This window comes from Thalia democratica, chromosome 4 (genome assembly GCF_965202585.1).
Source record: "Thalia democratica chromosome 4, ktThaDemo2.hap1.1, whole genome shotgun sequence".
In the NCBI taxonomy this organism is placed as follows: Eukaryota; Metazoa; Chordata; class Thaliacea; order Salpida; family Salpidae; genus Thalia; species Thalia democratica.
In genome coordinates, this window is record NC_139168.1 from 12,667,958 (window position 1) to 12,740,046 (window position 72,089).

The 72,089-nt window shown below is 27.8% G+C and overlaps 4 protein-coding genes and 4 non-coding genes across 8 annotated transcripts; 5 read left to right on the forward strand and 3 right to left on the reverse strand.

Annotated features, from left to right (window-relative positions):
* The first annotated feature begins 4,173 nt into the window (after nucleotides 1-4,173).
* On the forward strand, nucleotides 4,174-18,869 carry LOC145834128 (protein-glutamine gamma-glutamyltransferase E-like). The gene is made up of 15 exons (XM_082941484.1): nucleotides 4,174-4,343; nucleotides 9,494-9,679; nucleotides 11,259-11,382; nucleotides 11,889-12,025; nucleotides 12,463-12,710; nucleotides 13,051-13,222; nucleotides 13,554-13,672; nucleotides 14,008-14,150; nucleotides 14,336-14,414; nucleotides 15,035-15,191; nucleotides 15,584-15,747; nucleotides 16,306-16,435; nucleotides 17,319-17,482; nucleotides 17,816-17,943; nucleotides 18,359-18,869. The coding sequence occupies exons 1-15, from the start codon at nucleotides 4,199-4,201 to the stop codon at nucleotides 18,498-18,500; spliced, it is 2,238 nt and encodes a 745-aa protein (XP_082797610.1). The 5' UTR covers nucleotides 4,174-4,198; the 3' UTR covers nucleotides 18,501-18,869.
* Nucleotides 18,870-20,393: 1,524 nt separating this feature from the next.
* On the reverse strand, nucleotides 20,394-20,465 carry Trnad-guc (transfer RNA aspartic acid (anticodon GUC)). The gene has a single exon. It is a non-coding gene; the product is annotated as a tRNA-Asp (tRNA).
* Nucleotides 20,466-21,204: 739 nt separating this feature from the next.
* On the reverse strand, nucleotides 21,205-21,295 carry Trnaf-aaa (transfer RNA phenylalanine (anticodon AAA)). The gene is given in 2 exon segments: nucleotides 21,205-21,248; nucleotides 21,258-21,295. It is a non-coding gene; the product is annotated as a tRNA-Phe (tRNA).
* A 3,304-nt stretch (nucleotides 21,296-24,599) lies between these two features.
* On the forward strand, nucleotides 24,600-24,681 carry Trnal-aag (transfer RNA leucine (anticodon AAG)). The gene has a single exon. It is a non-coding gene; the product is annotated as a tRNA-Leu (tRNA).
* Nucleotides 24,682-25,339: 658 nt separating this feature from the next.
* Trnai-aau (transfer RNA isoleucine (anticodon AAU)) lies at nucleotides 25,340-25,413 on the forward strand. The gene has a single exon. It is a non-coding gene; the product is annotated as a tRNA-Ile (tRNA).
* A 2,758-nt stretch (nucleotides 25,414-28,171) lies between these two features.
* Nucleotides 28,172-32,991, forward strand: LOC145835060 (uncharacterized). Its single transcript, XM_082942600.1, has 6 exons — nucleotides 28,172-28,258; nucleotides 30,025-30,112; nucleotides 30,291-30,419; nucleotides 31,398-31,500; nucleotides 32,460-32,594; nucleotides 32,859-32,991. Exons 1-6 carry the CDS (start codon nucleotides 28,192-28,194, stop codon nucleotides 32,946-32,948), a joined length of 612 nt encoding a protein of 203 aa, XP_082798726.1. The 5' UTR covers nucleotides 28,172-28,191; the 3' UTR covers nucleotides 32,949-32,991.
* Nucleotides 32,992-34,939: 1,948 nt separating this feature from the next.
* On the reverse strand, nucleotides 34,940-44,368 carry LOC145833027 (dynamin-like GTPase OPA1, mitochondrial). Its single transcript, XM_082940229.1, has 11 exons — nucleotides 43,001-44,368; nucleotides 42,355-42,481; nucleotides 39,801-39,945; nucleotides 39,180-39,404; nucleotides 37,767-37,878; nucleotides 37,395-37,575; nucleotides 37,081-37,211; nucleotides 36,684-36,802; nucleotides 36,388-36,591; nucleotides 35,729-35,906; nucleotides 34,940-35,095 (listed from the first exon to the last, which is right to left on the reverse strand). Exons 1-11 carry the CDS (start codon nucleotides 44,366-44,368, stop codon nucleotides 34,940-34,942), a joined length of 2,946 nt encoding a protein of 981 aa, XP_082796355.1.
* Nucleotides 44,369-59,797: 15,429 nt separating this feature from the next.
* Nucleotides 59,798-70,290, forward strand: LOC145834429 (dynamin-like GTPase OPA1, mitochondrial). The gene is made up of 10 exons (XM_082941856.1): nucleotides 59,798-61,233; nucleotides 61,707-61,833; nucleotides 63,041-63,185; nucleotides 64,448-64,672; nucleotides 65,505-65,616; nucleotides 66,633-66,825; nucleotides 68,183-68,423; nucleotides 68,811-69,014; nucleotides 69,280-69,505; nucleotides 69,648-70,290. The coding sequence occupies exons 1-10, from the start codon at nucleotides 59,809-59,811 to the stop codon at nucleotides 69,801-69,803; spliced, it is 3,054 nt and encodes a 1,017-aa protein (XP_082797982.1). The 5' UTR covers nucleotides 59,798-59,808; the 3' UTR covers nucleotides 69,804-70,290.
* The last annotated feature ends 1,799 nt before the right edge of the window (nucleotides 70,291-72,089 follow it).

Sequence of the window (72,089 nt, forward strand, 5' to 3'; positions counted from 1 at the left end):
TTAACTTTATAATTTGTTAATAAATCAAACGTCAAGTAATTAAAAATTTTATCAAGGTGGTTCATTCAGCTTAAATTTTTTTAAATTGAAGAAATTTATTTATAGATGAACTTTAGATTTACTTTGTTAGATACGTGGTTTTCCTATCAAGAGTTATCGAAAACATATTCAGAAATTTTGTCTTTTGTACTTCCAGTTACATAATTAACTAGTTGTTGTGTTTTGATCGCAAGCACAAAAAAAATGCAAGTTGAAGTTGCTGACGACTAAGTCCCGTAACGCATTTGACTTCGATGAATTTAATACAAAATTAGCAGTGTTGATTTTGATCTTTTGCTGTAATTTAGAAAAGTGTGACTTAAAACAAAAACAACAATTTAAACAATTTAAACTTTCATCTTTTCTACTTTTTTAGGTTTCTATAAAATTTAATGTTTTTTTAATTAACCAGAGTATTCTATTATAGTCGATTATTAATAAGGCAAATGCTAAGAATGGTGTTTAAAAACTGTTTATAACTGATATCTAAAACAGGTTTAACTAGTAGATACTAAGGTCTGTTATTAGCTGCTAAATGCAACGCTTTTTAATTTAAACACTTTGATAATATTTCATCATTTCAAGAAATTTCAACTACTGACGCTTAAACTAATAAAAATCTTTTTTTTTTTTTACAAATACCACCCAAAGTATAATTACAAAGTTATATCAACCAAGGGACGGAAAACTGCGAAGGCCTTATTTTAAATGGGATGCGTCCAGAAAAAAAAACTGCGGCCCGCAAGCATGTAAATTTGGCCGCCAAATCGGAACTTTTTGAAAATTACAGCAGATATTATGGGAGTGTAATAAAAAGTTAAAAAAAGGTCACGTTGTAACTGAAACTGCACCTAAGGAAGATTTTTATCTTTTAAAATTTTGCCAACGACCACCAAATACCTACTGACCCCTGGTGTAGATGGATACAAAAACCTTAATTTCTGCCCTGAAATAAGTTTTCAGTTTAACCAGAACCTTAAGCAACGGACTGTCTGCAAAACGCTGCTTAAATACGTAAAACATTTCTTTTCAGAGGTCGATTTTGACTTTAACAAGATATTTGTCACAAACTCGACTACTATTAGTTGTACTGTGTTTGCATTTAGCTTTAAATTTATCCATAAAAGTTTTGTTTGCTATAATTTGTCAAAAACGAAAGTTGACACTTGTTTGATATGTTTTAAACTAATAAGTAGTTTGTCGAGTCAATTCTATACAAATTAAACTTGAAAAGTACTTATAAATTAACTCTAAAAACTTTAAAGCAGAAATATTTAATACCGTTTTTAGTTTATTCAAAAGACATTATTTTTGGTAAATTCTAACATGGGTAAATTTAAACAGTCTACTTAATAAACAGCCAATAATTTTTTTTTGATTTTTTCAATATCTCATTTGCTTTGTTTTTAAAGTTTTGTGAAAAAGTTTGTTTTGAAACAAATACTACAAGAAAACAATGAAAAAATATAAAACTAAAAACCAAAATATGTAATTGCTTTCAAAATTCAGAACTTACTTACAAACTTTAAAACGTTTAGTTTTGCTAATAAACTTTTCTGCAAACTAACTTTACTTGGCCTATCTTCTCATAAAAATTTGTTGTAATTACTTCTGGTTTTACAAAACTACGAACCATAGAATTAATAGTTTTAAGCTGTTTTTGTACCGAACCTGCTTTGAAAACGAATTTACGTTTTGCTATTAAAATAAGCGGCACTGCATTGAAAATTTTGTTTTAGGTCTAAATAGTTTTAAATTTTTTTTTTTGTAAGAAAAGTTTTTTTTTAATTATACCGTTAGCCTATGTTTGAATTTTAAACTTAAATTGCAAAAAAGGAAAAAATAATAAAACACTTTAATTTTTCACAGTAACGCACATGATACGCTTAAAAATATTTAACGCTATATAAATACTCCAACACTAACTTAAGAAAACGCTAAAAACTTATCTGTTACTTGGTGATGGTTTAAGATTTTACTTTATCGTAGATATTTATTTTACTAAAAAACAAAGCTTTGGAGACAATTAAAAACAACTTTAAAAACTTTGATATATAACGATATATTATATGTTTTGGTTTTAAGAAAACAAATAAAGAGATCTCAACTACTAGAGGAGATATATTGAATTTATTTTTCAAGAATTTGTTTGACAAACTAAGTTTCGGTCAAAAACTATAATATATAACGGTATGAAAATTTTTGCACAACCTTTGTTTAACTAAAGTAATTATTTTGGTCAAGTTTACAGGTAGTTAAGAAAATTAATAAGTTGAAATCACATAACAGTACATTATCAAAATTGATACCAAAAGTTTATTTACGGTAAATCACTGTAAAAACATACTAATATTTAATTAAAAAAATATATGGTTAACAGAATAAAGCTTTGCATGCCTTCTTAAAACTTGATGATCAACTAGAAAGAATAATATCTTTATTAGAGTTTGCAAGCTACTTGAAATAAAAATGTAGCTTCTGTTGTAAACTCCATTTAATGTAGAAAGTATAGCTTTTTAAAGCTTACTTGAGGTAGTTCAAAACAGTAGAATAGTTTTTTATTAACCTCATGAAGGTTTGTTGAAACACTTTGTATAATTATTTAATAAGTTAAACAAAGCTTTTTTCGGTTTGATTGTCTTCACGACATCACCTATATATTTCATTGCTTTTTCAACTAGTTGGTGTTAATCGTAAATGTATAGTAAATTTAAATTTACGGTTCAACATTTTGGTTAAGTTCTTTTGTAAAATAACGTTCAAGGCAAAAGCTTTGCGGTTATATTTTATTAACCTAAACACAAGCTGAAAATAGGTTTTTTGAAGTCTGTTCTATACTTGTAGGTAATTGTTTATTTAAACTGTCTCATCAGAACATATGTTTTTACTGTGTTTTTAAGAAAGATTTTTAAAAATTTAATAGTTACTGTTGTTCATAAAAGTGCAATTCATTTTTGATATCGACTAAAAACTGTTTAATAGCACTAACCAATAATAAAAATACAAAAAGTCAAAAATTTAACTACAAAGTGAAACAAATGATAATTACAAACCTTTCTTTTTTAAATATTTTATGTTTGATTTTCATGAAAAAAAAAAGTTAATTTACTTAAACCAAAACAAATTTATTTATTAAGAACAGTACGTACTCCATGGTTTATTTTTTTAACCATTTTACATAAAATACTTTTTTATTTTTCTTAAGGTAAGTTTGTTGTAAAATTAGCTAAATATAAGGAGCAAACTATACGTTACTTAAACGTTTTTTCTCTTTATTCTATAAAATGAAAATTAATGTTTCTGTTTTGAATTTTTTACTAATGCAACACAGTTAATTATCAATATAATTCGTTGTGCTATAAAAAAATTCTTATTGCCTTAAAAATAAAACTTTTTTTTTAATTGTTTTAAAGTAAAAGGTCATTACTGACTAGTCAGTTACGTAATTTGTTTTTGTTTATAAATAAAAACAAAAACAAACTGAGATTAAAAAAATTAATAAAAACAAAAACAGAAAACCGGAAATCGCGTGGGACGGACTTGGAGTTTATATACGTTGGTAAGTATCATTTATATTTAAAAAAAATCATGATATAAATCAAGCGTTTTCTACTTTATAGGTAATACTTTTATTATAGCCTATTAGTGATTTGTATTTTTTGTTTAAAACGCGATTTTGTACAAAACTTAAGTTTTTTATAAATAAAAAGATTTTTTACTGAACAAACTTTTATGCCGGCTTTATTTGTTTTATATTTAATATTTTTTAACATCAAATATAAACGATTTGAAAACTTAGTTGAGTTGTCTTTTTTTTTTTTTTAATTTACCAAATTTATTTATTTTGTTAAAACACAAATTTTATTAAAACTTGAGATCAAATTAAAACTAAAAGCTTATTTATTTAGTACTGCAAACTGAATAAACTAGTAATTCCGTTTAACAACTTATATTAAACATTATTAATTGTGTTTAAAGAAAACAAGGCAAATTTTGACCTGGGTACAACTTCTGAAAAACCTGGATCTAACACAATATTGACATGCGATTTAATTAATACTAATTATTTTACCTAATTTAAAATCTATTTTATTTCGTTTATATTTTGTAAACACAATACAAATTATAGTTGTTAATTTAATTTAAGAGTTTTAAGAAAATGGGTGACTGGGGAAACTTTGACCTGGACAAGCTGCTGAAAAATCCGGACCTGCTGGACAGCTTCATCGAAAAGAAAGTCACAAAGGAGCGAGTGAATGAGTGGGACAAGAAGAAGAAGCAGAAACCGCAGAAACCGACTCCAAGTAATTGATCTTTCTGATTTATTTACTTTATTTTAGTTTGTTTAGCAATGTTTCACTAAGTAAACAACACTATTTCGCCTAAACAATGCTAATCATAACTTATTAGTGACAATACATAAATATTAGGCAAAGATAAATAGCAAGAGAATATTAATAAGAAATAGTTGATTGATCTTGGTTTTTTGTTTAAGTTTGTTAAGTTTAAATTTTAAGCTAAGAAAAAGGAGACTTGTTATAACCAACGCCAAGTTGTTTAAGAATAACTTAAACTGTCTTTATGTTTAACAGTTTTATAAGTAATACTATGTTTTATAAGTGAAAACATTTAACACGTTGGTTTTTATCTACGTTTATAATCAAAAACTTATACTTTGCGTTATATCTAAACTACGTAAAATATCTTACGAAAATGTAGAAATTTTTTAAGTCCAGTAAGTTAGTATAATAATAATTTCAGTTAAACTTTATTTAATAAACTAATATTTTCAAATTCTCCTTAAGCATGTAGATAATAAATTACTATTTCTATTTAAAACAACTGCTTAATAAAACTCAATTCCAGGTTACTACTCGAAGTACCGAATACACTTAAAACTTTTTCTAAGAAAATAGATCGAAATGATTTATACGTGGTTTTTGACGAATACTCTTTAAAACTACCTTTAATCAAAATAATAACTAAACGTACAAAATTCATCTAAAAACCAAGGCAACTTTAAAAAATTTATATTACCTGAATTACGTAAGCTGTGTTTAGGTAACAATAATTTAAATCAAATTTTACTTAATATTTTATTCTCTATAAGCATGTAGTTCACAAATTTTATCACTTTTAAGAGTTACTTTTTAAAACCAAACACCACAGGTTACTACCTGAAGTACCTAAGCTGCGACTACCAGACATACTCCAACACAAAAAAAAAATTAAACAAAAATAACTTCAATTAAAATTTTACTTGAAGCGCTTTACTTTATCAACCGCTATGACCAGTACTTAAAACCAAACACCACAGGTTACTACCTGAAGTACCTAAGCTGCGACTACCAGACATACTCCAACACAAAAAAAAAATTAAACAAAAATAACTTCAATTAAAATTTTACTTGAAGCGCTTTACTTTATCAACCGCTATGACCAGTACTTAAAACCAAACACCACAGGTTACTACCTGAAGTACCTAAGCTGCGACTACCAGACATACTCCAACACAAAAAAAAAATTAAACAAAAATAACTTCAATTAAAATTTTACTTGAAGCGCTTTACTTTATCAACCGCTATGACCAGTACTTAAAACCAAACACCACAGGTTACTACCTGAAGTACCTAAGCTGCGACTACCAGACATACTCCAACACAAAAAAAAAATTAAACAAAAATAACTTCAATTAAAATTTTACTTGAAGCGCTTTACTTTATCAACCGCTATGACCAGTACTTAAAACCAAACACCACAGGTTACTACCTGAAGTACCTAAGCTGCGACTACCAGACATACTCCAACACAAAAAAAAAATTAAACAAAAATAACTTCAATTAAAATTTTACTTGAAGCGCTTTACTTTATCAACCGCTATGACCAGTACTTAAAACCAAACACCACAGGTTACTACCTGAAGTACCTAAGCTGCGACTACCAGACATACTCCAACACAAAAAAAAAATTAAACAAAAATAACTTCAATTAAAATTTTACTTGAAGCGCTTTACTTTATCAACCGCTATGACCAGTACTTAAAACCAAACACCACAGGTTACTACCTGAAGTACCTAAGCTGCGACTACCAGACATACTCCAACACAAAAAAAAATTAAACAAAAATAACTTCAATTAAAATTTTACTTGAAGCGCTTTACTTTATCAACCGCTATGACCAGTACTTAAAACCAAACACCACAGGTTACTACCTGAAGTACCTAAGCTGCGACTACCAGACATACTCCAACACAAAAAAAAAAATTAAACAAAAATAACTTCAATTAAAATTTTACTTGAAGCGCTTTACTTTATCAACCGCTATGACCAGTACTTAAAACCAAACACCACAGGTTACTACCTGAAGTACCAAAGCTGCGACTACCAGACATACTCCAACACAAAAAAAAAAATTAAACAAAAATAACTTCAATTAAAATTTTACTTGAAGCGCTTTACTTTATCAACCGCTATGACCAGTACTTAAAACCAAACACCACAGGTTACTACCTGAAGTACCTAAGCTGCGACTACCAGACATACTCCAACACAAAAAAAAAATTAAACAAAAATAACTTCAATTAAAATTTTACTTGAAGCGCTTTACTTTATCAACCGCTATGACCAGTACTTAAAACCAAACACCACAGGTTACTACCTGAAGTACCTAAGCTGCGACTACCAGACATACTCCAACACAAAAAAAAATTAAACAAAAATAACTTCAATTAAAATTTTACTTGAAGCGCTTTACTTTATCAACCGCTATGACCAGTACTTAAAACCAAACACCACAGGTTACTACCTGAAGTACCTAAGCTGCGACTACCAGACATACTCCAACACAAAAAAAAATTAAACAAAAATAACTTCAATTAAAATTTTACTTGAAGCGCTTTACTTTATCAACCGCTATGACCAGTACTTAAAACCAAACACCACAGGTTACTACCTGAAGTACCTAAGCTGCGACTACCAGACATACTCCAACACAAAAAAAAAATTAAACAAAAATAACTTCAATTAAAATTTTACTTGAAGCGCTTTACTTTATCAACCGCTATGACCAGTACTTAAAACCAAACACCACAGGTTACTACCTGAAGTACCAAAGCTGCGACTACCAGACATACTCCAACACAAAAAAAAATTAAACAAAAATAACTTCAATTAAAATTTTACTTGAAGCGCTTTACTTTATCAACCGCTATGACCAGTACTTAAAACCAAACACCACAGGTTACTACCTGAAGTACCTAAGCTGCGACTACCAGACATACTCCAACACAAAAAAAAATTAAACAAAAATAACTTCAATTAAAATTTTACTTGAAGCGCTTTACTTTATCAACCGCTATGACCAGTACTTAAAACCAAACACCACAGGTTACTACCTGAAGTACCTAAGCTGCGACTACCAGACATACTCCAACACAAAAAAAAAATTAAACAAAAATAACTTCAATTAAAATTTTACTTGAAGCGCTTTACTTTATCAACCGCTATGACCAGTACTTAAAACCAAACACCACAGGTTACTACCTGAAGTACCAAAGCTGCGACTACCAGACATACTCCAACACAAAAAAAAAATTAAACAAAAATAACTTCAATTAAAATTTTACTTGAAGCGCTTTACTTTATCAACCGCTATGACCAGTACTTAAAACCAAACACCACAGGTTACTACCTGAAGTACCTAAGCTGCGACTACCAGACATACTCCAACACAAAAAAAAATTAAACAAAAATAACTTCAATTAAAATTTTACTTGAAGCGCTTTACTTTATCAACCGCTATGACCAGTACTTAAAACCAAACACCACAGGTTACTACCTGAAGTACCTAAGCTGCGACTACCAGACATACTCCAACACAAAAAAAAAATTAAACAAAAATAACTTCAATTAAAATTTTACTTGAAGCGCTTTACTTTATCAACCGCTATGACCAGTACTTAAAACCAAACACCACAGGTTACTACCTGAAGTACCAAAGCTGCGACTACCAGACATACTCCAACACAAAAAAAAAATTAAACAAAAATAACTTCAATTAAAATTTTACTTGAAGCGCTTTACTTTATCAACCGCTATGACCAGTACTTAAAACCAAACACCACAGGTTACTACCTGAAGTACCTAAGCTGCGACTACCAGACATACTCCAACACAAAAAAAAATTAAACAAAAATAACTTCAATTAAAATTTTACTTGAAGCGCTTTACTTTATCAACCGCTATGACCAGTACTTAAAACCAAACACCACAGGTTACTACCTGAAGTACCTAAGCTGCGACTACCAGACATACTCCAACACAAAAAAAAAATTAAACAAAAATAACTTCAATTAAAATTTTACTTGAAGCGCTTTACTTTATCAACCGCTATGACCAGTACTTAAAACCAAACACCACAGGTTACTACCTGAAGTACCTAAGCTGCGACTACCAGACATACTCCAACACAAAAAAAAATTAAACAAAAATAACTTCAATTAAAATTTTACTTGAAGCGCTTTACTTTATCAACCGCTATGACCAGTACTTAAAACCAAACACCACAGGTTACTACCTGAAGTACCTAAGCTGCGACTACCAGACATACTCCAACACAAAAAAAAAATTAAACAAAAATAACTTCAATTAAAATTTTACTTGAAGCGCTTTACTTTATCAACCGCTATGACCAGTACTTAAAACCAAACACCACAGGTTACTACCTGAAGTACCTAAGCTGCGACTACCAGACATACTCCAACACAAAAAAAAATTAAACAAAAATAACTTCAATTAAAATTTTACTTGAAGCGCTTTACTTTATCAACCGCTATGACCAGTACTTAAAACCAAACACCACAGGTTACTACCTGAAGTACCTAAGCTGCGACTACCAGACATACTCCAACACAAAAAAAAAATTAAACAAAAATAACTTCAATTAAAATTTTACTTGAAGCGCTTTACTTTATCAACCGCTATGACCAGTACTTAAAACCAAACACCACAGGTTACTACCTGAAGTACCTAAGCTGCGACTACCAGACATACTCCAACACAAAAAAAAAATTAAACAAAAATAACTTCAATTAAAATTTTACTTGAAGCGCTTTACTTTATCAACCGCTATGACCAGTACTTAAAACCAAACACCACAGGTTACTACCTGAAGTACCTAAGCTGCGACTACCAGACATACTCCAACACAAAAAAAAAATTAAACAAAAATAACTTCAATTAAAATTTTACTTGAAGCGCTTTACTTTATCAACCGCTATGACCAGTACTTAAAACCAAACACCACAGGTTACTACCTGAAGTACCTAAGCTGCGACTACCAGACATACTCCAACACAAAAAAAAAATTAAACAAAAATAACTTCAATTAAAATTTTACTTGAAGCGCTTTACTTTATCAACCGCTATGACCAGTACTTAAAACCAAACACTACAGGTTACTACCTGAAGTACCTAAGCTGCGACTACCAGAAATCCACCAACACTAAGGCCCACCACACGGACAAGTACGTCAACAAGGACCTGGTCGTCAGGAGGAGTCAGGCATTCGACCTGTACGTCAACTTCAAGAACAGGAGCTATGACGCGTCCAAGGACGCCATCGTCATGGAGTTCACTCTCGGTTGGTTACATGATGTGTTTTAGTTTTGTACCATATTCATAAAATTTTACTTAATTGATAAAACTACTATTTAGATATAAGTATTACACCAACTGTTTAATGATTGCACCAAAATGACTTGTTTAAAATTATTAAGGCCATAGGGGGGTAAACCATGTTTTTTACAAGTTGATCTTATTTTATAGAGTTTTTTCTAAGTTTCGAGATGCTTTTTATTGTTTTAAAAAATTCAAACTATTTTTTGAGATACGACCAGTCAAAGTCGGGGCCGCATAATAGGTTCCTTATGGGAAGGGAAAACTAAAACAGCGAAAAAATACTTTTTTATTTAAAATCTATCTTCTCCTACATTTTTCAAGCAATCTTCTTCAAACTTTCAAAGTCTAATCTTTATACAATAAATAAAAAAGTTTTACTTTGGAATTTTTAAAAAAATCTGTAAAAATTTTTTTTTTTTGAAAAAAAAAAACACTTTTTTTTTAATTTTTGTGATAATTTTTTTTTTAAGTTATTAAAGTTCTAAAGTAACGTTTTTTTCTTTTATTATTAGGAATGTTTCCTAAAAATTTGAAGAAGGTTGCTTGAAAATGAAGGAGGAGATAGATTTTTAGTGAATTTTAAAATTTCCAAGAAAATTGATCCTAAAAAATTTGCGGTCCATACGTTTATATTGGAAACTTTTTACAAAAAATTGAATATCTCAAAAGTTAAATAGTATTTTTGAATTCTATAAAAACTGGCTTGTAGTTTGTACTTAAAGCTTTCATATAAAAGCTAATGTTAATTTTTGTAAAAAAAATCTTGGAACCACCTTATGGCCTTAAAAGAAGCTCAATGGGGCTCACTCTTAGTTGGTTGCTTGCTTGAGAATATTTAATTTAAATGTATTTTTATATAAATATTGTTTAATTTATTTATACTACATAACTTTATTATCAACTGTTTTATGCTTGTCCTGAAATAACTTTTTAAATTACAAATAAATATTTAATTTCGGTTGGCTGTTTGCTTTTGCGTTAAAAACCACCTGAACCTGGTGTTTAGCTTGTTTACGGCAAGTAAAAACATTCAGCACTAACTAAGTGTGATCTGAAGTAAAAACTTACAAAGTAAAATTTAAAAAGTTTTTTTTTACAGTTTAAGCATAGTTTTATAAACGATGTTGTCCTTAAGTAGTTTTAGCTCAAAAGTTCTTTTTACTATTTGAACGTGAATTTAGTATCATCTGTTAATGAATGTGCTAGAACATTTTCATCAAATACAAACTCTTTAAAGTTTAAACTTTTAATCACCACGGTTATGAAATTGTTTAAAATTGAGGATATTGTGTTCTACTTTAATGCGATATTTATCTAATATCAAAACATAACTGTAACATAAATTGTTTTATTATAGCACTAAAATCTCTTGTTTAAAATTAATTAAAGATATTTCTTTTGAAGTTTGAAAGTATTTAACACAAACTTTTGAATTTAAAACAAACAAGTGTCGAGTAAAAATGCTTATTACTTACAAAACTCGCGCTTTAACTTTTCCCGTAATTCTTCCACTCTAATTTTTTTTTCCAACTTGTTTCCAGGCAAGAACCCGACCGAGATGGGGGGCACCAAGATCAGGATGGTCCCCGGGAGCAAGATTGAGGAGGACAAGTGGAGTTGCCAGTTGCTTGGCAACGACGACGGCAACAAGAGGGTGTCCATCAGGTGAGCGTAAAACACTATTTCAACTTGATACTTTAATAAACAAAATAAACTTTGGTTTTTAATTGAACAAAGTGTAAGAAAAAATACTTAAATTTCAGATGAGTGTGAGAATTATACTCTCATAGAAATATGTTTTGAAGTGTAGACATTTGCTGGCAGAAAAAAATTACTTTTGTTTTTTGATAAAACAAAGTTTAAAAGTAGGTGTATAAATAAACACTTACAACAAAACTGTTTAAAAACTTATTTTATAATAGTTAATCTACAAATCTACAACCTAATGTTGCCAATTACTTAACAAACATTAACAAACAACAGTAAGTATAAAACAGCGCTTTTCTGAGCATTAAACAGTAAACTTGCATAAAAACTTCAGCTTTACTGTTTTCTTTTTTCTTTTCAAACGCCTACAAAAAAAATGCACAGGGTTAATATTCCCAATGTGTAGTATTGTCTTGTAAATGTAACAAGTTTTTCTGTTCTAAAGACCTATTTAACTACTAAAGGGTGAACATCCCCAACGATGCGATGGTGGGAAGGTACAGCGTGACGTCAGAGATCAGGAGCAAATCAGGAAGTCAGGAGTGCACGAGGAGGTACGTCATGCCTGACGTGCTGGTGGTGTTCAACCCCTTCAGCAAAAGTTAGTTTTGCATAAATTTGTTACAGATGATTTTATATCTGTTTATCTGTTTTATAAAACATTTTTAACAGTTTATGGTATATATAAAAAAATAAAATATCGTAAAAAAGTAATTTATTTTTAAAAACACTCGTTTTTGCCTTAGCTTTAGTGCTATCATTGATATTTAAAGCGTTTAATAAGACACTACTGGGCAGTGGGCACCTGCTCAATTTGCTACTGCACATTTTCCATGTTTTCACACTTAAACAAAAATACTGTGACTCGATTTTAACTCTTTAAAAAACTGAATTATATTTATTTTTTTAATTAAAAGAAAATAATAATAAAATTTCATTACTACAAGGTGTATGTGGCTCTGAAAAGACCTTCTAATGTATACATATTAAAAAAAAATTGTAATAAAAATATTCAAACAAATTAAATACAACAATCAGACGACGAGGTGTACATGGGGAACGAGGCGGAGAGGCAGGAGTACTGCATGGAGGAGAACGGGCTGATCTTCGCCGGGAGCTGGAACAAGATCGTCAAGATGCACTGGACCTTCGGACAGTTCGAAAAGGACATACTGGACATCACCTTCAGATTATTGAACGAGGACACTACCATGAAGTCCAACGCGGCCAAGTCCACCAAGATGCACGGGTCGCCCGTGTTCGTGTCCCGGGTGCTGTCCGCAATGGTTCGTTTTGATTTAAATAGGTAAAACGTTTAATTTTGATTGTACAATGGTGTAATCTTCCAAGATATTTGTGACTAGTTAGCACCACCTAGCAGTTGAATTTTTTTTAATGTTCGCCATGGTTCTAGTTGTAAACTTAAAGTATAAGCAAAACATTTATTTTTGAATAAACACATTAGTAATTCGTCAAAAATTTTCAATAAATTTCAAAAGTACAAAAATAATAAAAGTATGTATAATTAAATTAAAACATGATACATCTGGCAAATTTTGAAATTTAAAGAACTTCGGGAACAAAAATTTCAAATTATTAAACTATTAAAAAATTCCCTAAAAACAGATCAACAGCAACGACGACAAGGGAATGCTGGTAGGAAACTGGAGCAGCGATTTCAGCGGAGGGGTCGCCCCCACCCAGTGGACGGCCAGCGCCAAGATATTCCGGCAGTGGAACAAGAAGGGGTCGGTGAAGTGGGGACAGTGCTGGGTCTACTCGGCCCTCTTCACTACCGGTCAGTTTGTAAAAAATAATTAATCTTTGAGATATAAGTTTTTGTTTTTACCACAACAGTTATATTTTGTATTTTCGGTCATGTTTATTTTTGTGTTACAAGGTTTTAAATATTTTTTGACCTTTTTTACAACTGGTCAGCTTGTAAAAAAGGTATTATGATTTTATCATTAAATATGAAATTATAAATCAATTTATTTTTTATAGTATCTTAAACACTTGTTTGATTTCAATTTAAAGTTTGCTTAAAAATAGATCGAGCACAAGATTATTATCACCTTAACAAATTACTTTTTACAAAATAGTTTCAAACGTCTTCATTTTAATTTCAGCCCTCAGAGCAATTGGTATCCCTGGCAGAACGGTGACAAACTTCAACTCGGCTCACGACACCGAGTTCAACATGTCATTGGACAAATTTTTCTACGAGGATGGGTCGGAAAATAGCGAGGTAATTCATAATACATATATATATATATATTTAGTTTATTTGTTCAACATGTCACTTGACAAGTTCTTCTACGAAGATGGGTCGGAAAACAGCGAGGTAATTCATAATACATATATATATATATATATATTTATTTAGTTTATTTGTTCAACATGTCACTTGACAAGTTCTTCTACGAAAATGGATCGGAAAATAGCGAGGTTACAAATTATGTAGTGTTGTTTAACTAAGTTGTTTTGCGGGTGAAAAACAAAGGTTTTTAAAAATGTTTCAAATACTTTAAAAAACTCTTTAAACTTCTTCTAAAATCAATAATAATAAAAACTTCCATACAGTTCGGAGGCAACGACTCGATGTGGAACTTCCACGTTTGGAACGAGGCGTGGATGAAAAGGTCCGACCTCACCCACGGAAGCGAGTACGACGGGTGGCAGGCCGTGGACGGGACCCCCCAGGAGAAATCCGGCAAGGTTTTCAGGTGAGGGACTTTTTCAAAAAAAAAAATGCAAACGATCAAAAATGTTAGATTGCTAAAAAAACACATGTAAAAAGTTAATTGTTTGGAATGTAACAATACAACAAGTAGTACTCTGTAAAAACTATAAATGATTTTTTGAATTTGTATATATAACTATGATCCTTGATTACTGTTTTTATTTTCAGGTGCGGGCCATCTCCTTTACTGGCCATCAAGAGAGGAGAGGTCAACATCGGTTACGATACCGACTTCTTGTTCGGCGAGGTTCATTTATTTATTTTTTATCGTTTAAATATTTATTAGGTTAAAGAGCTTTCAGAAACTTGATTGTGTGTAAAGCGTTTAAAAAAATAGCCAAAAAATTAAATAAAATAATAATAGTAGTTTAGAAACATTTATAGTTTGAGCTTTTCAAATTAAGGGCTTAAAAATAATTTTTGTTCTATTTTTTAATAACTTCGTTTAAATATTCAAACTAAAAGATTTTAAACCAAACTAAATACTAATCTATCAACCAATATTGTATATATCAGTATCAGCTTCAATTTAAATACTGCAAACTAAGCTAAATTGTAACGAATCAACCAGGTGAGTGTGAAATTGTTTGCTAAAAAAAATTTAAAACAAAACTGAAGCCTATAATTTATCAGCATATAAAACAACTCAAACAACTTAAAAATTAAATAAACTTAACTAATTACGCCACCAGGTAAACACAATACATACACAACTTTTTTTTCTTTATCTGTATAACGACGTTTCGCAGAAAAACGGCTCTCTAGATACAATAAAAATTTGAAAGATAACACAGAGCGATGAAATACAACTAAAAATATTTTTGTAGCTTTAATAAAATTTTTAATAATTAAACTAAATTTAACCAGGTGAACGCGGACGAGTGCAAGTGGCAGTTGAACGAGAGCGACAAGATCGTGAAGATGCTGAAGAAGGACACAAGGAAGTGCGGGAAGAAGATCAGCACGAAGGCGGTGGGAGCCTTCAAGAGGTTGGACGTCACCAACCTGTACAAGTTCGATGAAGGTTTGTATTTTGTCTTTTATATGGTACGCACTTTCAGAGGTAAGCACCATCGTAAAAAAATCACTGAGTCTTGAAGGTCTGCGTAAAATAGGGTTACATTAATTTGGTTGTCAATAAAGTCAATTAAAAACTTTTTGTAACAATTCAACACAAGATAAGAAACTTAATCTAGTGTACTTTGCTTCTTTTAATTCAGAGCAAAAACATTAAACATGTAACTGCTTAAAAAATAAACTCAACTATCAAGTAGCTTCAATAAACTTAATAAAACACAAACAAGATTATTGACAATAACTTAAAGAAAATTTCTATCTTCTTACAAACATTACTTTTTCTTGAATTCACCAACCAATCACTCTTGATTTATTTTATTCAACTTCAAATAAACCCAGGAACAAAGGAGGAGCGTGACGCCATGGAGAAGGCCAAGTTGAGGGGCAAGCAGCCCAAGTGGCACAACAAGTTCCAAATGCACAAGGAAGGACCCATACAAATAACCATCCACCCCAAGCAGCCCAAGTTCGTCACCGGGCAACCAATTGTCTTCACTGTCAATGTGAGTTGTTGGTAAACAGTGTTGAGAATGTCATTAAAACGTTAGAAATAAGTTCTGTAAAGAACTTGTACATAAACACAAGTTATATATGTTATTTTTACTTTCTTGTTAAAGCCGTGTTAATGTTAGTACATACTTGTAAAATATTTTTTTGTTGTTTAGAATATGCTAAAAAATTAATTCAATAAAGAGATTTTTATCTTGTTAATTATTTTAATAAATTTAAAATGAATTAAGTAAAAGGTTGTACATATGGTAAGTTTTTTTTTTGTTTTTAACGATCAGCTTCAGTAAATTTATCAAGTGATAAAGAAAGCAGTAATATTACTTGTTTCATAGAATGCATCCTTTAATTTCAACCAGAACTTTTATGTAAAAAATCCAAAAAAAAAAAAAATTTCTTGTGAACGTCTTCGATGGGCTAAAAGTTAAACTTCTTAAGGTTAAGAAAGCAATGGTTTCAAAAAGTCTAAGAAAAAGCTAAACAAGAAATTAAAAAAAAAATAGAATACTAACAAGTGTTAAACTTTTTACATTTTTATGTATTCAACGTTTCAGGTGCTGAACACTACATCGGCTGCTCAGGAGTGCAAGATCACCAGCAGGATTGAGAGCATGTTCTACACCGGGAAGAGGAAGTCCGGAGTGAAGCAGGTCGTCGAGAACAAAGTGATCAACGCCAAGCAGAGTGAGAATTTTTTGAATAATTTTTTTCAGTAATATTTAACAGTAATAAGTTTGTTTTTCAATGAGTTTCTCATATTAGTAGCTTCATTGAGGTGGTTGAGAAGTAGGTGATCAACGCTAAGCAGAATAAAAAGAAATTTATGAATTTATTTTTAAATGTACTTTAAGCTAAAATAGTTTTTAAAGCCTAAGTTTTTATATAGTTTACTTATTTGAAAGTTTATCTTTTACTTTACTCTTTAAGGTTAATTAAGTTAAAAAACTTTTTGTGGAAATTCTTTTTAATGGAGTATAGTTGTAAGACAAAACGTTACTTAATACAAGTTTAAGTATAAGATTTATACATCCTACAAGCTAAAAAATTCATAAAGTAAACAATGTATGCACATACACTTTTCCTAACTTGTTTACAATTGATAAAATAGATTGATTTAAATGTTTTAAAACATATTACAACAAATCAGTATAGTTACTACTTATTAGCGTAATTAAAACTTTTTTAATTAACAATCATGCTAACAAAAGCTTAGCTTAAACACTGAAGCAGCTTGTGTAACTAGATTTTTTGAAAATACATTTAATAATGTTAAAATAGTACTCAATACAAAAAACAAAAACTCTATATCTGAATTTTAAAAAATATCAAAACATATCTGCTTAAACTTCATTTAGTATCATAATAACTTTGGTAGTTTTGTATCAGTATTATTTTATACAAACTTTACCGACATTCAGTGCGACATTGCTGCTTTGAGAAAATTGATTTCACTAAAATAAACAAAGCTGTATATCTGGATATTTAAAAGTAAATTAAAACAAAAATTACCACCAAACTTGATAAATTTGTATTAGTGTTTTATTCTTTTTTTTATTGAACCCCACAGACGTTCAATTTGACGTCACCGCTTCTTTCGCCGAGTACGGTTTCGTTATTTCGCCCTGCAACAGCTTCCGGTGCGTCACTTCCGTGAAGAACCTCAAAACAAACGACATGTACCTGGACACCGGTTCCACGGTGCTCAAGCATCCAAAAGTTCTCACCATTTGCGTTAGTTGTTACATCAGTAGTAAACATAGTTTGTGTTTTTAAGCTTGTTTTTTAAAGTGTCAATTTGTTTTATTATTTGTTAGAAAAACATATACAACCTTTGTTGTTAGCTGAAAATAAATAAAAAGTTCTTTTTTTACTTTATTTATTAGCTTCTGCTGTGCTTTTTGTTTAATTATTAAACAATAAAACTCAAATTTATTAACAACAAAAGTTTTATTTAGACTTACAATATAACTTTTGCTTTTTTAATTTATCTAAGTTTGTATAAAAAAAAAGTAGTTTCAGCTTAGTTTAGATGGTCATTTTTAATCATAATAAAACATTTTAAAGGGACCGACTCAAGCGAAGCAGGGTAAATTCTCATTCAAGTATGACGTCACTAACCCGTTTCCGATCGCGCTGAGCCACTGCAAGCTGACACTAGAGGGAGTCGGACTTGACGGAGAAGTTGACTTCACGTTTGTTATTTATAATTGTTATTGCTTGTAAGATAGAAAACTTTTAAGAACTTTAAATTCAAATAACTGAAAATTGGCAACATGATACATTTGCTGCTTTTTCTATTTATTTTACACAATTTAATAAACTTAATTACTAAGCAAAAGTATAATATAATTAAATTAGAATTTTTTATATTTTTATACGTACATCAATAAAAAAACTAACAGTTTTAGATGCTTCAATAAATGAGACATGTATTTTATTTTTTACTTTCTACAGTTTATTAAATTAAAATAACTGATTGGACAGCTGTATACTTTTTGAACGTGCATAGTATCTTTTGTCATCTAAGTATGTACTTCAATTCTTTAAAAACTTTAAACACAGTTAGTCACTGACACAAATTTTCAACCAAAAAATTTCAAAACCCAGGAACCCGATAGTGGCGAACGGCAAGATGAGCGGAACGGTGGAGGTGAACGGGACGAGGAAGGGAAAGGTGAAGGTGGTGGGCAACTTCCAGAGCAAGGAGCTGTCCAGCATCAAGACCAAGTGTCAGGTTGACATCCAGTAAAAGTGTCAAGTTGACATCCATTAAAAGTGTCAAGTTGGCGTCCAGTGAAGTATCTGCTGGCATATTTACTCAGAAAAATTGTTGTGCATGAATTTTGTTTTTATTTTGTTTATTTTAAAAAGCTTAAACTCAAATTAGCTTAAATCTAACTTTGCATGAAATCGTTTTATTGTGTTTACCCTAACCCGCTTTAACATATTTTTTTAAGAAAACATGTATTTGACAGTTTACAGCATACTTTAACTTTTATATTTAAAAAAAAAGTAATAATTTATTAAAATTTACTTCATTATAACTATATTCATTATATTGTTTCGTGTTTTTCAAAATTGTGGCAAGCATGTTACTAATAAAGTATGTATAGGTTGTATTTGTAATAACTTCGTAAATAGTATTCAAAGTAGTAATAATAAAAGCTAGATCTTATTTATGAAATAACTTGGATTATCAAAAATCTAGTCTATTGATGTAAGGATATAAGCTAAAAAATTAAGCTATATATAACTTACACAATTTTAAGGTTCTCAATGTTGCCACGAGTACCTTAACTTTATAAGTTTACAGTTTATAATAATCTTATTTACAGAACCAGATAAATCAAATAAAACAAAACCAACATAGTTACTTATGAGAGTCTAAAAAGTATAATTGCAAAATGATCTAAAACAGTTTTTTATAATTTAGAATAGATATTTGAAATAACATTTAAAATCGATCTCATAAAAACGAGAGGTATGATATCTTAGATATTAGTTTTTCATTATAAATTTCAAATAATAAAATTTATTTAAAACTAAACTGTTACTTATCCTAAATGTATAGAAAATACTGTTATAAAATAATAACTAAAAAACTACAATCAAAATTAATTTGCTGAACACGATAAATTCCAAAAGTTTAACTTTTTACCAATATAATTTAAAAAACTTAACTTATTTTTTTATTTGATACTTAAAATAGTTTAAATAAATTAACTCTCTCACAAAAGAATACTAATAACAGTTTAGGTTACAAATCAAAGTGGTTTTTGTAAGTAAGACGAGCTAAACAAACTAAGTCTTATTGGTAGACTAATTAATCTTTTAAAATTAGTTTGAGCAGAATTAGTAGTATATGAAAAACAGTTTGGTGTTCAGTTACACATATACAACAACTACAAACTTGAAATATTTTACTACAAACAAGTGCTTTTAAACTTTGTATTTAGTACTTTTAAAAGACTTAGTTTTTGATAAAGTAGTATGAACACTAGTAGAAAAAGAAAAAAAATTAAAAAAGCTACAATAATAAAAATATACTCTTAAAAGGATATTTTTAAAAGAAACATTTAAGTGGAACAAAACATCAAACATTCGTTTGTGCAACCTTGGTAAGTATTTAAAACGATTATAAACTGATATTAGTTACCTTAGTTTAAAAAGCTGGAAACTTTTAAAGTATTTTGAAATATACAAATGCTTTTATACTTTGAGTTTCGTACTTTTTTACTTTTTAGTTTCGGATAAAGCATTAAACACTTATGAAAAGTTAAGGCCATTATAAACAATAAATCATGTTTAAAATTTAGATAAAAAGTTTTATTGATAACTTTGAAAACCCCGGCTTGAGTATAAATTTTTTAACAATCAAGCATACCGCGTTTTCATCATAATTTTTTAAACAACAAAACTAATAAACTCACAGTTTTGCAATAGTTATATGCAATAACATGTTTTGAAACGAGCAAAACAATTGTTTAGAAAGAAATGTACTAAAAAGTTCTTTTATACAGAAAATTTACCGTGTCAGCTAAAATATTTTAGCAGTAATAAACACCATGAAACTTTAAAACTAGCTTAATGGTTTATAAGTATAAACATTCTTCAACAGAGGAATAAAAATGTTGTCAAAAATCTCCCCGTCGGGGAATCGAACCCCGGTCGCCCGCGTGACAGGCGGGAATACTCACCACTATACTAACGAGGATGAAATGTGGCCAGTACGGGGATCGAACCCGCGACATTCGCATTATTAGCACGACGCTCTAACCAACTGAGCTAACCGGCCACACATTTGATTATGCTTTTTGTAGTTTATAAATGCCAAGCTTTTATTACTCTCACCATAAAGCCGATGCGACAGCATTTTATAAACACTTTAGCTTGCTTGCTGCAATTAAAACTCTGCTTAATAACACTTTTGCAGCTTTACTTATATATATTCAATTTCAAACTGAGGTTATCAGTTAACTCAAGCTTAATTAATATTAGATTGTACCAAAATGTAAATCTGTAAAAAGTCTATCAAGTTACTGTGCATTTTGTTCAATTTGCAGTTTAGTAGCTTTCTTATCGCTTCAAAAATAAACAAAACTTTTAACTAAATCATTCTTGTAAACACACAAGTTTTAAACGTTAACTGTTTTATATATTTTAATAATAAATGTTCTATTTAGTTTAAAAACAAAATAACTTCTAAACTCAGTAAACAAAGTCTTTTTTTACATAATAGGCTTTAATGAATTTATTCTTTTAAGAACTTTTTTTACAAACTAAGTTTCGGTCATGTTCTTGAAATAATAAATTCATTAATTCTCCTCCACTACTTGAGATCTCTTTATTTTTTCTTAAAACCAAAGCATATAATAATATGCTGTAATATAGATTTATACTAAAATATAAAGTGAGTTTTGTAAAATACATTTTAATAACTTGGATTAAAAACGTGGCAGCAGTGGGATTCGAACCCACGCCTCCGAAGAGACTGGAGCCAAAGAGACTTTAATCCAGCGCCTTAGACCGCTCGGCCATGCTACCTCACTTCAGTTTCGATTTCTACATTTTATATACTTAAAAACTACTATGTTAAGTACTTGTTGTCATATCAAGGCTTATGATAAAATGCTTGACAAAACTCAATCAAAAAATGCATACTTTACTCCTAGCTCAGTAACAAGCTTTAAAAAGTATGAATCTTTTATCAAAACGTTACAATATAAATGTGCAAATAGTGTAAAAACAAATCAACAAAGTAATAACTGTTTTTTTTTCTTCAATAATTTTAGAAATAACAAACAGCTAAAATACTCAACAACAATGACTAGCTTTACACAGTCAAATACAAACAACTATTTTAAAACTTTTTTTTTTTAACTAAACTTTTAAAAACAAACTTAGCTATACTTAATTTTAAAGTTTTTAATACTTTTTAATTTCAACACTTTACATATACTCAAGTTAAAGTTGTTGAATTTTTACTACTCAGCTTAACAATGAAGATTTGTACAAAATCATTTACTAAATGTTCGTGCGTAAGGTTATTTTTACTAACTAGTTTACTTGATAATCATTTAGCTTTGTATATTGATTACGGTATGCCACAACAATTAACCGTTTTATGTGAGGAATTTTAAATTCTACTTCTACTATCGCTTTTGTTTTACTACTTAGTTTACTAAAATCAATATCTTTTATCATTTGGGTAAATGCTTTGTAGTTGTTATTATAACCATTAGTTTTTAAAATTTAACACACATTAGTATAAAGAACTTAAGTTTTATCAAAATTATACTTAATTAATATTTAAGTTAATTAAGTACATAATTTTATTAAATTTATAAAACCCTTTTTTTTACCTTTTTATCTTAACATAAAAAACCCTTATGCCTACAATATTTTAGTTATTTCATGTAGATAAATGTAGTTAAATAGTCAAGGTAAACAGTTTTATAAGTTTTAACTTTACTAACAGGTATATATATATATATACCTTAGCAGTGATTTAACAAAGTATTATTTTTTATTAAAGTAAAATATATACTTTATGGAAACTTCTTAAGGTTTATTTATTAGTAAGATATGTTTTATTATATAGTTTGAACTTCATACTTAGTAAATTTTAGGTAATAATTTCAGCTGTTTTTGACCTAAATATGATACAATTTCTTCTGCCTATTTTGGCTTATTAAACGACGTTAAGTATTTGGTCCTAGGACAGGGTTCGGCAGGCAGTTGTTGCTCGCAGGCCACATTTCAAGTTTTAAAATCTTTTCTGACCGCAATTAAAGTTTTAGTGACATTTAAATAACCAATTGGTTTTAGTTTAATCAAACTAAAAAAGAATAATTTTATTTAGTTTATTATTCTAAATGACATTTAGCTACACATAGAACCCTATTTGAATCATGCACATATATTAGACTAAAATTAACATTGACTAATGTACTGAAGTCTTTATAAATTAAATGTACTATTTTAAACAGTTGATAAATTTAACTAAATAGTTTTACTTACAACCTAACTCTCCATAAAAACCAAGCTTAAAAATATTTATTGATCATTTTTATAATTTTTTTATATCATTAACCACTTGTAAATATATTTGACAAAGTTGGCCCTAAATGGGGGCCCATGGCTATTCCATCATGTTGGGAATACATTTGTGAATTAAATGTAAATTGTACACCACTAGTGGATAACTTTAAAAGTTTACGAAAATTGTTTTTGCTTAAACTGGGTGTCTCAAGTCTATACAAAGTGTCAACACAAATATCCAATACTTCATCTGTGAATAAACTTTTGACATCAAAGGATGCCGTAAAAGTATTATTTGAATTTGTCTTTTTAATTGACCAGCAAAAGAAAATGAGTCTTTTATCATATAAGAAGAGAAATGTTCAAATACCGGATATAGTTGGTCATTAAGATATTTTGCCAACTTATGTTGAGCAAAGTTCACCATGGATAGGATTGGTATTAAAAGAACATCTTTCTTATGTATCTTCGACGATTTATTTTAAAGTTTTGAAATAAAATTTTACACACACATGAGTTTTTAAAATATTTTAAACAGGTTTAAACTAACAATCTTAAACAGACTAATTTTTTAAGTTTTCAAACTAGCCTGTTTTTGGCAACCCTGTTTGAAATAAAATCCTTAAAATAAAGAAACAACGAAGCTTATTAATAGTAATATATAGATATGTGTATATACAGAAAAAAATCTTATTATAAGTCAGCTTAAATGGACAAATAAGTTTCTAAAACAATTTTAAAAAAGGTATAAAAATTTATTGAGATATTAAAGAAGAAGAAAAACTTATTTTTATTGAGCGCTTAGTTTTCTGAAAAGCACAGCGTAACTTTAGCACGGGTCGTTTATTTAATACGGAATATATATATATATACCTGTTAGTAAAGTTAAAACTTATAAAACTGTTTACCTTGACTATTTAACTACATTTATCTACATGAAATAACTAAAATATTGTAGGCATAAGGGTTTTTTATGTTAAGATAAAAAGGTAAAAAAAAGGGTTTTATAAATTTAATAAAATTATGTACTTAATTAACTTAAATATTAATTAAGTATAATTTTGATAAAACTTAAGTTCTTTATACTAATGTGTGTTAAATTTTAAAAACTAATGGTTATAATAACAACTACAAAGCATTTACCCAAATGATAAAAAATATTGATTTTAGTAAACTAAGTAGTAAAACAAAAGCGATAGTAGAAGTAGAATTTAAAATTCCTCACATAAAACGGTTAATTGTTGTGGCATACCGTAATCAATATACAAAGCTAAATGATTATCAAGTAAACTAGTTAGTAAAAATAACCTTACGCACGAACATTTAGTAAATGATTTTGTACAAATCTTCATTGTTAAGCTGAGTAGTAAAAATTCAACAACTTTAACTTGAGTATATGTAAAGTGTTGAAATTAAAAAGTATTAAAAACTTTAAAATTAAGTATAGCTAAGTTTGTTTTTAAAAGTTTAGTTAAAAAAAAAAAGTTTTAAAATAGTTGTTTGTATTTGACTGTGTAAAGCTAGTCATTGTTGTTGAGTATTTTAGCTGTTTGTTATTTCTAAAATTATTGAAGAAAAAAAAACAGTTATTACTTTGTTGATTTGTTTTTACACTATTTGCACATTTATATTGTAACGTTTTGATAAAAGATTCATACTTTTTAAAGCTTGTTACTGAGCTAGGAGTAAAGTATGCATTTTTTGATTGAGTTTTGTCAAGCATTTTATCATAAGCCTTGATATGACAACAAGTACTTAACATAGTAGTTTTTAAGTATATAAAATGTAGAAATCGAAACTGAAGTGAGGTAGCATGGCCGAGCGGTCTAAGGCGCTGGATTAAGGCTCCAGTCTCTTCGGAGGCGTGGGTTCGAACCCCACTGCTGCCACGTTTTTAATCCAAGTTATTAAAATGTATTTTACAAAACTCACTTTATATTTTAGTATAAATCTATATTACAGCATATTATTATATGCTTTGGTTTTAAGAAAAAATAAAGAGATCTCAAGTAGTGGAAGAGAATTAATGAATTTATTATTTCAAGAACATGACCGAAACTTAGTTTGTAAAAAAAGTTCTTAAAAGAATAAATTCATTAAAGCCTATTATGTAAAAAAAGACTTTGTTTACTGAGTTTAGAAGTTATTTTGTTTTTAAACTAAATAGAACATTTATTATTAAAATAAATAAAACAGTAAACGTTTAAAACTTGTGTGTTTACAAGAATGATTTAGTTAAAAGTTTTGTTTATTTTTGAAGCGATAAGAAAGCTACTAAACTGCAAATTGAACAAAATGCACAGTAACTTGATAGACTTTTTACAGATTTACATTTTGGTACAATCTAATATTAATTAAGCTTGAGTTAACTGATAACCTCAGTTTGAAATTGAATATATATAAGTAAAGCTGCAAAAGTGTTATTAAGCAGAGTTTTAATTGCAGCAAGCAAGCTAAAGTGTTTATAAAATGCTGTCGCATCGGCTTTATGGTGAGAGTAATAAAAGCTTGGCATTTATAAACTACAAAATGCATAATCAAATGTGTGGCCGGTTAGCTCAGTTGGTTAGAGCGTCGTGCTAATAACGCGAATGTCGCGGGTTCGATCCCCGTACTGGCCACATTTCATCCTCGTTAGTATAGTGGTGAGTATTCCCGCCAGTCACGCGGGCGACCGGGGTTCGATTCCCCGACGGGGAGATTTTTGACAACATTTTTATTCCTCTGTTGAAGAATGTTTATACTTATAAACCATTAAGCTAGTTTTAAAGTTTCATGGTGTTTATTACTGCTAAAATATTTTAGCTGACACGGTAAATTTTCTGTATAAAAGAACTTTTTAGTACATTTCTTTCTAAACAATTGTTTTGCTCGTTTCAAAACATGTTATTGCATATAACTATTGCAAAACTGTGAGTTTATTAGTTTTGTTGTTTAAAAAATTATGATGAAAACGCAGTATGCTTGATTGTTAAAAAATTTATACTCAAGCCTGGTTTTTCATAGTTATCAATAAAACTTTTTATCTAAATTTTAAACATGATTTATTGTTTATAATGGCCTTAACTTTTCATAAGTGTTTAATGCTTTATCCGAAACTAAAAAGTAAAAAAGTACGAAACTCAAAGTATAAAAGCATTTGTATATTTCAAAATACTTTAAAAGTTTCCAGCTTTTTAAACTAAGGTAACTAATATCAGTTTATAATCGTTTAATATACTTACTAGGTATGAGCAGACATATGTTTATTAAGCTCAAATAGTCTACTTAACTTGTAAATTTTGCCTACTTTGAAGTTACATATACTTGTAAATTAAACTTTATTAGTAAACTTTTGTGAGAAAATTAAACCATTTATTTAAGTATTAAACTTTTGTTGAAGTATTGAATAGTTTTATGTTTAAACTTTAGTTTTTTTAAACATAAAAAAGTTTTAAAAGTATAAATATTTAGTTTGAGGATTTTTTTTGTTTCAATTATACTTCTTTATATCTATCTGAATTAGAAATCTTATAAAAAACACATGTTTTTGAAGCAGTATGGTTTTCAAAAACATCTAATTGAGTTATTTTACATTAATTATTTTTTTTATTATTAAAGTAAACAATTACTTCATGTTTCTTTTGCTTAATTTTTCTACAAAGTTCTTTTTATACGTACTTTAATATAAAAATAAACTTTTTTATTGGTGATTCATTTTGTTTTTCGATTTGCTGTAGCGATTAATTAATTTCTTTTTAAAGAAAATATGTTAGGTATGCATATTAAGTCCTGGACAAGACGTTAAAAGGTATGCGTGGTGTGCGGCTAGATAATCGAAAGCTTTTTCGCGCACCAGGTCTTAAGACCAAATAATATTTTTGGAAAATATTTTGAGCGCTTTTTTTTTGTCGTTCAATAAACAATATAAAGTTCATAAAAAAAGGTTATTTTATATTTTGATGACTATTTTCTAAAGCTAATTTTTTTTAAGTTTAATATTTTAAGTAAGATGTCGTACAAACTTAGTCAATTTTAAAAGCTTTAAAAAATAACTATAAAAGTAATTATATTAATGATTATATTTTTAAAATGTAACTTCTGTAAACATAATAAATATTTTCGAAATGTTTAGTTTTATTCTGACTATAAAGTTTAAAGTTTCTGCTAAAAAGTTAGTTTTTTAAAGCATAATAAGATACTTAAAGATATAATAATTACAAAATTTTATTAAAAAAAAATTAGTGACAAGTTAAAACAGAAAACATTAGCTTAAAAAAGTGTCAGCATTTTTATGACAGGTTTGATGAAATAACTTGTTTTAACTTAAAAAACATAATAAACAGTTTTTATAAAAAACTTATTTCAAAAGTTAAGTAAAAAAGTTTATCTTGAAAAATACTTCTTAAATTGTTTCATGTAACATTTCGTAGAACAACCTACCAGAGAAAAAAACTTTAAACAGTTTTTATCGAAATTAGTATTTGATTTTTAATATAAAAGGTTGTCTTAAAAAATAACATTTAAATTTTATACAGGTTTTCAAAAAAAAATAATCTTACAAAGAAAACAATTTCAACAGCTTTTCTTTCATCAATTGCCAAACGCTTTATTATTATAACCGGTTAGCAAAACAAAACACCATGAATCGACGCTTATTGAGCAAATATACGCCTTCAATTGTAAAACTTTACGATTTCAAACCGACAATGGAGTTTATTTGGTGAAAACCCGGCATCAAAATAGCTTATTGTGACGACAGCAAAAAATTAAAGAATACCGAAAACAAATACAATGTGATTTCTTCAAGTTTGCCACGCTTGGATGCACACAAATTGTGTTATTGTATAGAGAAATTCAATGCTATTCATTTATGCGTAGCTGCTATAAAAGAAGGTTGTTGCAAGTATAGCTGAAAATTTTGTTTTATGAGCTAGACAGGAAATAATGTAGCTCATTTTGATAATTAAAGTGCTTTAAATGTAGTTTTTGTAACTTGAATTTTTCGTAATTAAGCTTTTTTTGCTTAAAAGTTTGTTTATAGTGTAATTAGAATATTTTGTTCAATATGTACTGTATAAACTTTTATAAAAAGTATTTTTTATTTGTTAAGTCATTATTTTAAGAGATTTTTGTTTAATGTTTTGTAAAGAAAAAAAAGGTTGTATAAACTTTCTATAAACTGTTTATATAAACTTTTCTTCAAAAATCATATTTGTAAACCTTCTAAAATAAGTTTACTACATTTCTCAAAACTATTAATTCAAGACAGAAACTTAAAATTAAATAGTTATTTAACTAAACGCAAGTATTCTTAAAAACTTTCAAAGCTTAATTGGTGTATGTTATATTAGAGTGCGTTCGTGGCAGTAATAATTTAAAAGACTAAAAATATTTTTCAGACATAAATTCAAACAATTATGAAGCTGTTTACTTCACTTTTGGCTGTTCTAAACTTCTCACTTTATGTAAATGCCTTGGAATTAAGTAAGTTTTTGCATACTTTGATAAAGCTTGTGTATAAATAGATACTTTATTTTCTTTCACTGCAATGTTTTGAAAATAAGGTTGCTTAACATTGTGTTTATTTCTTTAAGTGGTTTATTGTTTTTATGGTTTATTTTCACTAGTTTTATGAGATTGATAAAATTCATATATGCTGATGAGCAAGTATTTACAAGCTTTAAGTTATAAATAACAATAAAAGCTTTAACATAGTTTAAAACTAACAAACAATTTTGAACTAGAAAGTTTTGTTAACATATAGTTTTTTATATCACTTAAAATGATAATAAAGCACAAAAAAAGGTTAAAAAAGTTTTTTAATAGAAAATTGTATAAGAGTTTATTAATTTTTTTATTGATAAATACCATGAATAAAAACTGAACAATTTTTTTAGTACTTAAAAGCTTCTTTTTGTGTTATCTGTAATAAAGTTGTGAATAATCTTGTAGAAATTACAAGTTGTAGCTTATAATAGATAAAAACGTTTTTATATTTTTTGATTTGATGTATAACATATACAAAAAAAGCTTTTGTTTTAAAACATTCATTGAAATCACCATTAAAGCAGATTTTAATTAGTTTTACAAAGTATTAATTAGTTTTTAAGTATAGTAAACTAAATTGCATTAACACTTACAATAGTAAAATTCATCTTATGCTGACGAAGCAAGTATTTTGAAGTATAAAGTTATAAAAAAGAGTTTAGTTAAAATTTAAGTTCAAGAAACAATTTAAAACTAGAAATTAATGTAAATATAAAGTTGTTTTTTATATCACTAAAAAAATATTAAAACACAATAAAAGGTCAAAAAAGTTTTTACAAATAAGTTTTTTGCAAAATTTCTATGCATATTTTTATTGATAAGTATCATGAATGAAAGCTAAACATCTTGTCTGCTTTTGGAAAATTTTTTTCTGTGTTATCTGTTTCAAAGCTATGTAATAGTCTTGTAAAATGTACAAGTTGAAGCTTTAAAAAATGTTCTTATCTTTTTGACTGGATAAAAAGTTTGACTGAACTTGAAATTTATGTAAAACGTAAACTTTAATTTTAAAACACCCATTGAAATAACTTTTAAAGTTGATTTTAACAGTTTTACTATGTTTACTTAATTTTTAAATGTAGTTAAGTTAGTTGTGTTATCATTAACTATATATAAACTAGATAAACATTAGATGTAATGTAAAAAGTTCTTTTTTAGTTTCAAATTAGAACTTTTTTAACTTTCTCAAAAGTATTGGAACTAGTTAAACTTATAAAAAAATTTTAAAAAAAAGCTTTTGAGTATCTAAGTACGATTACTTAAGACCATAGGGAGTTAAATACTTAATTTAAAATTAGTTTTGTTTTTTATTTAAATATAAAGCTATAAATTGTAAATTATATTTAAAAAAATTGTTTAGATTATTAAGTCTACACACCAAAAACATTGCTTAACTTTTTTATTTATTTTATTTTGTGGTTCAATAGTTTGAAAAAGTTTGACTTGATCATATGGTTTACATCAGTGTTTCAAAAATATAACTATTTTTTTAATTATCATTAAAACAGTAGCTTTTAAACTGAAAATGCTAAACAAGTAGTATACTTTAAAAATTTTTAGATCAAGGTCACCATTTTATTGTTGCATTAGCTAATTTTTTTTTTCTTTTTATGTTTATGATTTTATTATTTTTCGATAACAAACTTGTTTAAGATTTCTTTAAGACAATTTGTTTATCTTTTTAAAATGAAAGTAAAAAACAGAAAATCTTCCTGCGATGAAAAGTTTGATTACAGAAATTAAAAGAAAAACACTAAATGACTATAAAGGAGATGGGTTTAGTATAAAAAAGTATGTATAACATTTATTATGCAAAATAAATAAACAAACCAAGTTTGTTTTCATATACCAAAAAAAGTCTAGAATTTTATTAGTGATTATTATAATGCTTAATGTTCAAACTTGCTAATTGGTTTTAAACACTGAACTCAGCATAAAAACTAATCGTTTTATCACAATTCAACTTTAGAGGTGAAGTAACAGACTTTTCCGTTGGGTCAATTCAATTGTTGAAAAAATCGAAGTCAGACTATAAAATAGAGTTTACTGGAGTCAATATAAAAGTTCTGGCTGACATAGCAGTGAAGAAGAAAATAATGTAAGTTAATAAAGTTTGGTTTTCTATAAATAATAACTTTTCATGTAGAATTGAATCAAGATTAGTTTGAATGATTAAAGAGGTTATGATTTTAATTGAAGCATAATAAACCAGAAAATGCGATAGTACATCCTTTGAAATAAAATCATTTATAGTCATTACATATCTTTAGATTTTTTTTGTTTAGCTAGTTTTAATCTAATACGTTATAAGTTTAATTTTAAAAAATGCGTTCAATATATAAAACATACCTTTAAAAGTTATACAGCTTAAAAATAATTCATTAGAAAAAATTATATTGAAACTTATTAGAAACAGAAATAATGTTCACCTATATTTGTTTTTATATGTACATAAACCCTGGGGTCGACCTTAGTAAGTCGGGGGCAATAACTAGCAAAGGGGCGGAAGGAAAAATTATAAAAACTTAGACAGTCATAAGATTAAAAAAACTTAAACAAGATATTATTGCGTTGCAGATGAAGAGCAAAAAAAAGGTCTTAGATGTTTTTAAATGGTAGTTTTTTGAGTAGTCTTGTTGGGAAAAGGGCCATAGCCTTTTCAATTTCTTTAAAGAGGGCCATTTGAAAAAAAACTTGGGAAACCCCGTTATAGGATATTGTTTTTCAGTTAAGCACGTCAACTTAAACAATATATTTTCATATTCATACTTAGTGAAGAATGACATATTTAAAACTGCGTTTAAGAGCCTAACTGAAGCACAACAGTATACAGTTATTTGATTTTATAAAGTTCTAATTATTTAAAAAAAGGAACTTTTTCCTACACGCGTGTATAAATTGTATTTAAATCAACCATTGCAATTTGTTGGTTTTGTTTTTATATTCATACTAATTCAACAAAATCATGTTTAAAACTGCTTTCAAAAGGACACGTGTAATAAAAACAAAATAATCTACAGTTACTTTACTTTCTTTGTATCATTATTTTAATAAAAATTTTTACTGCTTTTCAAAGGTTAATGCCTGAGATCAACGCAAAAGGAACAGCAAAAGTATCAGTTATGGATGGCAGCATAAATCAGGCCGTTGAAATTAAAAAGATCGGATCTAAGTGGAAGGTTTTATATAAAAATAACTTAAAATTACTGATAAGTGTAAAATATTTCTTTTAATTTCATTGTTTTTTAAGTTAAAAACATTGACTTGATTTTCTTGTATTTATTTTACAGTTTTTTTCATGTATAATAAAGTTTGAAAACTTGAAATTTCAAACTATGTCTAAATTAAAACCTTGTAAGATAAATAAGAAAAGTAAACATATTACGCATTCAAATTTTAATATATTTCAAACTAAACAAGTTGACTATTTAAACCTTGTTAGTTAAAGTTTGTGATATTTAATTTTAGAAACACGTAACCGCAAAAAAATGTGACAGTTTTTAATGTTACAAAACTTTGTTAATGAAGTAAAATCTTTTAAAGTTCTTGCCTAATTATTTTTTTACTTTGAAAATGTAAAGTCAAACTTATTAAAAACACTTGAGGTACGGCAAGGTTGTATATAAAAGCTTTACTTAAAACTTTAAAAAAATCTAAAGCAAAAATTTTAATAATCAAGTATCAAATTTATTTTGTAGATTTTTTTATGTAATGTTCATTTATGCAATAAAAAAAAAGTCAAACAATAAAAAGTGTAACAAACTCAGGGTGCGTTGTCTTTAAAACATAACCTGTATATACAAATAAACGATGTTTTTATTGCATAAGTTAACATATCAGAAAAAAAAACTACAAAATATACTTGCAATTTTATATTTGATTATTAAACTTTAAGCTTTATAAATTTTAATAAGCTTTAATACCTTATACTAGTTACATTACATATAAAATAGTTGTTTTATTTATTAAAACGGAACAAAAATACTAAACTTGCTATTTTTGAACGCTTAGTATGTTAGATAGTATATGATAACGCAAATATGAAATGTAAAGATCTTTATAAAACTTATCGTTTTTTTTTAAAGTAACAACACCTTATACTTTTCTTTATTTAATAAGTATTCTGATTATTTTTTAGATGAACCCTAAGCACTGTTCATCGCTAATCGGTGATATCAAGATGAAACTAGATGGGGAAGGAATTTACCAAGCGATATTTTCAACTCTCGAAAAAATGTTTCAAAAACAAGCAAAAGGGTATTTGAACAAACAGGTATGTTTTTAGAAAATAATATTGTGTATAATTCTATAAATAAATACTTTTTGTTCTGTATAAGTTTAGTCTAAAAATTTTTAGAAAAAAGTTTAACGAGAGTTTAAAAAGTATTTCATAAACAAAATGTTATTTAAATCAAATTTTTTTATATTTGTTAGAAGATTCTTGAAAATTAATTTCAGCAATTTTTTTCGTTTAATATGTACATTACCAATAATCATTCAAAATAACTAAAAAGTATAAGTAAATTCTCATATACAGATTTGTCCTTTAATAAAAGAGAATTTTGACAAAATTTTGCAAAAGATTGATGTAGAAAAATTGCTATCACTCACACACGAAGAACTTTAAATTATTGCTAAGTGTAATATTTATTTCCAAAGCTTTTTTATGCTGATGTAACTATATTGATCTAATTTTTTAGACATTTTTCGTGAAATAATCTTTTATTAGACGTCATAAGTTTCAAAAAGTGTTTGCAAGCTTTTTTTATTAAAACATTTTATGTTCAAAGAACATTTATTTATTATATTGTTTATATGTTTTATAGTATTTATCATTGTGCTGTATTTTTAGTTAAAGTTTTACTTTTAAAAATATAAAAAACGTTTTTAATTTCAAAAGCGCTTTGTTGTATAATTTTAATATTAGACAAAACAATTTTAGTTGTCAACTAGAGTTTTAATTTGAGTTGTTTAAACTTTAGATTCATTAAGTCTTTAAAGCTTTTGTTAAATATATACATTTAACTTTAATAAAGTTTAAAACAGCTTTTGTTATTTGCAAACTAGTCTGCATAGACTTTTTTTTGATAAAACTGCAAATTTAGTGAATTATTTTATACTTTACATGCGTAGAGCGCTTTATTTAAGTTGTTATTAAATTGTGCAAATATATTGTAGCAGTAACTTTTTCAATAAAAAACAATTATAAGCTTGTTTAAAAATTTGTAAAAGTTTGAATGTAAACAACGGTTATGCATGCCTTTTATATACAAGAAACTTATGAAAAGTAGTTATCATTAACAATTTTTTTTTGTGGTTTAAGTATTGACTCGCACATTTTTTAAGTTATAAAACATTCTCAAAGTTAATATGAAGTCAAAAACTGCATCACAAGTAATCTACTCGTAATAATATAATCTACTCTAACTCTTAAAAGTTTTCAGTTTAAAGTAGAAATAAAGCTTAAAGTTTTGTGTTGCAGTGTAAGATAAATAATTTTTTTTACTTCAATTCATAAAAACATGAACATAAGAAGAACGTGCCTTTATCAAAAATACCTTAAATTAAAACGCTATAAACTGTATTGAGTGGTCATAGTTAAAATAAACGTTAAATGGACATAAGATCAATTTTTGAAACTCTTTAAATAAAACTTATGTTTTTAAATATTTTTGTTTTCATTCCAGTCATTTAAACTAGAAAGTATATTATAAAATTGATTGGTACTTAATGGGTATTAATGATAAAAGTTCAATACATTCAAAGATTTTAAAGTGAATCTATGAAAAAATACGATTCTATAAATAAAGTGTTTACGACTTTCAAAAAAAAAAAACAACTTTTTACTACTTATGAAGAATAACTTAAATGTACTGTTAATACATCATAAAAAAAAAAACTATATTTGTAAATTTATATAAGTACAAAAGCATGCTGTGCATAAATTCTATATTTATTAAAAAAAAACCATCAAGAAATGTCATGCACATCACAGTTATAACAAAAAATTCACATAATGGAACTGTTTTGTAAGTGTTAATAGAAAAACAATCGTTCATAAAAGTTATCAGTAGTAGTACTAGTGAAAAAGCTCAAAGTTTTAAAAATTAAAAAGAAAATAGAGGATGTTAAAGGATTTCATTGTAAGTCGTGGCAAGATATAATAATCGAACAATAAAATAACTTACTAAGAAACGAATCATAAATAAAAAATTCATGGCAGTAAAAAGTAAAAACATGATGTAGTAATTTCACTTGGCCATAAATAATAAACAAATCATTTGAAGCGTTTATTTAAATAAAATTTCATTTTAACTCGTTTCAATGTGTTGTTAATTTATTAATTTAAATATTATCAGTTAAACTAGAAAAGTAATTTGGCTAAAAAGTAATTAACAAGCAAACCAATAAAAAATATTAAACCAAATTTAATAAATTTTACTCAAATTGCTAATATATATTCTATAAAAAGAAACTACAACATATAGTACTTATACAAAGGACAAAACTAATTTAACTCAAAATTCCATTTAACCACAATAATTTTTAAGAATCCTTTAAACAAATAAAACAAAACGTCCCGGTCTGAACTTTTCACTTTTGCGCATCAACATTAAGTTAAGGTTCTTTTTTGAGGGCTTGAATGAAAAGCTCCAATTTGTTTTGTATTTGGCGCACTTTTCTCATTTCTTCTGCCAACTGAACTTTCTTACCGACTATCAGTTCCGTCTTCATCTCACTGTTCTTCGACATTTCCTCCAAAACTTCTTTCACCTTCAACATTTTACTTTTTAAATGATAAAACATTGAACAATTGACTATATATATATAAATGTAAAATATATAAGCTAAATTACAAGATTTTGGAAAAATCTCCCAGTTCGGATAATATCAGTACGCTATTTGAAACTGTTTGGTTAAAAATTTGTTGTCAAACAAAATATTTAACTTTTGTAATTATTTATTAAATCACAGCTATGTTAAAAAATTAACGTTAAAATAGTACAACACCAATTTTAACTTTAAATTAATAAAGTTTGATTTTAGAAGTTAAATGTTAGAATTTAATTTTAATACCAGATATATATACTGATTTTCTACCCCTAGATTTATTTTGGAAATTGACTATGAAAAAGACACTTTCTGTTAAACAAAATATTTAACAAATGAACTAAGTTATAAATCGTTGTGCCCCGTTAATATTTATGTAATATTTAACTGTAAGCTATTAAACTTGAGCTAAATATTTTTAAAAGTATTAGGATGATAAAGTAATACAAACGAACCTCGTTATGAGTATTTTGCCTCACTAATATTTATGAAATATTTAACATTAACCTTCCAAATAATTTTACAATAATGTAATAAAATGAACAAAAAAAATAAAGTTATTTAAAAAAGCCAAACCTCGTTTTCAAGTCTCTGCGCTTCGCTGTTCATCAGCTGCTGCCTCAACGCGTTGCTGGCAATCACCAGCATCCGCCTGATTCGCCAGAACAGTATGACGTCACTGCAGTCAGCTGATGACGAGTGGCGGGAGTAGCGGCACTCCGAGCAGTTTTGGAGGGCGGATTGAAGCAAGTGGCTGTTAAAGTTTAAATATTTGTACTGAAGATAATTAAAAAAGCAGTAACTAATAAGTATTCACGCAAAGCGTCCTTAAGCAAGCACTTGGTGTGTTTTGAAATATTTGAAATTTGTCTTGCTGATTACCGTATTTTATTGTTGTACGTAATTTACTTAAATGAAAATTTTAAGATTAAAAATAGCCAAAAACTAAACAGATTTTTGGTTTTTGCAGTACAATTTAAAAAAATAAAGCTTAATAATTACTACAGAGTTTATAAGAAGTAAACTTGAAGCTTTCAAGTCTTCAGAAAACAATATAATTTAGGGTTATATTGGTTCATAAAAAAAAGGACAGTATAAATGTACAGTTTAAAAAATTATTCTTAAAATAATACTAATTAAGAAGTATTTTCAAAGTAAAACAAAATTATTTAAAATTATATAAAAGTAAATAAATAAAAAGATAAGTAAAATCAAAACAGTGTGATTAAACAAACCTCTTGTTCAAAAGTTGCCACATATCTTTCACGTCTTCTTCTTCAATTTCCTTGTATCCCTTCGACAGCAAGTTGGTCGTGACAGTGGACAATTCAACTTGTGACAGCTCTTTACTGCCCCCATGCGGAAACATTTCTTCTAGCTGGTGCTTCACCGCCAGGTTTCGCTGCTGAGTTTTGCTCCTCTTCTTCCACTCACTCCAACTGTGTCAAGATTTGTTTTTTCATTATTTGAAACGATGTAACAAATCTTACATTATTTTAATGTTTGTATATTTCAAACAAAACCGACTGACCGCGTGTACCAGTTGGGGCCGATGCTCTTCTCCATCTCATCCTCCAATTCCTTCTTCATCTCGATCAGGTTTAGTTGCATGAAACCTGCAGCTTCCATCCACTGGTTACTACCCCGCACCTGCGCAGAATAATTTAAAAACTCTGATATTTAAAATATTTGTTAGTTGAAAATGATACAAACTAGAAATTAAGTTCACATTCCAACAGTATATGCTATAAACTAATTTACTAAAACTAATGTTTATACCAACTATAAATAATTATAGAATAATTGAACTGTATCTCATTTTATTATTATAAACTTTCATACTAGATGTGTGCCTTGGCATTTATATTTGATATCGTTTCAGATTTTTTATTGCTAAAGTATTCAAACACAAGAAGTTTCTCTCTAACCTTTTTGTCTTGCATGACGAAGTCGATTATGTTTTTGAGCGGTTCGGCGAAATCCTTCAGGAACTGCTGGTTGTCGTTGCGCTTAATTATGACGTCACAGAGCCTGTTCCTCAGCTTGCTGAAGTCGTTGCCTGTTTGAATTTTAATTTTTTTACAAAAATTTTTGGATGCATACTGGCAGTCTTTTTGCGCAAGCTTTAAAGGCTTAATTAATTGATAATTTAATTCAATATTACTTTTATCAATTTACTTCAGCTACTATTGCTTAGAAATATAAAGTTTTTTTTAAATTATTTTCTTTATGCAAAACGAACCGCTTTGTTCATTGGCTTCGCTGTCATTGGTCAGTATTTGCACGAATTCGGCGGTGAGGGTCTGCTTGGCTATTTTGATTGCAGTTTCAGGAAGCAGCTTTCGGCTCCACTCCTTCAATTTTATTTCCACCTGCGTGTTAAACTTGCCCGGGTCGTTTTCCTGCGCCGCTGGTAGGTACACCTGTGATGATGGTGAAAGAAAAAATTTAAATTGTCGTTTTTAATTTAAATTACATTTATAAGTTGCAAAATTAGGCTAAGGTGATACTATCCTAGCGTGATTTGTATAAAAATTTGATTTGTTCAATTATTATTTCAAAATAAAAATATTTATCTATTTTTTAGACTAATATGACAGGAAACAATTCAAACCTGGTTGATGACGTGGTCGCTTACAGCCTGCCACAAATTGTTATGAAGTGTTTTCTCCCATGTTTGTGGTGCGATGATCGTTAGTTGATGCATATCATCTAATATCTCGTTCCTGTTTCAATTATTAAAACTAGTGTTTATAACTTCATTAAATTCAGTTAGGTGTTTAATTGTATATTAAGATGTGAGTTTTACTTTGCAGAATGAATTTACAACATTCAGCAAGTTAAAAAATAAGTTGTAATTATTATAACAAATACAGCAAAGAAATTGTCTGGTAGCTGAGCCAAAACTCAGGGTTGCCACTCGTTTTTTCCAAATTTTTTCCAGGTTTTCCAAATTTCTTCAAGGTTTTCAAAAGTACACATTTTTGGGTCTATTTTTAGTTTACAGTTAAGTTTAAGGTAAAAAACTGTGTTAAATAGTATTTAAACATTGAAAAGATAATGTAAAGCTCCTTAAAATATGTTTTTTGATAAAAATAAATTTGATGATGACAAAATTTTTTGATTTGTAAATTTTACTACTGAACATGTGAAAATTGTTAAAATTCGAGGTTTTTTAAGTGATTTTTGTTCAAATGCCCAGTTTTTTTCAAAATTTCTCAAATTTAAGGTTTTTCCAGGCTTTTTTTTGCCTAAATTGTCAAATTCCAGGTTTTTCCAGGATTCCAGGTAAAGTGGCAACCCTGAAAACTTACTAAAAAAGATCACATGTAAGAACAAGTAAAAACTTGCAAGAACCAAAGTGGACAAATTAAACCCTTTTGGCATTATGCTTGTTAATATTGATACAAAATGTTGACAGTTAACAAAATTTAGCAATTTAAGAACAATTATTAACACTAATAACAACATAAGCTGTAAAAATAAGTATAACATAGAAATTAAGTGTATGGTGTAGCTGAGATAATACTCTAGAAATAAGAAGACCATCTGTAAGGAACAAGTAAGAACTTATGAAATACAAAGTTGACAAACTTAAAAGATGACATTGTGGTTGTTAACATTGATATAAAATTTTATAAAACAAAGCTCTTATCCACCTAGCCTTTTCAAACAATTCGTCCCTGTTCAGCTAAATCAAAATAATAGCCATTTAAAGTCATAGAAAACTACCCTGGTACTTAAAAAAATATTTCAAACAAACCTGCGTTTTACAAAAATATTCAAATAATCTTAAGTCAATTTAATTTTGTCAAAAAGTTTTTAGTTAGCATAAGTTGGGTTGAGTTTTTTAAGAACCATCCTGATTAGTATAAGTGTGTGGCAACCCTGATTTAATCTCAAAAAAAACTTTCCACCTGAAGCTAGTAAAAACTATTTCTCTCAAAATACTACCCTCGGATTAAGGAAAAATAACTATCCTGAGTAGCTAGAGTTTGTGGCAACCCTGAAGTAATTTTCTTCTCACCTGGCTTTTTCGAACAGTTCGTCCCTGTTGAGTTCCCTGTACTTGTTGAAGTTGTTCTTCCACTCCGTCTCCAGGTTGAACCTCTGCGCCTTGAACATGTCGGCCTGCTGTTCCACCGATTCCTTCACCATCTTCCAGAAGCAGTCGCTCACACAAACGCTCAGGTTCGATGTTGTCAGCTGAGATTTTTCCAGGATGCCTCTCCGCGACAAGTTGCCGAACAAGCTGTTGATAAAAAATATTACAACATTTAAAACATAAAATCTAAATTGAATACTAAAGTGAAGCAGTGAATATAACAAAACTTTTAAAAGAAAGAACTGAACTTTTTCTTTTGCTTTTAGTACTTGAGTGCATTTTGTTGCAACTAATTGTAGTGATAAAATAGATGTATAGATGCAATAGTATATGAATAGGACTATGCTTTAAGTATTACTAATTAAATTAAGTAGAAAAAAAAAGAAATAAAAGAACGGATTTGAAAATAACCAAAACATTAAACGCTTTTTGACTTATAAATAATTTAAACTAAGAAATTACAAAGGACTTTTCAACAACGGTTCATGATTAAAAATACTTAATACAGCAGAATTCAATTTTTGTATCAAACACTGAAATTACCTGGAGTTTTCAAAGAATTCAGCTTCGTACTGCTTGATCTTGTCAATTTGCTGGTCATCACCGTCTGGCATTCCGGTCACAACTGCAAAGTAACCCAGTGCCTTCATTGGCAGCAACTGACCGTTCAATATCTTCTGAATCCGACCTTTGATTATTGTTATGTAACAATATGAATAGCAACTTACCAGTCGCTGTTGCAAGAGAAACAATAAAAAAGAAAAACTTACGGTTATTTTTGGAACCGTTTAGGTGTAAGCTTAATAAAATAATAATAATTTTTTAATTAAATACTATATTTCAATATTATTTAATTTATAAGAATTTATTTGTATCTAACACCTACTCTTGGTTGCATTTGTTTATTATTGCAAAAGCTTTCTTTGCACAAAAATTCACAACATTTTATTTATGCTTATAAATATTGTGTATAACAACAGAATAACAAAACTTTTTATTTTCTTGCCTTACCTCTTTAATAACTAGTAAAACTTTTGTTTAAGGCTTTAAAATATATTATATATATAAAATTACAAAACTTATATAATAATAAGGCCATAGGGGGGTCCAACACTTTTTTTTACAAAAATTAAATTTGGCTTTTAAATGAAAGCTTTAAATACAAACTATAAGCCAATTTTTATAGAATTAAAAATTATAATTTAACTTTTAAGATATTTAATTTTTTGTAAAAAGTCTCCAATACAAACGTATGGAACGCACATTTTTTGGGGTCAATTTTCTTGGAAACTTTAAAATTCACTAAAGATCTATCTCCTCCTTCATTTTTCAAGCAATCTTCTTCAAATTTTCAGAAAATGTTCCTTATATTAAGAAAAAACAATACTTATGGCCATAGGGGGGGGTAGGCCATGTTTTTTACAAGTTGATCTTATTTTATAGAGTTTTTACTAAGCTTCAAGTTGCTTTTTACCGTTTTTAAAAATTCGAATTAGTTTTTGAGATATGACCGGCCAAAGTCGGGCCGCATAACAGGTTCCTTATGGGGAAGGAAAAACTAAAACGGCGAAAAAAGACTAATGCATTCAAAATCTATCTCCTCCTTCATTTTTTAAGCAATCTTCTTCAAACTTTCACAGTCTATTTTTTATACTATAACAAAAAAACGTTATTTGTGACTTTGAAAAATTTTAAGTAAAAATACCTTTTTTTTGAAAAAAAAAAATTTTTTTGATAAAAAATCACTTTTTTATTTTTATTTTTGTCATAAAATTTTTATTTTTTTAAATTATTAAAATTCACAAATAACGTTTTTTTCTCATAATGTAAGGAACATTTCCTGAAAATTTGAAGAAGATTGCTTGAAAAATGAAGGAGAAGATAGATTTTAAAGCCCGTTTTTAAAAACTCGAGAAAAACGGCTTTAAAGTTACCCTTTATATACCCTTTGTAAAGACAACCCTTTATATAACCGGTCATAAAAAAATAGTTACTTTATATTTTTTAAATCTAAAAAAAGCATCTGAAAGATTATGAAATTTACTATAATATAAGTCTATATGTTATTTTTGGTCAAAAAATGGCTTCTACCCCCCTCTATGGCCTTATGAGTTTTAATAATTAAAAAAAAAAATTATCACAAAAATTAAAATAAAGTGTTCTTTTTTTCAAAAAAAAAAAATTTAATAAAAAAATTTTTTATTCTAAAGTAACGTTTTTTTTTTGTTATTGTATAAAGATTAGACTGTGAAAGTTTGAAGAAGATTGCTTAGAAAAAGTAGGAGGAGATAGATTTTAAATAAAATATTATTTTTTCAATGTTTTAGTTTTCCCTTCCCATAGGGAAGCTGTTATGCGGCCTGACTTTGACTGGTCATATCTCATAAAACAGTTTGAATTTTTTTAAACGATAAAAAGCATCTTGAAGCTTAGAAAAAACACTAAAAAATAAGACCAACTTGTAAAAAACACGGCTAATCCCCTCTATGGCCTTAATAAACAACTATCACTTTATTTATACTTGGGTACTTAGTTTAACTTATATATAAGTAGTCAAGTTTTGAATAAAGTTTTTATTTAGGGAGTATCTTGATTATGTTCTTATTAAAATATGATTATCTTAGTATTCTAGGTTTAGTTTAATTTAAATTTTTATTTTTTTGTTTAATCTTAAATTATCAACATACTTATAGTAAACCACTACTCTAAAATAAAAAAAAATTAAGCAATGTTTAAAAAGTAAATGTTTGCATCATTTTTGTACATTTTGTAATTAAGATTTTTTTAATTAAAGCTAATTATATTACAGGGTAAGTTTATTTATATAAACTTCAAAAACAATGTTGCCTCTCAATTAGTAGCGTGATGCATGAATTATAAAGTACTTTATAAAAAATAAGTTATATTAACCTTTAAAATTTAAACGACTCAAAAAGTATAAGGAGGATAAAATTTATTGTAAAACTTGCTCAAAAATTAAATTACTCTCATTGGGCTATAATAAGGAATAAAAGAATGTTTTATTTATTTTTTACCCAACTTAATTAGTTTTTTATAACAAATGGTACAATTATACTGACTACAAATTATTTCTCACCTGGCTTACTAGTCTCAAATTCGGCTTTGTCAGCTTTCGTCAAAACAAATATGGTTCTTTTACCTTCTGGGTCGACTTTGTTGACAGTGTCTGTTACAAGACTCAGTTCTGCATCTACAGATCCGTCCTGTTAATTTTTTCACACTTGTTAAATTTTAACTGTAAATAATTTAAAAAAAACAGTTATGACTGACTGTTGAGTTTCAACAAAAGTGAAACCTAGATCCCAGTCTACTGAGAGCTTGTTTTTTGGTGACCCACATGAAATGATCATAAACTGTTGTTAAAAAAGTATGAGCATCGGCTAGCGGCACATGAAAGTCCAGGCTTCAGCTCTGAAGACTTTTGCCAACTTTCCTTTTTCTTTAATAAAAAGAAAAGTAATTTTTGTTTAACAGACTACCTTAGTTTAAATGTATTAACTTATATTAAAAAGTTTTTTGAAAAAAGTATTTTTTATCATTATAAAACTGTAAAATTTATGTTTACTAAAACTTAAATGCTATGAAATATTTCAGTCTACTTTATTAATGTTTTTTATTCAATTTAGAGAAAATTATTAAGCTAGTTAGTTTCTATAGACTTAAAAATGCTAAGCTGTTATATGGAGTCACCATAAAAAAAAACAACTACAATTTTTTTTTACCTGAACACACAGAATAATTGAGTTGGGGTTTTCCATGTGTTGCCGGCTGATCTTCAAGATTGACTCCTTGGTGTCTTTGGCCATGCCATGTGTGACAGTGTTGATCATCCCTGGCAAGTCAACCAAAACCATTCTTCTCAAGTTTGGTCCCTTCACTGTCAGGCTGATAGTCTCACTGGATACAGTGTTCTTGCCAGAGCAAATGGACTTCATCCTCAATTCTATTTCTCTCCTCAAATCTTTTAAATCAGATTCCTTGGTCAGGTCAAACTTCCTGGAGCTGTCCTTGAACTGGGCAACGTGGTCAGGGCCCTCACTGAGCGTCACTTTCACTGGCGACCTAGTCATCATTTCTCCTGCACCCCGGGGAAATATCCTTGCTTGGACGATCATTTCCAGCACACTGGTCTTTCCAGCACTCTGGTCTCCCACCACAACAACCCTGGGTAGATGGTCCTGGGTGTTGTAGTTGCTGTCAAAGTTGGAGAGGTCGTCTAGAACTTCAGAGTACATGTCAATGAGTGTCTTCTTGGCGCTTCTTGCAGTGTCTTTATTATCTTTCTCTTTTTCACTGTCTACCGAAGTTCCCTTTTTGCATTTTTCTTCAAAGGACTTTTTCTCATTTGCGATTCTTTCTTTTTCTTTTTTGAGAGCTTGTTCCTGCTCACGGACCTCTTTCATTCTTTCTTCCAAAATTTTATTTTTCATGACCAGCTGGTCCATTGTCAAATGCTCTTGACTTTCCTCTGTCTCTTTACTTGTTTCATTATCAACTGGCAGACTAGGTAGCTTAAGAGACATTCCTTGAGATGTCAAACTATTAGGATCTACTTCGTCATTGCCATTGAAATTAAACAATGAGAACATCACAGCTGACATTGGTAACAATGTCTTTTTGAAGTCATCATACTTTTCTTTATAATCTCCTTTTGAATCTTCATACTTTGAATGTAGCTTGCTCAACAAGTCCTTGTTGTTTTCTTTTGCGTCCAAAAACTTTGACTTGAGCATTTCTTTACTGTCAAGGTACCACTGAAATTTTTCCTGGGTGCTGTTTTTGAAACTTTGGAGCTTTGAGTCCACATAGTAAGCCGATGTGCAGAAGCCACCAATAATCCAGTTTCTTGGCTGCACAAGTTGACTGAGCACTACTCTTGCAAACACCATAGTCGGTCCCATCATTGAATACTGCATTTGGACCACCTCTCTGCCCTCTGGTTTGGCTACAATGTTTTTCTTGCTGTCCTCTGGTTTGACTCCTAGAGTCTTCCTTTGGTTGTTAAGTGCTGCTAAGTTTCTTATGGGTATCTTTTTGAACTTTTGGGAGCTCACATTTTGAACAGCTTTTGCTAAATTACCAAATCTCATAATTGTCACTTAGTTTACTGTAATGAAGGTTACTTTAATAAATGAGTTTAATTTTATAGACAAAAGAATGTTTAAGATAAAATTATTTAAAATTTTAATTAACTACAGTATGAGCAGCATTTAGTAGATCAATATATAAGACAAGAACCAAAGGCCTATTGAGTTATTAAAAAAAGGCTTAATTTAACTTTTAGCTTAAAAAAAAACTATCATAAACAGTTGAATATATAGTAAAATACTGGTTCTGCACTGGTAAAAAAGTAAAATTCAGAGAAAAATAATATTTTTTGATAATTAAATATTATCAAAAAAAATGTTGTTCTTTTTTTGTTAATTTTGAAAATATCTAAAGAAAAGTTTCCCAAGCTTTTTTTTTATTAAGTCCCCTTTAAACAAATTGAAGAAGTTATAACCCTCTCTTAAAAAATAGTTTTAAAATCGAAATTGGCTAATTTTGGGAACCCGGTATCCAGTATAAGTTTCAAAACTACAATCCAGTGTGCCTAAGAACTTTTATTTTTGCTTTATACTGTCAACTTCAGAATATCAAGTGTAAGCTCTAAATTATAACTAGACGGCCCACTTTGGGAATCCCTGATCTAAAATGAACCATTAGAAGTGGGAACTGCTCTGTATAAACTACAAAAGAAGTAAATGTTTTATAATATTCAGCAAATTAAATTACAAAAAACTGTTGTTTAGCTTTAGTGTATTGACTTTACTGCTAATCTAAAAGGAGCTTTTTTATATACCTAATTAAGTTTTCTTTTCCCAAAAAAAGGCACAAACAATAAAATCAAAGTATGCTTAAAAGTCGAAGGTTATTTTTCATTAGTTAAAAATTGTTTTTAGTTTTTAATTATAACTTAATGACCAATAAATTTACTAAATATACTGCTTAATAAATGAAAATCACTAAATTGTCATAAAAATTAGAAAAAGTATTAAGTTTACTATATATTTTTATGCTAAAAAATAGATAACTTACAATTATAAAAAAAGGAATAACTACTGGTTAAAACATAGACACAATTTAGTGTAAATCTATTTGGCATCTGCTAAGAATAAGCACATTTAAAATAAACTTTAAAAGTCAAAAAACTATTTTGAGTGACTAAAAACTGTCTTGTGCAACCAAAACTATAAGTTATCCTGAGATCTTATAACAAGTATCTCAACAATCTTTAAACAAGTATTTCAACCCTTTGGTAAAACTATTTATATCTCAAGTTTTTTTTTAGAAATGGTAAAAAAAAATTCTACGTTTTATGTTTGAGTATTTAGAAGTTTATAAATAACTAAATATTGAAACTTGATCAACTAAACTTTATTCAAGATCTAGTAAAATGTCCTGAAATTTTTCTAAACTCTTGAAAATATCCTGAGTTGTTTTATAAAAACAAAACTATCCTGAATAACCCTCAGCTAAAAAAGACTATATTATTCCTAGTTGTCTTGAGTAATCCATAGATTTTCAAAACATCTTAAATATCCTAAGCATCCTGAGTGTGTGGCAACCCTAGAGAGTTTAAAACAGCTTTAAGTTATCAAATTGCAAAGAAGTTAAAGCCAAAACAAAAAATATCCTAGAAGGGAAAAACTTTATGAGTAATATAAAGATATTTTACATGGCTAAATGAAACAAATTAAAAAAAATTATTACTAGTTATTTGAATTTTAATACTAAATTAGTTTAATATGGTAATTTAATTTGGTTAAATCATATAAATACAAAACTATGATAAAACAAATTTAAAATAAAAAAGTTTATGTAAAGTTTTATTTTAAATTTTCTGGCAAAAAGGTCTAAAGTTGCAAGCTTTATCTACTCTAACCAAACAAATAAAATCAGCTTTGAACTTATTTTAAAACAAATTTAGGAGGCACTAAAAATAAATGTGGTTAAAACTAGTTTCTCAGAAAAAGATCTTAAATACAGATTTGTATTTAAACTAGCAGATACTTTTTAAGATCAACTTATTTTAAGCCATGTTTTAAGACATATAGGTTAATATATAAACAGTAGTAAATGTTATTTTCTTAAGTTGCAAGCAATTAATCAAACTTTTAATTATACATTTACATAAGACTCTTAAACAAAATTACTTCTATAAAATCATATTAAAAGTTTGAAATTTTTTAGAACTTATCCAGATATTGTATCTTTGTCATTTTTACTGAGCTTTAAATATTTAAATTTACAAAAAAAAAACTTCAAGTTATATTGTAAGTGCATCAGTTTTCTTGACTAAAAAATATGATTATAAAAAATTTAGTAAAAAAAACATGTTTTATTCACAACTAATTTATGTAAAGATTCATTATATACTATTTTGCCTGGCAATTAGCTTTATGTTAAAACAATATCTTTGAACATTAATTTTATAAGAAACTTCATGCATTAGTTAATCAATAAAAAATATTTTTGTTTACAAAACTTGTATATTTTTCCATCTAGTATTATTAAAACTCAGGGATGCCACTCTTTGAGTCAAAAAAACTGAATAAATACCATTCTGAATGACCCTAAACTGTCCTGAGTCATCCTGAGTTTGTTAAAACCCTTAAAAACAACTTGTTTTAATTAATAAATATAAGTTTTGCTATAATATAGGTTATGAAAAAACTAAAAAAAATAAATAAATCTCATTCAATCAGAAAAAATAGTTGGCCAGAGATTTTCAGAAAACTTAAAACTATCTTGAGTATTTTATAAAAAATTATACTGGCTTGAGTTATCATGAGTATGTGGTAACCCTAAAAACTTCAATAAAAAGAGTGCCAATTTTTTAGATTTTTGTTACCAACAATTACAGAGTACTTATAAAAAATTTAAAAAACTCATGATACTTCAAACTCTAAAAATGTATAGCTTGCACTTTTGAGTGTTCTTTGCATAATTCCTTTGTTACCTGAACAAAATATAATAAAACTATGAATAAAAAATTGAGTTGAAAAAGTCTTTGGTAAAAAACTTTTAAACATTTTAATTTCTACACAATAACTGCAAAACTAATTAAAAAATACTGCTTAAAAATGTTGAAAAGATAAAATTTAAATTAAAAAGTATTCTTACTAATTTGACATGCTCCTTAATGATGTATATATTGAACTATCAGTCATAGTGCATTACTCTCATAAGTTATCATGATTTTTAAAAACAGCAAAAGCAACATATATCTCGGTTAAAGACTGTAAAATAACAAATTGTAAAAATCAGGTTGCCACTTGTTTTTGAGAAATTTCTTCCAGGTTTTTAAAAGTACACGTTTTTGGGTTTACTTTTAATTTATAGTTAAGTTGAGGTAAATAACTGTGGTAATTACTGTAACAACGTTGAAAAGATGGTGTAAAGCTACTTTAAATGTGAATTTTAATAAAAAGGTTTTGATGATGACAAAAAAAATTATTAATGTGAGTAAAGATTTATTAGTTCAAGTCAAAATTTTACCACTTAACAAGAAAAAAATGGTTTAAAATTCTAGGTTTTTTAGTGATTTTTATTAAAATTCCAGGTCTTTATTGGTTTTTTCAAAAGTTCTGAAACTACAGCTTTTTGTAGCACAAATTTTTAAATCCCAGGTTTTTCCAGGATTCCAGGTTTTGTGTAAAATATGCTTTACTACTCACATATAAATTTAATAGATATTAAAAGTATACTACAGCAGGATAGATATTTAATAAAATTTATACATGTTAAACTATCATTTATATTTATACTTTTATTACTAGTCTACACCAAGTATTTAAAGATATTAAATAAATAACTTTATGAAACATGTTACTATTAGTTTTATTTGTCTTTTTTTTTGTAATCAAAATTTATTACTACTTTAAACAAAAAATTCCAACATGCATTTGAGTGACCAAAAGCTAGCATGCAGCACATCAAACTAGTCTAAGCCAGGCTAAGTTCGAGGAAAGATAGTAAAAAAGTAATATAAGGCAAAAAATGGACAAATTTGCTGGTGATCAGCATCACAGTCACTGGTTTTTAAAAAATTTGTTCAAGATTTTTTCAAGTACATTTTTAGAAAAAAATTGAATTTAAGGTAAAAGTGTTTTAAATAGTATAAATATAGTACTAAATTCCTTGTGTTTGTATAAATAAAACTCTGAATAATATAAATTTTTCTTTTTGTACATAATTTTTTTTTCTAATATTTATTAGAAATAACTACTTGTTCAACAAAAAAATTGTTCAACATACTAGTTTTTTTCAAATTGTATCAAATCCAAGAATTTTCTTGTTTTTTTATCTAAGTTTTAGAATTCAAGGTAGTTCCAGGTAAAATGGCAACTCTGAATCAATTTTGAGTACTTTAGAATACTATATTAATAACAAAATGCTAAATATTTTTAAAGATTAACTTAAAATTTAAAAATAAAACTTTTAAATCTTAACAGGGTTGTCACTCTTTCAGTCAGAAAAACTGCTAACGTGATCAAAAACTACCCTGAGTCATCACAAAATTTATTTTAAATCCTTAATATTTATTTTGCTTTTGATTCAAGGTATATTTATACTTCATGTCCATTTTTCTTCTTAATGATTAAAAGGAAGGTTATATATGTATGCTTCTGCATTAGATGTTGACTAATGTTGTGAGAAATACTGGTTTCAAAGGTTTAACATTAGAAGCTTAAATCAATTAAAATTAAAAAAAAATTTTCCATCTAGTATTATTAAAACTCAGGGATGCCACTCTTTGAGTCAAAAAAACTGAATAAATACCATTCTGAATGACCCTAAACTGTCCTGAGTCATCCTGAGTTTGTTAAAACCCTTAAAAACAACTTTTCTTAATTAATAAATTTAAGTGTTGCTATAATAAAAACTGAATATTTTTATATAACCATTTTAAGTTGACTTTATACATAATAAGATTTAATTTTTTTTGATTAACTTTTATCTTACCACATAAAGCACTTGCATGAATAAACTCATCTAATAATAAGTAATAATTTCAGATTTCAACAGGGTTGCCACTGGTTTTTGAGAAATTTCTTCCAGGTATTAAAAAGTACAAGCTTTTGGGTCCATTTTAGTTTAAAGTTAAGTTGAAGGTTAAAAACTATTTCAAGTAGTATAACAACATTGTAAAGATACTGTAAAGCCACTTAAAGTATGTTTTTTAACTATTTTTTTTAGATGACTACAAATTTTTTTTGTGTCAAATCAGAATCTTGACATGTAAAATTTGTTTTAAGATTCAAGTTTTTCCAGGTTTTTGAGTTTTTGTTCAAAATTCCAGGTTTTTTTTTTTATTTTTCTTATCAAGTTTCTATCGCCTAAATTTTTAACTCTAGGCTTTTCTAGGATTTCAGGTTTGGTGGCAACCCTGTTTAAAACTAGCAGTTTTAAAACTTGTTTAAAACATGTTTTAAAACTGTTAAAAATTAGGTTATTTCTAAGAAGAGTGAAGAACTAGGGGCAAGACTAAATAATTTATAAGCATTTCAAAATCAATAAAAATCATGTTTTTGAACAAAATAAGGTATATAAAATAACAAAATATGGAATCTAGATCAAATAAATCTTATTCTGGATCTAGAAAAAATCTAACTCTGAGATTTAAAAAAGTATCTTATAACTATTCTGAGATATTTGTCAAAAATAAAAATTTCTCTGAGTTATCCCAAGATTTTTAAGAATTAAAAAATATTCATAGTTTCCCTGAATCTCTGAGTGTGTGACAATCCTGTCATAAACACTGTCCTGAGATATTTAAAAAAGTCCAAGTTTAAGTTTTGCAAAAAATCCAAAAAAGCCTTTGTCAGCTTGAAAAAGTGTTAACCTAGCTTTGGCCTGGGCCAACTTGAGCTGTTCTCAGTTTTAAAAAGCCAGATAGGTCTAAACATTGTGGCAGCCCTGTAAAAATTTTCAAGGAGAGTTTTTTGTTTTATTTTGCACCATATTAACACAAAAGAGAGTAGTCACAATTACAGAAATAGAGAATTTTGAATGTTGAATAAATATTATTTTTTATACTTAAAATGTCATGCATGAGTAAATGTGTGGCAATTTTCTCATCAAAATATGGTAATGATGCTCTAAGGTTAGGTTAAGGCCATAGGGGGGGGGTTGGGGGTCCAACATTTTTTTTACAAAAATTAACTTTAGCTTTTATATAAAAGCTTTGAGTACAAACTATAAGCCAGTTTTTATAGAATTAAAAAATATCATTTAATTTTTGAGATATTTAACTATTTGTAAAAATTTTCCAATATAAACTTATACCGCAAATTTTTTGGGGTCAATTTTCTCGGAAATTTAAAAATTCACTAAAAATCTATCTCCTCCTTTATTTTTCAAGCAATCTTCTTCAAATTTTCAGTAAAACAATCCTTATAATAAAAGAAAAAAACTTTACTTTAAAATTTTAGTAATTTAAAAAAAAAAAAGTTTTATCACAAAAATTAAAAAAAAAAAGTGTTTTTTTTCAAAAAAAAAATTTTTACATAAAATTTTTTTAATTCCAAAGTAACGTTTTTTTTTGTTATTGTATAAAGATTAGACTGTGAAAGTTTGAAGAATATTGCTTGAAAAATGCAAGAGGAGATAGATTTTAAATGAAATAGTCTTTTTTTTGTGTTTTAGTTTTCCCTTCCCATAGGGAACCTGTTATGCAGCCCGGCTTTGACTTGTCATATCTCAATAATTAACTCAAACTTTTTAAAACGATAAAAAACATCTTGAAGCTTTGAAAAAACACTGTAAAATAAGATCAACTTGTAAAAAACATGGTTTACCCCCCCCCCCCCTATGGCCTTAATAACTATGACTGATGTCATTTTAGTTATAAGCTTAATTTCTCTTTTTAACTCTTAATGCAATTTCATTTCTCCTAAGTATAGTTTTTGTTTTTACTAACTTTTTACAATTAAAAAAAATCAACAACAATAGATATAACATTTTAGAATGGCATTAAGTTCAAATGACAATAAAAGTTAAAGAGAAATCTACTAAAAAATAAAGTCATTCATAAAAGGGTTGCTCTTTTAGTAAAAACTTTTTCAAGTGACCAAAAACTGTCCTAATTGATCTTGAACTGTCCTGAGTCAATCTGAGTTTTTTAAAACTCTTTGAAAAGATTTTTTAATTTACAAAGTAAATAAAAAATCTAACTTCAAAAAAACTGATTATAAGAGACCAAAATATTGAAACAAAACCTCATTCAAAATTTAGAAAAATATTTCCTGAGGTTATTAAAAAATGTTTAAAACTATCCTGAGTTTTTTATAAAAACGAAACTATCAAGTGTTAGTTGGGTTAAAATAAATCAAAGTATCTTGAGTTAAACTGAGCTGTCCTGAGTCATCCTAAAACTATAAATATCCTGTAAGTGTGGTAACCCGGTAATAACTTTTTAGTAAGTATCATCTTAGCTAGATTTTAAGTACGGTGCAAATCTAGCAAATATAGATACAATGGTTTTAAAAACTTAGATCTGTCTCACCAAGTGTATAGTATAGTCTTAATTCTTGATAAATAGAGTAAAATACAAAAGTTTTAAAATGTCAAAAACAATAGAAATTTATAAAAAATTAGTTAAGAGAAAATTTGAGATTGCGCTAAAAGTAATTTGTCTTGACAACAAGAATCAGTACTTTTAAAATAAAATTTTTGTTAAACTGAATACAGTCATCAAAATGCGCCCATAAAACCAACCAAATCATAACTATTAAGCTACATCAAAACAGTTTAATCTTTACAAAAAGTGTACCTTCATAACAATGAATTGCTTGTAATCATAAAATTTGGCTTGTTAATCTAGTTTTAGTTTAAAAAATAAAAATGATTGTTATTCAACTTATTTGTTTACAAATAAAATATATGTAATGGTAGCTTAAGTAAGTTTCTAGCTTAATTGTTTACTATTTTAAGCTAAACCTAGGAGAAGTATGTTAAATACAAGCTTTTATACCAAATTACATCAACAAATGTTATAGAGGAGCGTTAACTTGATGCCATTGCAGATTAATGTAATTAATAAAAAGTTGTGGTGGAAATGGGTCAAATATGCACAAAGACATTTTTGCTCAAAGATACTTTTTGCACAAATGGTCACTTTTGCACAGAAGGTCATTTTTGCCCGATAGTAAAAAATATAGGAAGCTATAAAAAACAAGAAAAAACAAATATTAAAAAAAAATTGATAAAAAGAAGAAAGATAGAAAAGTTAGTTGTAGACCAAGGGTAAGGGTTAGCGGTAACAGTGATTGTAAATATAAGAATAACTGATATATAATATTTAAAAAGGTAACGGGAAAAATTGAATAAAAATAAAAAAAAAAGTTACCAACTGAGGGTAAGAGTTAGGGGTAACAGCAGGGATGTTGTTTAAAAATTTTTCCCAGGTCTTCAAAATTTTTTCCAGGTTTTTAAAAGTACACATTTTTTGGTCTATTTAGAAATTAAAGTTAAATTTAAGGTTAGAAACTCTATTACATAATATAAAAATATTGAAAAGATACTGTAAGGCTACTTTAAATGTGTTTTTTAATAAAAAGAAAATTTTGATGATGACAAAAATTTTTATCTAAATGATAGATGTTTTGAGTCAAATTGAAATTGTACAACTGAACATGTTAAAATTCCAGGTTTTTTCCCAAATTTCTCAAATTTCAGGTAAATTGGCAACCCTGTAACAGTTATAGTATAAGAAAACAGTCAACAATAGTTATCAATATAAACAAACAAAAAAATAAAATATACAAATAAGTAAATTAATAAAAAAAAGGTAAATAACCAAGAAAGGGGTAATAGTGATAGTAAAAATTAAGTTAGTAAAAAATTTTGATAAGTCTCAACCAAGTATCTTCCTGCTAAAATGTCTTTTGTACTTGACACCTACCCAGACGTGGTAGTAATAAATGAATCAATAAACATTTTTACTAAATTTGTTGTATTTTTGGGAGTTTCCCTAATCTGTTTTGGTAAAAAATGTCTTCGAGTTTTTATTTGTCATACATTAATGATACAAAAAAATTAACTCATAGTGCATGAATAAAGATATTTTATTAAACTAGCTTTAAATATTTTTAATGCACCAAAAATACTCTCCATTATCAAGTCGTACACTAGTTGGAAACAGTCCAGCAGATAAAATGAGGTAATACCTAAAAACTTGTACAAAAAAAACTCCTGTAAGAGCAAAACTTATTTTTAAATGGTTAAAGGATGACACTGCAATGCAAGATATTGTTATCAGAAACTCTTCGGTTGACAATCAAATGAATGAGTGTACGCAAAATGTCTAGCACTTATTGATGAGTCCTTGAAAAAATAAAACCACCAATAAAAACCGTTTTAGGTTATGGTGTCGGGTCTGCTGCAGTCTTTAGATATTATTAGCTACCTATGTAGATAAAATCGATATTTATATTGATTTAAGCTTTTAAAAGATAACAACAAACTTCCAACATTAGCATTTTTCTTCCAACGAGATTAAGCACCATCCGTAACCTTAAAAAAAAACAAAAAAACTTATAAAAACGTAATTATTACCGATTTTTTATGGTATGTGGCCAACTGAATAGTCCGATACGGTTAAGAGGATATTTCAATGTGTAAAGTAGATAAACAATCTTTAATTCTTAAATCAATCTAAGTGTTGACAATCTGAAGAAGAAGATATCTTTTCTAAGAGAATATACTGATGATCACTCTTTAAAACGCCGCTGAATACTTTATTTACAACAAAAGGACTGACAAAGCATTGGAATGAAATGTCTAAATTTTATTTGACTTCTCTTAAACATATTTTTTATAACTAACTTATGTTTTGTATTTTTTGCGCATAAACTGCTTTTAAATTGGTTTTAGAACTAATGTATACCTTATTATGTATAGTGCACTGATAGAGTGTACAGTTGTCTCCTGTTATAAATATCTTTTAAACATAAATTCCTATCGTTATTCTTAGTTCAAGTCAAAAATTATTTAAAAAGGAAAAAAAAATTCACGGGATTAAAAATTACTTCTTATATTTTCAAATTCTAGATGGTTTATTGATTTTTATAAGCTTTAACAATAAACCTTGCTTAAAATTGGTGTATAATAGAAAAATCAAATTTGGATGTTTATAGAATTGCTTGGTGTAATTGATAATAAATCAATTTAAGGTTTAATTTTTTTTTAATTATTTTGAGCTATAAGAATTGGAGTTTATCGTTGAAATAAAAAAATTGAACTCAAGATTAAACTTTGTAATCTGTAGTGATACGAATCTAAGAATTATTACTATGTAAAAGAACTACCTTAACGTAGTTTTTCAATTTTTTATTTATATAAAATAATTCATGTTTATTTAGCCTTATAGTTTAAAATATTCGTAGGTTTTTAGAGTTATGAAACATAAAACCATAGTGATTAAATAACTAAAGCTAGACCGTAACTTGATCTGGCTGGCTACTACTTCATTAGTTAAAGCTAAAAACACCAAAACAACTTTTGGGAATCTCCCTAAGTAATCGAAAATAATGATGAACCTACAATAAAACACAAACTAAATTTATGACATAAAAAAAAAAGTAAATGATTTTAAATAGTATGACTTTGTATTGTTCAAAGGCCTTTTCTCAAAGAACAAAGCTTACTTTTAATTATTGTGTAAAAAATAATCAATATTTCATCTTTTATCAACTTCCTATAATACTTTAGATATCTTATATATCTTACATAATATTTTTTGTATAGGTGTTGACCACTAGTTTTCAATCTTGCAGGACCCAATTTAAAAGTTTTAAAAATCTTTATTAGGAACCCTGTGCCATCAGGCAACACATTTTTGTGTAAAACTTCTATATTTTAAACTTATCTTTTGTAGATACTCAAATGTACAAAACAACAAAGTATCATTGTTTTGGTACAGAGGCTTAAATTTGCTTTCTTCCTAAATGCCAATTAAGTATCAACAAGTTTCCTGTAAAATTAAAGATACTATCAAAAGGGATTGTTTATGATTTAAATACACTTAAGCAACAACTATAAACATGTAATGGAAAACAGAGATAGATAGAACCAGGTGGCCACTAAACCTAGAGTCCTTAAAAAACCTAAAATTTTAAACAATTTTTATATGCTAAGTAGTGAAATATCAAATTTTAAGAAAAATCTTACATGTAGATATAATTTTTAAGTCAATATCAAAATTTTTTTTTTGGTAAAAACATTTAGAATATCTTTTCAATGTTTTTACACCATTTAACACAGTTTTAAACTTTAAGGCCATAGGGGGGAGGGTAAAACATTTTTTTTTACAAAAAATAATTTTGGCTTTTATATGAAACTAACTACAAACTATAAGCCAGTTTTTATAGAATTCAAAAATATCATTTAACTTTTGAGACATTTTTATTCCAAAAGTTTCTGATACAAATGTATAGACCATATATTTTTCTGGGGAAATTCTATTGGAAATTTTAAAAATCAGTAAAAATTTATGTCCTCATTCATTTTTAAGCAATCTTCTTCAAATTATCAGGAAATTTTCTTTGAATTAAAAGAAAAAAAACACTACTTATGAATTTTAATCATTTAGAAATATAAAAACTTTATGCAAAAAATAAATAAAAAAGATTTTTTTTTGGTTTTAATTTATTTTTACAATTTTTTTAAAGTCTAAAGTAAAGTTTTTTCGTTATTATATAAAAATTAGACTGTGAAAGTTTAAAGAAGATTGTTTGAAATATGTAGAAGGAGATATATTTTAAATAAAATATTCTTTTTTTGCTGTTTTAGTTTCCTTTCCATAAAGAACCTATTGTGTGGCCCAATTTTGACTGGTCATATCTTAAAAAATAATTAGAATATTTTAAAACAATAAAAAGCATCTTGAAGCCTAGAAACAACTATAAATTATAAGATCAACTTGTAAAAAACATGGCTTACCCCCTATGGCCTTAAACTTAATTCTAAACTAAAAAATGTTTACTTCCAAAAACCTGGATGAAATTTCTCAAAAATCAGTGGCCACCCTGTTCTATCTATCTCTGTTTTATTTACATGTTTACATGTTCGACTATCTTGTATTTCCTTACCCTTAAAGTTTGCATTGTACTTATAACTAATTACTAATTTTAATAAATAAAGACTTATGAAAACATTCATCAAGCTTTATTTGTTTTTATTAAAAAAAGCTAATTTAGGGACATAAAATTTTACTCCTGCTTACTTATTTTTAGTAGTTTTTGCATTTTAACTGGTTTTTATGGTAGAAAATATAACAGTAAAGGATAAAATGGTTTGGTGTTCTAGTTGGAAATGGTGCGGTGCTCATAATAGATTGTTGTTTCTGTTAATATTGCTCTTAATTTTATATTTATGCTACAATCATGGGGTATTTAAATGTCAATTGCACTGTTCATTATTTTTCTTTTTTAAATTTCAATATGACTTTTTGAGTATATTTTATTTCTATATGTTTTAATCATGGGGTAAGCAAATTTAAACTGAACTGTTGTTATTTTTGTTATTTAAATAAATTGTAATATGTTTATTTGAAAAATGGATTTAATATAAAATTTGTAAGTTTATAACTTACTATCTGGTTGCTTTAGTTTTTATGTATTTAAATTTAGTACAGTTAGTTTATTTTTAACTAAAATACTTATCCATTGCTACTTTTAAGCTTGTTTTTTAAATAAAAGTTTTTGATTACAGCGTTTTTTGGAAAAAAATGTGTACTATACTGGCAGTACGTACCTAGTTAGCAGGTTACTGCATTATATTGTTTTTTTTACTTGCTAAACAGACTATTTCACAAAATATATATTTTCAATTGTTTTTAAGATGTTATTTTTACTTTCTCTGTCTAATATGTAGTTAAATGTAAAGAAACCTGTAGGAAAAGGATTTTAAACTTTTTATATAAATTTTATAGTCCTTTTTATTCATAAAAAAGTTTTAGTTCTTAATTTTTCTTTGTTCATTAGTATATCTATTTTTTTTATATTATTGATTCTGTGTGATAAAGTATTTTAAAGTTTAAGTACGCTCAAACAATACTTAAAAAATAATATATAGTTTTAAATTTTTATAAATTTGATTTTTTTATAATATGTGGCAGAAAAAAAGATTTAAAATTGACTCCTTATTGTATTTATTTTATATAAAGTATAGCAGAATTTGCATATTAGATTCCAATTAACTATTAAAAGTTTAGGCCTTGAAAGCATTTTAAAGCATAAAATATCTTGAAATATTTAAAGCTAGTATTAAGTTTGATCGTAAAATTTGTAACTATGGTTATTGTGTATGGTAAAAGTCTTTTACACTAGTTAGTGTTTATATTATAAACTTAAGCAGTAAAAGTTTGATTTATTTTTAACATAATAGTTAGTTTTCAATTCCAGATAATTTATAGTTTTACACTTTTAGTTAAATAATTGCTTAGCATTACAACTACTTTTAAAAAATATTGATTTGTAAACCGAAATAGTTTAAGATTTGTTATTAAGTTAAAACGAAGTAATTAAAATTTGAAAATTAACTGATGAAAATAAATCTTGGTTACCAAGGCAGTTTAGTTTAATTATTTATCTTAAGTTAAGAATGCTTGCTTTGTAAGGATTAAAAAAGCTTTTTTTTTTAAATAAGCAAGCACTAAGTTAGATTAGAATTAATAAAACTTGTATCAAAAAGATCAAAAAATGTATGTTGACCAAAAAATAGAAGTAGTAACAGATTTTGTAAAAACAAAATTATTTTTACTTTATCAACTCGTTCATGATAGTTTGAATTTCATTTGTACTATAATACAGTTAAAGCTTACTGCTTAAACTCAAGGATTATGCTTTAAGAGTTAGATTTTTTTAAAGAGGCTAATTTTAAGAAAAGTATTTGATAAGTTTTCACATAAGTTGAGTCGTCTTTAAAACACCTAACTGTTGTTTGTACACCATATTCAACTAAACTTTTTTACTCTTGATGCACTTTTTCAGAAGCTGTTGTTTTCAGAGCTTAAAAAAATACTACTTTTGGAACTCAGTACTAATTCATTTGTAGCAATATGTATAAAGATATATATGAATTTATGACAAAAAATTAGAAATATGTATTTATATAATTTCACAAAATAACATGTCATTTTAGTTCTAAAAGTTTCTTGAAATGTGTTTTATTTTATCTAACTAAATAAGATTATTAATAGAACTGAGTTGTATAAGTAAAAGCTTTAAGTAAAAAATTAAAAAAAAACTAGTTTAAGTCAACAAATGTACTATTTTACAAATATATATACATAAGAAATGTTTTAAACTTAACTTTATAGTAGTTTTTACTTGTTATTTTTATTACATTTCGTTATTTTTTACTTAATTGTTAACAAAGCCTGTAAAAAACCTACAAATATAGTACTTTTAAATAACTACATAAGTATCACCATATAAAAATAATTTTAATTAAAGTTTCAAATATTTTATTTGTTAATATTTTATTACAGTTAAACAAGTTTGAAAATTAATTTTTTTTTTATTCACAAATTTTTTATGTTTTGAAATTTTTGAAAGAAAGTGTGTTTTTGAAAAAAGTTGAACTTAAAAGTAAATGAAATTGTGTTTTTTATATGCAATGTTCACTATAACTTTCACTCGTTTGTAAATATTTTAAATTTTGTTTCAACACTTCTTTATCCCAGGGTTCCTACTATTTAAAATATCATAAAGAAAAAGTTAAAAATTCAAATATCATGAAAAATAATTATTTATTTTAAAGCTTAATTGACACAATTTTTAATGATATATAAATCTGTTTATAATAAATGTGTAGTGTAGATAAACATAAGTTAAATAATGATCTTTTAAACTTAATTTAAAATTTTAGTAGTTTTCACTAGTTTTATAAAATTTATTAGCATTAGAGGTTAACAATAAATTAAATATTTAGTGTTTTAGATGTATAAAGTAATAAAACATAGCAGTAGCTTTACCCAGATGGTTGTCTAACTATGAAAATCTCTTCGGTGCCTAGTGAATAAATAAAAAAAAATCTACACTCTAAATTAAAAATTAACTACTTTATTTATGTAAAACTAATTTAAAGCAGTGGTTTATTTGTATCTTAACCTCACATCATTGGATTTTAAAAGTTATCAAGAAATTTTTTTCAAAAATGAATTCAGATATAAAATACACCTTAAAAAATATGCTTCAGTACTGTATAAGTTCACTGTTAACTAATTTCTGTTCACTCTTTAAGAAAAATTAGCCTTGAAGAAACTGACTTACTGACTTTTACTAACATTTACTCAAAACCACAACAGCTAACTAAGCAGATCATTATTACCTTTTTTCGTACTTAGAAATAAAATTTAATGTTATTTTTTAATTCAGTTTGGTTAGATTTTTTGAAACTATATGTAAACCCTAATTTTAGCTAACTACTTATAAAAATAAAATACAACTTAAGCTTTTTTACAGTAACTTTTGTAACAAACATGAAATTTGGAAAATTTGCAAAAACTTTGCAAAATGTGAGCTCCCAAAGGTTTAAGACAGATGTCAGAAGAAACTTTGCAGCGCTCAACAACCAAAAGAAAGCTCCTGGAGCCAAAACAGAGGACAAAGAAAAAGTCCACCTGCAGTTTGCAACGATGGGTCCTACTGCAGGGTTCGTCAGAATAGTGCTGAGTCAGTTTGTCAAGCCAAGGAACTGGATAATTGGTGGATTTGGTTCATCAGTTTACTACCTGGACTCTAAGTTTCAAAACTTCAAAGACAGCACCCAGGAAAAGTTCCAGTGGTATGTAGACAGCAAAGAAATGCTCAAGTCAAAGTTTTTGGACGCAAAAGAAAACAACAAGGACTTGTTGAGCAAGCTCCAATCAAAGTATGAATATTCAAAAGGAGATTACAAAGAAAAGTTTGATGACTTCAAAAAGACATTGGGGCCAATGTCAGCTGTGATGTTCTCACTGTTTAATTTAGACAATGATGATAAAATTGATCCTAGCAACTTGACTTCCAAAGGAATGTCTCTAAAACCAGAAAAGCCAAAAGGAGACAATAGTCCCAGCAAAGAGGTTGAAGAAGATCACAAAGTATCAGTTGAGGACCTCGTGGTGCAGATCAAAGCTCTGGAAGAAAAACTGGAAGCACTGCTTGAGGACAACCAAGCTCTCAAGGAAGAGCTGGAACAGCGTGGGAGCACAATAAAGAAATTATCAGAGAAGGTGAGGATGAGAGATGAAAAATACAGGGACCTGGCGTTGCAGATGGACAGAGACGCGGTGGCCCACCAGATTCTGGTTGACAAGCTGGAAAAAGACTGCGAGTACCTCAGGAAGCAACAGCTGGCCAAAGATGACAAGGAAATGAAGAGGATCAACGCCAAAAAGTCTCTCATTGACATGTACTCTGAAGTGCTGGACGACCTCTCGGACTATGACAAGGACTACAACACCCAGGACCACCTACCCAGGGTTGTTGTGGTGGGAGACCAGAGTGCTGGGAAGACCAGCGTGCTTGAAATGATCGTCCAGGCTAGGATATTTCCCCGGGGTGCAGGGGAAATGATGACCAGGTCGCCAGTGAAAGTGACCCTAAGTGAGGGCCCTGACCACGTTGCCCAGTTTAAGGACAGCTCTAGAAAGTTTGACCTGACTAAGGAATCAGAACTGAAGGATTTAAGGAGAGAAATAGAGTTGAAAATGAAGTCTATTTGCTCTGAAGAGAATACAGTTTCCAGTGAGACAATCAGCCTGACAGTGAAGGGACCAAACCTGAGAAGGATGGTTCTGGTTGATCTGCCAGGGATGATCAACACTGTCACTTATGGAATGGCCAGAGACACTAGAGAGTCAATTTTGAAAATAAGCCAGCAGCACATGGAAAACCCTAATTCAATTATTCTGTGTGTTCAGGTATTTTTTTATTTTAATTAATTTTTAATAGCTGTTCTAAAGTTTAGCCTTTGTGTACCTATGTATATGCTGACTAGCTCTTTAATTTTTTCTTAAGTGATCATAAAAAACTAACCTAGTTAAATGGAATTTATTAAAAAAATAAGTTATGTTCAAGTAATTTTATGTTTTATTCATAAAGTTTTGCTTTTTTTATTCAGTAATTTTTAAAACATATTTTTTTTTATTTACTTTTATTTTGTTAGTTACAATGATTGCACAAATAAACATTTAAGTACTAATGCACATTGCACATAAGTTGTAAAGTGTTCTAAAATATCTATTATTTCTTAAAATAAATTCAACTAGCAGTCTAACAAAATTAAATGTTATGAAATATAATCAAGCTAACATGTGACTACAATATAGTTTAAGTATTATTATTTAAAATAATAGGACTTTTTAATTCTAAACAAACATTCTATTTATAACAGGACGGATCTGTAGATGCAGAACTGAGTCTTGTAACAGACACTGTCAACAAAGTGGACCCAGAGGGTAAAAGAACCATATTTGTTTTGACAAAAGCTGACAAAGCCGAATATCAGACTAGTAAGCCAGGTGAGAATATTGTCTAAAAAGAAATAGTTGTATTTGTTTGGTATAAAAGAGTAAACCGTATAAGTAATCAATAAGTAAATCGTTTATATATTTGTAACTATTAGCTTTAGTCACAAGAAGTATGCTAGTTGTAAAGGTTATTTATTTGATGTTGTTTTTATCATAGGCAAAAAAATTCTAACTGTTCTTACTATTAAATAAAAAATCAATTGGCAAAAACCATTGTTCTACAAATTCAAAAAAATAATGTATTCTGATTTTTTAAAGTAGTTTAAGTAAATATTACCATGTATTGAATCAAACTAAATTATTTTATAATGAAATTTTGCTGAAAAAATTGAGTAGATATTTTTATAACAACTTGGTTTAATATTTTTTGTCTTAGTTCTAATAAAGTTGCCTCAAAAAATAATCTTAGATTATTATTATGGCTTAAATTTTGTTATATTTACCAAATTAATGATAATGCAGTTGAAATTTAGATGCTTAAATTTGATAAAACTATTTATAAATAATAAAGCAAGACTTAAAGTTTTTGTGATTTAATTTTTCATATTTAATTGTTTATTACATACTAAATTTCAAAAGTTTTACTAATATTTAATATATTGTTTTGAGATAAATAAGGTCATAGTAAATTATAATAACATTTTGTTTTATATTAGTTTAAAGGTAGTTATGTCAGTCCAAGATTTATTTTATTTTAAAATAAATACTTAATTAGTTTTTCAATAATAAACTAACTTCTTAAAACTGCTGCCAATGTTTACAATTAAAAAAGATCATTAAAAACAAACAAGAGTAACACAGAGTAAACTTTCAATTTTTGTGCATAAAAACTCATATGCTAAAAAGAAAGTGTTATAGTAAGACTATTGGTAAATAATAGTTAACTATTAAAAAATATAAATTTAAGCGTTTGTTAATAAAGAACTGAGCGAAACAAGTTCAAAGGATTATATTATAATAACAAATTAATCAGAATTCTTTCTTTATAACACTAATGTATTTATTACACTAATGGGTGTAATAAAGTAAGAATACTGTTTAATTTGTTGTTATTAAATAGTAATTAACAATTAACAACATATAAATTAAATTTATAGCACTTATGTTTTTTCTTTTTTTTCTTGTTTTCTTGCCATAGATATGTCAAAGCTTTCATATCTACACGCGTTTATATACATGAAAAACAAACATATCAAAGGTCGGATTCAGAAGATATTGAACGGTCAGTTGCTGCCAATGAAGGCACTGGGTTACTTTGCAGTTGTGACCGGAATGCCAGATGGTGATGACCAGCAAATTGACAAGATCAAACAGTACGAAGCTGAATTCTTTGAAAACTCCAGGTAATTTCATTGTTTAATAAACACAATTTGTTTCTCCATTTCAAACAATAGATAAATGTTTAGTTTGTAAACACCAATGTAAGTATTTAAAAAGTAAATTTCAGTTTTCTCAATTCAAAATAATGATAGAATTGTTTTTAACTACGACTCTAACTTCAGCTATTGCTACTTCAGGAATTTTTGACTTAATTGTTTCAAAAATAAAAGTAATTTTGATTGTTCTCAAAAAAATTAAGCCTAATAATGTTTTTGTTCGTTAACTGTATGTGACAAATATTTTGTAAGCTTTTAAGTCCTAGATTATTGTTAAAAAATGTTTTTCACTTTAAACATTGATTTATGTTTTGTACTACTACGTCTAAAAATTTATTTTATAACTGCAATTTATTTTTCAACATATTGTACTGTGGTAGTCGAAATCAAAAAGTTGTTCTAAAATTTTTTATGCTACTCAGTCTTTACTACTTTAAAAGTAATTTTGTATTTTCCATATAAAACTTAATGGCGTGTCACCATACCTTGTTTAAATTATTCTAGTAGTCAGCCTACCAAGAGCTTGGGAACAGGTCAAATATGCACGAAGAAACTTTTGCACAAAGGGCCATTTTCGCACGAGAGTAAAAAGACACAGAAAAAAAAGACTAAAAAAACTTAGAGATAAATTAATGAAAAACAAAAAGAAGAAAAAAGTTACCGACCAAGGGTAAGGGTTAGGGGAAACAGTGATAATAAAAAAAACTAATAAAAACATTTTTTAAACAATAAAACAAGAAAAATAAATAGAAATTAATTAAAAGAAAAAAAAAACTATCGACCGAGGGAAGGGTTAGGGATGACAGTGAAAGTAAAAAAAAAAATAACTAATAAAAAAAAAAATTAATAAAAAAAGTTACTGAGGGTAAGGGTTAGGGGTAACAGTGATATTAAAAATAAAATTAAAAAAATAATAAACCCTCGAAAAAGTGACCCTTAGTGCAAAATTGCGTTCGTGCAAAAGTGTCCCTTCGTGCATATTTGACTCCTACCCCAAGAACTTGTGGTTTTATGATCCAAGTTGCATGATCAAAACGTGTTGTTTGAGATTTTTCACATCAAATGAAAGTCTAGGGCTTTGGCTCTGAAGACTTTAGCATATGTTGTCTTAAACAAGTTATATAATTATTAGTTATTTATATATTTTAACTATTAATTTGCACTTATACTGTTTGATAAATAATATAAATACTGGTTGTTTTATATAAACCTAAACAAATTATCAACAGCTTGTTCGGCAACTTGTCGCGCAGAGGCATCCTGGAAAAATCTCAGCTGACAACATCGAACCTGAGCGTTTGTGTGAGCGACTGCTTCTGGAAGATGGTGAAGGAATCGGTGGAACAACAGGCCGACATGTTCAAGGCGCAGAGGTTCAACCTGGAGACGGAGTGGAAGAACAACTTCAACAAGTACAGGGAACTCAACAGGGACGAACTGTTCGAAAAAGCCAGGTGAGAAGAAAGTTACTTCTGGGTTGCCACAAACTCCATCTAATCAAATATTTTTTTAATAAAAACCAGGCAGTTTGGGTATTTTTTTGTGAGAAAATGTTTTTACTTAGCTTCAGGTGGAAAGCTGAGTTTTTATAAGTTAACTTTTATTAAGTTTTATTGTTGAATTTAACTTTTATTCTGAAACTGGACCAGGGTTGCCACACAGTTATTCTATTCAGGATTTAGATTTAGGTTTTAAATTTCTAAAAAGTTATCCAACTCAGGCTAGCTTTAATTTTTTTTAACTCAGATAACTCAGACTTGTTTGAGTTTTATTGTAAAACTCAGGCTAGTCCTGGATGTTTACCCAAATCCTCCGGTAGTTTTTTTACTTAAAATTAGTTTTTTAATTGTTTGTAATGTTTTATAATTTTGAAATTTTTAGATATTTTTGCAGAGATTACTTTTTGACTCATATTAATTAAAAAGTACTTGAATACTCTCAAACTGACTTAAGTTAGTTTTCGGTTACCTAGGCTGGCTTTTTTGCCTTAAAATGAGTTGCAATTCGTCACTAGCTTCAGTTTTATATTTGTACTCTTTGAGACTACACAGTTTGAGTTACTTTGTTATATAAAGATAAAAGATGTTTGATGTTTGTAAAAAAATTTCATTTTTAAATGTTAGTAAATTATGATGGTTTTGGATTTTTCTTACTGACAAAAATCGACTCTCAATATATAATTGAAAGTTTGCTTTTAATGTTAATAAATAAAGCAGGAACTACATATTAAACTTATTCTAAGTTTGTGTTCGAGCTTTATGAAATTATTTAATTTCAAATAAACAGAAACGAGATATTGGACGACATGCACCGGTTAGTGAGCATCGCCCCACAAACGTGGGAGAAAACACTTCAGAATAATTTGTGGCAAGCAGTAAGCGACCACGTTATTAACCAGGTTACATTTGTTTGCTGTAATCATAGTTTAAAGACTAGATAACACGAACCTACATATTTTTATTTTATCTGAACTGGGCTTGAAACTTTAACTTAGCATTCTAACATATAAATATCAACACAGTCGTATTTACCTTCTATGCTTTAAATGCACATCGTAAGAACCACTTTTTATAGAAATTATCGTTACAATCTTACAATAATAACCAATCAAATAATCGATTTTTTAAAAAGATCTCGAGATGATATTACCTAATTTCAACCTTTATATGGACTTACATTATTTCACAGCATTAATTTTTATGTGCACACCGTGAAAACTACTGGTTTATAAAGAGAATAAAACTTTTAATCTTAAAAAATTTAGTAAATTGAATTTTAAATAGTAAGCTCTATTCAACAGTATAACCTAATTTTAAACTTCAACACAGGTGTACATAACAACTTATAAACTAATATTTTAGAATAAATCCTAAGGTAGTTTTACCTCAAACAGTAAAATAGTAATATCTCATTGACTAACTAATCATTTATTTTAATACATTATTAAGTAGTATTAACTTTAACATCCAACACAAGTGAATCTTAAAAAAATATCACTTTACTATATTCTATTTGCTTTGTAAGCAGTTTCAGTTCACATTTCTGTACATAGTACACCACTAGTTCAAAAAAAACTTATGTTCTATAAATGATAAATGTAATGAACAAAATAACTCAGTTTTTGAATCCTGGGTAGATTTTCCGAAACCTAATAATTAAAACATTTTTGATTAAAAAAAATAAAATAAACTTGAGGTGTACCTACTTTTTGTGCACAGAAAAATAGAATATCTACATTAACTAACCAAACGTATTTAATAAATCCTAATTTCGTAATATTACTCTTTTCACCATCAACACAGGTGTATCACTGTACCTTAATTAAAGAACTGGTTCATTACAAACATCTAAAAATTGATTAATAAACTAACATCAAATTTTTTCATTCTTATGTTACTTTCACCTTCAACGCAGGTGTACCTACCAGCGGCGCAGGAAAACGACCCGGGCAAGTTCAACACGCAGGTGGAAATAAAATTGAAGGAGTGGAGCCGAAAGCTGCTTCCTGAAACTGCAATCAAAATAGCCAAGCAGACCCTCACCGCCGAATTCGTGCAAATACTGACCAATGACAGCGAAGCAAACAAGCAGTACATGATTCAGACCGGTACGTGTAGCTATAAATACTTTTAAGTTCACTAGTAAACAGAGGGTCGTGAGTTTTTTTTAAATCAAAACCTAAAATGTGTGTAAGACAACAAAAACATTTTAAATTGACATTCAAACAGGGTTGCCACAAAGTCAGGAAAATCAAGAAAAGTCAGTAAAAACTATAAAAAAAAAGACAAAAGTCAGGAAATTTGACAACATTTGAAAAAAACGTAAGATATTTTCTGTTTAATTAAATAAATTCCTTATTTTCCAAATCCTTGAAATTAAAAAAATTAATTAAAAATCGTCTAAAGTCAGACTAAAATTGCAAAAAATTTCCTAGAAATTCACAAAACTACTTATTTTCCAATGCCTTCATCTGATAAACATTAGTAAAATATCCTTTATAAAACTGCAGAGTTTTTTATTAATATATTGAACAGATACCCATAATTAAACAAGCAGTTTTTGTATGCTTTTTAGTATTGATGATCTGTGGCAAGGTCACTTCAATAGTGAAATTGCGATATATACACAAAAGTTTATCTAGCATAATTTTAGAATAAAGTGTTTTTTGTTTAAAAAATAATTAAGTTCTAAGTTTAGTATTTAATGTAACAAGTTTATGTGTTTACTTTGCTTCTTAAAAATTATAAAGTTGTTTAAATTTAAGAAATAAGTAGGTAGAAATAATTCTATGGTAGGTTTATTTATTAGTAATTTTTTGTAAAATAGCTGAAGTTTTTGAAATGAATAAGAGTATATTTATTTCTTACAAATTTTATACTTAATAATAAGAGGAAATAAAAGATTGAAAGCTTTATATAGTTTCAAATGTTTGATTATGTAGTTTAGAATAAGTTTAAATTAAGAATTTGATTTAGTAAAGTCTGGAAAATTTTAATAAAAGTCAGAAAAAGTCAGGAAATTTTATCTCAGCTTGATCTGTGGCAACCCTGTTAAAATACATTCTTAAGTTGTAATTTATTAAGAGTTAAATACAAATGTTCAAAGTGTGGATGTTAGGTAAATAGAAAATTGTGTCCGGCAAGCAGGCTGAATCCAAAATCATGTTCAACTAAAATTTGTGCTTTTAAACATTTGTTATCAAGTCTTCATTGTAACTATTTCCAACCAATCTGCCCTAAAAAATCTATTTGCTTGATAAACATAGGTAATTTTTTTCCCCAAAAAATTGGAAAATGTTCAAATGTTGTCCACCCCTACTATAGATCTTAGTACGACAAAGACAAATCTTTTCACTACTTTAAGAAACCCATAGAATTAACTCATAAGCTCAAGCTAGTTTTTGCTTACTTAAGCTAGCTCTGGACATAAAAGTTCTAATTTCAAAATATTAAACTTTCAAACAGGCGACGACTTCAGCAAGCTGAAGAAGGCGATTTGTGACGTCATAGTGGAACGTCACACGTGGAACGAGCAGTTCTTGGAACCGCTGAAGGTTATCACTCAGAACGTGTTGGGAGACAAGAACGTGGCAAGCAGGCAGCAGTGGGAGGAGGCTGTCGGGTTCATTGAGAGCAATCTGACCAAGATGAAGAAGGATTTGGAAGGAGAGATGCAGAGGGTGATCGGTCCGGATTGGATGAAACGGTTGGTTTGGTTATTGAAATTGTGATTAAAATTATATAATTTTTTTTTTGATACTTGTTTGATTATTTATCTACTGTGTTGTCAAGTCGTGCGTTTATTTTTCAAATTCAAAATTATTTATCCGGACTGGGTAAAACAGTGTGTTTTATTTTTGAAAAGATGAATATGAGTATAAATTTTTTGTATTTAGTCTGTTGCAATGTTTTGTTTGGTATTTTTATTTTTGAATTGTTGTTTGTCTAATCAGCGCCAACTTGGTCAATTGTTTGATTTGTTTTACACATTTGCGCAGATTGCTTGTTTGTAAATCATAATACCACTATCACTGCAACTTCTAAATAAATTTTACACCATATTTTGACAGAATAAAAATTATATTTTAAACAGCTGGAGTGAGTGGAAGAAAAGGAGCGAAATTCAGCAGCGAAATCTGGCAGTGAAGCACCAGCTGGAACAAATGTTTCCGCATGGAGGCAGTAAAGAGCTGTCACAAGTTCAATTGTCCACTGTCAGGACCAACTTGCTGTCGAAGGGATACGCGTCTGTTGAAGAGGAAGACGTCAAAGATATGTGGCAACTTTTGAACAGAAGGTAGCTAATATATATCATATTGATGTTTTTTATTGTCAGGGGTTTTGTCAAGTTCGGTTATAACTAAAAAAATTGGAGTTTTAGAATTATTTTTATAAATTACTTCAAATGAAAAAAAAAGTCGAAGACAATATAAATTCCATATCCTCTTCGTAATAACTTTGCAATTGCGTAGTAATTTAAAGTTTCAAACAGCTACCAATTTAAATATTTCATATATGGCAGCTCTGAAACGACCTACTTTTAAGTTTCTCCCCTTTAACAGCCACTTCTTGCAAGACGCCCTGCAAAACTGCTACTCCTGCCACAAGGAGTTCTTCCGCCACAGCGTCGACGCCAAGAACCTCATCAGTGACGTGGGCGACTGTGACGACACGGTGGACTGCAGTGACGTCATACTGTTCTGGCGAATCAGGAGGATGCTGGTGATTGCCAGCAACGCGTTGAGGCAGCAGTTGATGAACAGCGAAGCGCAGAGACTCGAAAACGAGGTTTGTTTGTTTTATAAGTTGTTTTTTATATTAAATTATCCAAAAATTTATAATTTAGTTTTTATTTTACGTAATAGTTTCAGATATACTTATTTATTTATTCTTTTTCATAGAAAAAAAAATAATTCAAACAATGTTAAAGGTGAAAGACGTTTTGGAGGAAATGTCGAAGAACAGTGAGATGAAGACGGAACTGATAGTCGGTAAGAAAGTTCAGTTGGCCGAAGAAATGAGAAAAGTGCGCCAAATACAAAACAAATTGGAGCTTTTCATTCAAGCCCTCAAAAAAGAACCTTGATGTTGATGCACAAAAGTGAAAAGTTCAGATCGGGACGTTTTGTTTGTTGAAAGGATGTTTTATTAGTAATTGTGTATAAGTAGTTTATTTAATTTTTTTTTTGTATTAAGTAATATACGAATTAAGTTCAGCTTTTAAATAGATTACATGTTATTAGTTTGTATAAAAGGGTTTAGCGTTTACTTTTTTTTGAAAACAAAGTGATTGAATTTTTATTTTGTCAAACATTATTGAGCAATGAGTTTGTATTAATAAAAACTTATTGATTAGATAAAAATAAAGTTTAATAGCTTTAATGAGTTTTTAAGATGCTGCAAAAAATGACTTTATTATTCAAAATGAGTTAATTAATAAAAAATGCATTAAATTTAATTAAACAATTTGATATTTCTTATAGCTTGGTGAGATTCCTTAATTTGTATAAGACCAAGTTTATAATTTTGTTGTTTTCCTACTTATGCTTGGTATCTAAATGAGCTTGTTTATAATTTATTAAAAATATATTGTGATTTTTTCTTGCCATAAGTTATTATAGTATAATTTTAAGATGCGCTTTATATGAAATTTATTTTTTTTGCAAAAAATAAATTAATAATTTGTTACTAAACATAATTAATAATTAAATGTTTATCTACAAATTAAAATTAAAAAACACTTTTTTCCAAATCGCTATAGCACATTTATATATAATTTTTTTAAAATTCTTACTGTGATGTACATTTTATTTTTTAGAAAGAAAACTTTGTAACGAATATTTTAACAAATAAATATGAAATTTGTGCACAGCAAACGTTTGTACTTTTAAACAAACTCGTGTGACGTCATAGAATATTACGTCATAAAGCAAGTTTTGTGTGCACCATGACGTAACTCATAACTTGTAAGGTTTTGCTAAGTTATTAATTTTTTTACTTTAAAGTACTCACTTAAATTGTTTTTCATTGCTTTTTTGTACTAGTTGTCTAAAAAAATTACGTTTTGTGAATGTGTATTAATTTAGATATCTTTTTTAATTAGCTTGTAAACTTAACAATTTATTTACATAGCATAATAAATTATGTATGCTTTATTTTCAAGTGAAATATAATTTAATTAGGTAGGAGTCTTAAATGCACGAAGACGCTTTTGCACGGGTTGAAGATTTTTCATTTTATTTTTTAATGAACTTGCACTAAATTTTATTTTTTTACTATCACTATTACCCCTAACCCTTAACCTCGATCAGTAATTTTTTTTACACCTTTTTATATATAATTCATTACTTGTAAATTTTTTCTTTTGTTGTTTTTTTAATTAATAATTTTCATAAGATATTTTTTTATCACTGTTACCCTTAACCCTTACCACTAGTCAGTCACTTTTTTAATTTTTTATCAGTTTATTTATTTACTTTTTCTAATAGATATACTTTGTTTTTGTTATTTTTTTTTATTATCACTTTTACCCCTTAACCTCGGTTGGTAACTTTTTTTCTTTTTTTTTTACCCTCGTGCAAAAAAGTGTCCCTTCGTGCATATCGGACCCTCTGTGCATATTAGACCTGTTACCAATTTAATTAGTTGGATATTTTTACGAAACTATGTATAACTTGAACTTGATCATTTATAGTTACTTATATTTGAATAATTAATTTACATTTAACTTTAAGTACTTAAATTATTTTTTATGTATTAAATTATTACGAGTTAAATGCTTTTTTAAGCTAAAGTTTGCAAAAAGTAATTTTACTTTGTCTATGATTTCAGTTATTAAGTAATGCTTACAAAAAATTTGATGAACATTAAATTAAACATTATTTTATTTTCAAAAAATTTTTTAATTTACTTTAACGTAAAAAAATAAAACAAAGTCCGTTCTAAATATTTTTAAATTTCAATAGAAATTAGATTTCACGTCCTTTTAAGCTATACATAAAATATAACTTAAAGTATTTCTAAATACACGTTCCTCTATAGAACATAAATAATTATATTTAAAAGTAACTCTGTTCAAGATTATATTTAAAAATAGCTTGTTGTTTTTCAATTAGTAATAATTAAGAGTCTCAGAGTAACAAAATATTTCTATATTACCCAGCATAGTTTTGATAGTAACAAAAGTATACAGCCGAAATTAATGATTGTCAAATTTGTATTTAGCATAGGTTAGTTTGGTAAATAAATCAGAATAAAATACTTAACACTATTAGAAAACAATTAAATAAAGCTACGTTTTATATAGTATTTTTTTAAAAGAGAAATCAAGTTTTAATTTATTTTTTGGATTTTGAAAAAGTAAAATGCGTTA

Bases quoted from the DNA above. Each gene is read 5' to 3' on its own strand.
- LOC145834128 (XM_082941484.1), top strand. From the start codon at position 4,199: ATGGGTGACTGGGGAAACTTTGACCTGGACAAGCTGCTGAAAAATCCG. The intron at 4,344-9,493 runs GTAATTGATCTT...CAAACACTACAG, and splicing joins ACCGCAGAAACCGACTCCAA to GTTACTACCTGAAGTACCTA. The intron at 13,673-14,007 runs GTAATTCATAAT...ACTTCCATACAG, and splicing joins ATGGGTCGGAAAATAGCGAG to TTCGGAGGCAACGACTCGAT.
- LOC145835060 (XM_082942600.1), top strand. From the start codon at position 28,192: ATGAAGCTGTTTACTTCACTTTTGGCTGTTCTAAACTTCTCACTTTAT. The intron at 30,113-30,290 runs GTATGTATAACA...ATTCAACTTTAG, and splicing joins GATGGGTTTAGTATAAAAAA to AGGTGAAGTAACAGACTTTT. The intron at 30,420-31,397 runs GTAAGTTAATAA...TGCTTTTCAAAG, and splicing joins GCAGTGAAGAAGAAAATAAT to GTTAATGCCTGAGATCAACG.
- LOC145833027 (XM_082940229.1), bottom strand. From the start codon at position 44,368: ATGAGATTTGGTAATTTAGCAAAAGCTGTTCAAAATGTGAGCTCCCAA. The intron at 39,946-42,354 runs GTGAGAAATAAT...CAATAATCAAAG, and splicing joins ATTTGAGACTAGTAAGCCAG to GTCGGATTCAGAAGATATTG. The intron at 37,879-39,179 runs GTGAGAAGAAAA...TAATTGAAACAG, and splicing joins GAACTGTTCGAAAAAGCCAG to GAACGAGATATTAGATGATA.
- LOC145834429 (XM_082941856.1), top strand. From the start codon at position 59,809: ATGAAATTTGGAAAATTTGCAAAAACTTTGCAAAATGTGAGCTCCCAA. The intron at 61,834-63,040 runs GTGAGAATATTG...AACATATCAAAG, and splicing joins ATATCAGACTAGTAAGCCAG to GTCGGATTCAGAAGATATTG. The intron at 68,424-68,810 runs GTTGGTTTGGTT...TATTTTAAACAG, and splicing joins GGTCCGGATTGGATGAAACG to CTGGAGTGAGTGGAAGAAAA.